We start from the raw sequence: 72,089 nt of genomic DNA, 5'->3' as shown, positions 1-72,089 counted from the left end.
TTCCACAGCCAAGATGGGCAACTTTGAAAAAGTTAAGGGGACCCTTGGACATATCTTCGAAAGATGTCTTTCAAATAATGGAGAAAAACAAACAAACAAAAATACAAAGTGAAAAGGAGAGAAAGAAAAGGAGGGTGTTTCTTACATGCTAAGCTCCTCTCCTCTCATCGACCTTTCTTTTTCTTTTATTATTATTATTATTTTTTTCTTTTATAATAGGTTTAGATTATTCACTGATTTTACTTTTATCCTCTTATTTCTTTCTCAAAATTTACTTGAGGGGAAAAAAGGTACTCTATTCATGCATAACAGAAGAGCTTAGCTCAAAGAGATTTTACCTTAAGAGAGAAAAAGTAAATACTACTTGTCTTTAACGCAATGTTTACTTCCCAATTTGCAATGTTTCTTGCCATTTTTTCAAGTCCTAGCTCCTAACTCTACCATGAATTTAAAGGCCATACAGTTTCTAAAACGTGACAAAATAACTATTTGTCCCTCTACCGTGAGTAAAGCTTCTATCCATCCAATACTCGTGCAGTTTATATTACCAAACTAATATGTGGCCATTTTTTAAGGCATGCACTGGAAATGAGCCAACCCTATTACAATGGTAAAGGAAGAAAACATTTTCTCCCTTGTCTTTTGCCAAAAAGGAAGAGTTTTTTTTTTTTTACAAGCTGATTGCTGGCAGATTCAATCAAGTTATATTTCCTTATCTTTAATGTCCTCAAATGCACCTCATGAGCATTTCTATTGGTCCTTCAAGTCAGGCAATTGTACACGAACTTTCAGAAAAATCAAACTCGCTAGAGCAACTTTGTTTTTATGACATGTTGCAAGTGAGAAAACAACATCCATTGTTCAAATATTTGGGCTTGCCGAAGTTTGAAAAAGAAAACTCGGAAATTTGATCCCCTGAAGAAAGCAAAGGAATAAGCAACCCAGCTAGGTTGAATAATCTTAAAACAAAACAAAGATTTTCATTCTTTTCTTTATATTTTCTTTGCAAGAAAAAAGGTAAGAGATTTCGGTGCATGTTTGTACCTTTATTTGCTGTAAATTTATTTGCTTAAAGGTAAGATATAATATGACTGTAAATAAATAAGTTGGGATATTTATTTAAAACCACCTTTTGTGGTCGGCCAACAAGTTAGCCAAACCCCTAATTTTACTAAAAACCAAATTCATTTCTCTGTTGGGCATAAGGGAGATTATGACACTGTTGACCTTTTAGCCCAAAGAAAAGAATAGACAGCCATGACTGTAGTACAAGTAATGGAAGTGGATCCGCCCAATTCCTTGAAAGGGAGAGATCCTCTAATGAATGTGGAGATTGCTTTTGGAAAAAAACTTTTATGAGTTTCTTCAATAAGTGGTCATTTTTACACCCATGTATTAAAACTTCAACAACATACTTCTCCCCTACCTAATTGAAAGATTATCACTGTCAAACCCCACTTTATAATTACAATGAAATTGCACCAAAACTACCCTATGCTCTCTCTCTCTCTCTCTCTCTCTAGCTCTCTCACATACCCACAGATAAAACACAAATGTACCCACCGAGAATCTCTTCCTATCAAAGCCATATGACTCGGGGGGCCACTTCACACCACCAAACATTACACGCCATGTGTGTCCAGAATATGTTTCTGTCTTCATACTCCAAATGACCATCTCATAGTCACAACTCACAACTCACAACTCATCTTCACCACCTCCTCCTCTTCTGTCTTCTCTCCCCCTATCTATCTCTCTTTTCTTTTCCCCACCTTTCCTGTCTTCTTCTTCACTCCTACTCTTATCACCACCCACCTTTCTTTTCATCACAAAAACACTGTCCACACTCCACAGTGAAGCTCCCCAACTAGCTACAACCACAATGGCCAGACTGGTAGTAGAGATTCAAGATGCAAGTGACTTGATGCCAAAAGATGACCAAGGCTCTGCCAGTCCCTTTGTAGAAGTAGATTTCGATGGGCAGAAACAAAAGACACAAACCAAGCATAAAGACCTCAACCCCCAATGGAATGAGAAGCTAGTGTTCAATGTCAACAACCCCAGAGACCTTCACAACAAGACCATTGATGTGATCGTGTACAATGACCGAAAAGGCGGCCACCACAAGAACTTCCTCGGTCGTGTCAGACTCCATGGTTCCTCCATACCTTTTCAAGAATCTGAAGCCATTATCCAGCGCTACCCGCTTGATAAACGTGGCCTCTTTTCTCATATTAAAGGCGATATAGCTCTCAGAGTTTACGCGGTTCATGACTCATCTGCGTCTCATGCTCCTCCACCACAAGATGGTGGTGCTGAAGAATCAAACACAGTACCATTGCAAGAGATAAATACTAATTACAAGCCTGAAGAAGTACTAAAAGAAGAAGAAGAAAGGAGGGCTGAGGGAATGAAGAAGAAGAAAAAGGAAAAAGAAGTGAGAACTTTTCACACTCTAGGAGCCGGGACACATGAACACCATCACCATCCAGCTACACAACCTTCAGTGATCTCTGGCGGTGGATTCGGGGGGTTCGATAAAAGCAATATTGGTGGATTCGGGGGGTTCGAGAAAAATAGGCCAAATACTGGTGGATTCGGGGGGTTCGAGAGTAACAATTTTACGAAGGAAAAGGAAAAGGCAGTGGCTGTGGCTGAGACCAAGGCCGCTTTTGCACGAGCAGGGCCGGCTAGTATGTTGCACATGCAGGTTCCGACGAACCCGGAATTTGGATTGGTGGAAACTAGGCCTCCCTTGGCAGCACGTCTTCGGCGCAGAGGAGACAAGACATCGAGCACTTACGATCTAGTGGAGCAGATGTATTTCTTGTATGTGAATGTGGTTAAGGCCAGAGATCTTCCTGTCATGGATGTTACAGGAAGCCTTGATCCTTATGTGGAAGTGAAGCTTGGGAACTACAAAGGGCAAACGAAACCATTGGAGAAGAACCAATACCCGGTGTGGAACCAAGTTTTTGCTTTCTCACAAGAGACGCTGCAATCCAGTGTCCTGGAAGTGATTGTGATGGATAAGGATTTAGTGAAAGATGATTTTGTTGGGAGAGTTAGTTTTGGTCTTTCTGAAATTCCTCTTCGGCTGCCACCAGATAGTCCTTTGGCTCCTCAGTGGTACAAATTGGAGGACAAGAAAGGGGTCAGGCACAATTCAGGAGAAATTATGCTTGCGGTTTGGGTAGGAACACAGGCTGATGAGGCCTTTCCCGATGCATGGCATTCTGATGCTCACAACATAAGCCATTCAAACATGTCCAATACACGATCCAAGGTTTATTTCTCCCCCAAACTATACTACCTTAAAGTTGATGTAATTGCAGCTCAGGACCTTATTGCCTCCGAAAAAGGCCGAGCTCAAGACCCACATGTGAGGGTAGACGTTGGGAATCAGATGAGAGCCACTACTCGGAGTAGCCAAAATCGAATGAACCCTGAATGGAATGAAGAATTCATGTTTGTGGTATCGGAGCCTCTTGAAGACCTCATAATTATTACCGTGGAGGACAGGGTAGGACCTGAGGTTTTAGGCCGGTTGGTCGTATCAGTAAGAGATGTTATGCACAGACATGACCACCACAAAGCACCCGAAGCCCGCTGGCATAATTTGCACAGGCATCTTGAATTAGACACCGACAAGCAGAAAGACAAGTTTACCAGCAAGATCCTCCTTAGAATCTATGTGGACTCAGGTTATCATGTTCTTGATGAGTCCACGCATTTCAGCAGTGATCTACAGCCCTCCTCCAAACACTTGAGAAAACCAAGCATAGGGTTTCTTGAACTTGGGATTCTCAGTGCAAGGAATTTGCTTCCAATGAAGGGAAAGGATGGTGGGACTACAGATGCATACTGTGTGGCCAAGTACGGCAACAAATGGATTCGGACTAGAACGCTGCTTAACACACTGGCTCCTCGCTGGAATGAGCAGTATACTTGGGATGTTCATGATCCATATACTGTAATCACTGTTGGTGTTTTCGATAATTGCCATGTTAATGGAAGCAAAGAAGACACAAGAGATCAAAGGATTGGGAAGGTAAGAATTCGACTATCGACTTTAGAAACTAATCGGGTTTATACCCATTATTATCCATTGTTGGTTCTCCATCCATCTGGTTTGAAGAAACATGGTGAGCTTCATTTGGCATTGAGGTTCACTTGTACTGCTTGGGCTAACATGGTGACACAATATGGAAAACCTTTGCTTCCAAAAATACATTATATTCAACCCATACCTTTTAAGTACAAGGATTGGCTTCGCCACCACGCAATGCAGATTGTGGCAGCAAGGCTAGCTAGATCAGAGCCACCCCTCCGGCGTGAAATTGTTGAGTACATGCTTGATGTAGATATTCACTTGTGGAGTATCAGGAGAAGCAAAGCCAATTTTTCTCGCATCATGTCTCTGCTTTCAGGGGTTGGAGCGGTTTGTAAGTGGATCAACGAAATATGTTTCTGGAGAAACCCGATCACAACATGTTTAGTGCACGTCTTGTTTTTGATATTGGTTTGCTACCCAGAATTGATCCTGCCTACGATTTTCCTCTACCTATTTGTGATCGGAATATGGAACTATCGGTTCAGGCCAAAGCAGCCACCTCACATGGATGCACGACTATCACAAGCAGAGTTTATACTCCCAGAGGAATTGGATGAGGAATTTGACACATTCCCAACTTCTAGACCTCCAGATATTGTAAGGATGAGGTATGATAGGTTGCGGAGTGTGGCAAGTAAGGTGCAATCTGTGGTTGGAGATTTAGCATCACAAGGGGAAAGGGCTCTAGCTTTATTAAGCTGGAGAGATTCAAGAGCTACGGCAATCTTCATCATCTTCTCATTGATCTGGGCTGTGTTCATATATGTCACTCCTTTCCAAGTAGTTGCAGTGCTGGTTGGGCTGTACTGGCTTCGACATCCTCGATTCAGAAGCAAGATGCCTTCTGTACCCGTCAATTTCTTCAAGAGGTTACCGTGCAAGTCAGATATGCTACTTTGAGATGAAGGCTATTATCAGTTTATTATTCATTTACTTAAATCTCGTGAACAAAAGATGGTTCAGTAAATTAAACCATCAAATTCGTAGCAGCGTAAGACAGAAGGATATGCAGCAATGTTGCTTTTGCCCTACTATCCTCGCCCAAAATAGTATTTCAATTTTTCCTGGATATATGTACATTCTAGCTTTCATCAATCTTATCTATGGAAACAATCATTCTTTCTTGTAACCTGGAGGAAAAACTCATTCTTTCTCGCTCCAATTCTAGGTTCTGTTGAATGAATGAGTAATCAATTGGTGTATCTACCGAGCAGTAATCAATGACCAAGGGTCAGCCTACTAACCATGGCTGCCCAGTCTCAAGCAGTTTTGAGAACCAAGATTAGAGGAAACTGAAATGATGAGAAAAACATTCAGCAGTGTGGCACACCTACTAAAAAATGTTAGTAAAATACATGCATCTGAGCTATCCAACATAACAATCATATAACAAAACTCACTTCCAAAAAAATTGTTGAAACAAAATTCTCTTTCTGCTCCCACAGAAACGGACAAATACAATCAAAATTCTTTAATTGGACGCCAGAGTCCTAACTGCAAGATGAATCAGTAAAGCCATGATTGTCAAGAAACTTACAAATATTCCTACCAAAAGAGCCTTATCGACAACACCCCATACACCCATGCTTCCCTGGGCCCATTCTTGCTTTTTCATGGATCCCGAGGCAATTTCGCACTCCACTTTTTTGTGCACATGGTTTTTCCGCTTCCTTAGTAACCATCCAATCAGATTTCTGCTGTTTAGATCTTCTGCAAACATGGAATTCCTTGAAACAGAACTTTCTTCATGAGTAGTTGGTCCGCAGCTTTCTTGTCCACAAGGACAAGGTTCTGGCTCTCTTGTACATGCACAACTTTCAGCAGGGTTAGAGCATGGTGAACATTTAGCCTGACTAGGCTTATTGTTTCTTAAAGATGATTCATCATTGATATGGTTGATGGCCTCAATCACTTCTCCAAAAACTGACCACCTTCCCACACTTGTTATCTTCACAATAGCTGAGGTTCCAAGCATACTTTCAGGAGCAATTACTAGCACCTGCACATATCCCTTGGTATGGCCAACCTTGGCAATGAAGGAACATCCGGTTAGAAAATAGAAATATTATACAGTAAATTGACATGTGATAATGTAATGTGGAAAAATACAACCCAACTAACCAAATCCCCTTCCCTAGCCACAATCCTATTTCTCGCCTCCATCCCTCACCTTACTCACCCACCTAACCCCATTACAATGGTCACCAGCGATGCGAGACTCATTTCCTATCATGCCTGCCAGATATCCATGTTAGCAACCCTCGTCCACCAAATCTCTTCCTTCACATCCTCGACAAGCCAATTCTATGAATCCAACCAATTCCGACCACCCTTCAAAATTCAGTCAATACAAGAACCCTTCTCATTCAGTGTTGGTTATGGATTTTCAAGACCCTATCACATTGGGTTGAGTGGCAGATTGATGGAGAACCCGACCTATTATGAGCTACTACTGGCTTCTAAATTTAGTTTTTTCTTCTTTTTTTTTTTTCTTTTCTTTTGCTTTTGTTCTTTTAAGTTGTAAGGTAGGTTCCCCTTTTTTATATATATCAAAAAGTTGTAGGATTTCTTTTATTCGTTGCACAAGTAGACACATATTTAGTTCAAGAAAAATAAGACAGCAACCCCTTCAAATAAAACACTAAAAAAAGGTCGTACCCAATGCACAAGAATCCAACTTTTGCAGGGTTAGGGAGAGGCAATTGGTAGGCAACCTTACCCCAATTATTTTTTTGATAGGCTGATTCCCAGACTCAAACCCATGACCTGTTGCTTATGGTGGAAAGCACTTGCCATCGCACCTAGACCCGACCTCTTATACTAACCAAAACAAATATTAATATGCCATCAAAGCAACTATAATCAAGCTTTGTACCTATCCCAAAAAAAAAAAAACTATAATCAAGCTTTGTAATGCTGGAAAAGTAAGCTGAAACCATACCCTTAACCCCCACCAGAATACAAGATGCACATATGGAATCCAAAAGCACCGAAAATGCTTTCAAACACTTGCCCAGTCTTACCAAGTGAATTCCGTCGGTTGCAATTTCAGTTATCCAAATTCTTTCTAGTCTACCCTCCATTCCATTGTATGGTGTGAAAGCTTCAAAAACAGAAGTCAACTCACGGCTTCGTTTCTTCACCACATTACTTGGGACCTTCTTCATCCTTGCAGCAGGTGTCCCTAAATTTAGAATGAAGAACAAGGTTAGAACATAATTTAAAATTGCTTTTAGTATCATAGTTCAAAATTCAAACAAACTGTTAAATGCCTATGAAATCTGTCAGGCAATGTGTCACCACAGTCCCACATGGACAAGGTTAGTGCATATATTTATAAGTTTGTCATTTGTTGAGGGTATAGTACAAGCAAATTCAGGGTGGGGTTCAATGTGATACAGCTCATCAGCTGCATCTTGATACTTTTTCTTTCTTTCTTTTTGCTCTTTGAATAATCTCTAGTATGTTGAGGATCCATAGCAACCCCATAGTTTTGGGACTAAAGGTTTTGTTGTTGTTGTTTGGTGTTTCCTTTCCTTTTGGTAAGGCCAGAACCCATCCAATCTGCCTGCATTCATGCCAGGATTAGTAATTACACTGAGTCGTATTTGCAGTTTTGCATCACTCCAAATCCTTATTTTCTAAAATAAATACAATTGATCAAGGAATTACTGAAAACTGGGAGTCATTTTTTTCTCCTTTTCCCAATGGTTCGGAACAGTGGTAGTAAGATACTAAACTTAATTTAGCCATGTCTAACGCATACAAATTATGGTGGTCATGCACCTTCACAAAAGATAAATCAACATTTTTCTTTCAGATGCCCTGCAACATATCATTTGCAATCCAGAGGAAAATGCAGCTATTTGCCATCAAAACAATGTCACAACTCACAACAGAAACATGCTAGAAAATCACAACGGAATTATCATGGCTATATAGCATGATAAGCAGAATGATGAAATCTGAGAGTGCAGTACAATTTCATGAACAGCATACCTGGTCGAGGATAAAACTGAGATATATGAACTTGAGGGAACTTGTATTCCTTGACAAAGCTTACAGTTTGAGCAAAATCTTCATCCGTTTCACCTGAAAAAAGCCAAAAGAAATTATTATTGGCTCCTAAAGCACAATCTAACTAAAAATCTAAAATGTTTATTGCAAAGCGTGATCAATCTCTAAAGGTTTCCCCAAGTTCATGTTGTAAATAACTTCCAAAACATTTCCATTTATTATAAAGAATTCCAGTATGACAATGACCAATTCATATTTTTCCAACGAGCATTGATATCCCAGTATCAATTTTTGTTTTCAAGAATTTCCAACTTAGACAAGAAATTTGCTAATTGCTTCTCGAGTGGCATACAATTTCAACATAGCTGCATGTTCTTACATTAAATGCTTTGGAGCACACTATCGACCTTCAACTTATTCTACTTGAGCAGTGACCATTTAAAAAAAAAGGGTAAATTACACCAACCCAGAGTTGGTAAAAGAATCAAGTGTACTTCAGCACAAATGCCTCTTGGAGCCTAGACGCAAAGCAAAAGCGTGTGCTTGGTTGAAGTAAACCACACATTTTTCAAACACAATATATAATAACCTCTAATAAAAAGGTTCATAGCATATAATAAATAAATAAAACAATAAATCAAAATATTAATATATTTTGCCAATGAGCTAAAATAGATAGTACAATTGCATGAAGTCTATAATTTCAAGTTCCACATAAGTTCTTTCAATTTCTTAAAACATTTATATAGTAAATTTGAAAACAATTATCAATGGACAGTACAATAATAACCTAGTCATAGAAAGTTTGTACCTAACATTTTATATAATCCTCTTGTGCTTATAAAAATCACAACTACAATAGCTATGATCAAAAGAAGTATATGATTCAATCAAAATATATCCAAAATACAAAGACCAAACAGCACAAGAACAGTAAATTATCATGGTTCATGTCTTTTGATATGTAAACAATTTTTTTGGGTATAATATAGCACCTTAAGAATGGTGTTTTTGCATGTCATTTCGTTCAAGATTGAGCAATAAATTTTAATGATTCATATATTTTTTAACAAAAAAAAAATTAAGAAGTGTGTTAAGGCTCATTTCATTAAATGAGTTTTGCTTCGACCAACCAAAGTGCTTTAGACATTGGAGCCTTAAGCTTTAAGCGCACTTTTAACAACATTGAACCAAACTCCCATAAGGATTATTGAAATGACACTCCCTGCCCAAACTTTTTAATATATGCCACTGCCCCCTTGTGGTTTCCATAAATGCAACAGTTAAGTTCATTCCCTTATAGTGTTACTTCACTAAAGAATATTCCTTTGTTTTTTAAACAAGATTCCTACTCATTTGTACAAACCTCAAGGGGCAGAGTTTTATTTATAGAAAAGCTCAAGCACCTAGTTTCATTTCTCGCCCATAGTTTGGTTAGGACTCTCTTAAAAAAAATTAATTTTTTTTTTAAGAATGTCATGCATGGGATTATTTATCTCATTTATACAAACCTAAAGAGGGTAGCATCATTTTGTCCAACATTTGGGGCAAAGTGTTATTTTGCAAAACCTCAAGGGAGGTTGATGTAATTGATTCCCCCCCACCCCCCCCACCCCCCCAAAAAAAAAAAAAAAAAAAAAAAAAGAGAAGAAAAGGGAAACCCAAGCACACAAAATAATTGCGAAAGCAAATAGAAGTACAATGCCTTAGAAACCACAATTACTTACCAGGAAATCCACATATGATGTCAGTTGCTATCTGCATCCCAGGCACAAGCTCAATCAAGGTATCAACCACAGTCCTAAACTCACTCACAGTATATTCCCGATTCATTGCCTGAGATAATAAGAGTATCGAACGGTCAATTGTATAAAAAATCAACAAGTACAGGAATTCTAGGCAATAATAGTTGATTAACCTCAAATTTATAAATACAATTTTTTGAAGGGGGAGAGATCTCAGGGAGAAGTATAAGCATTAGCAGCAATAAAAAAAATGGTGTCATTTCTTCTGTTAGGATTTACATTCAAGACAGCATCACTCCCAGATTGAACTGGTACATGTAGAAACGAGTACACACATGGGTGACGCAAAACCTCTGCTATCTCTTTCAAGTGCTCGAGAATAAAAGGAGGATTTGTCATCCCAATCCGAAGCATTGTGCTTGCATCAGGAGGAAGCTCAGCAACAATAGCATTCAACAAAGTTGGAAGATTGACCCCAATGTCACGACCTAAAAATTTTCCAAAAACCATAGTTATTCAACAAAAAAAAATTACAACTGGTGTCTTAATTTTTCTTTTAATTTGGTAGTAATTTGTCTACCTCAGGCCTAAAATAAGTCTTATGATGTTAAAAATGAAAATGGACATAAAGAAAATGTCGAGTATAGCATTCAAATATAAATTCTCTGGGTAAGCATTTAACCTGGAGCACTATAGCTCAAGCAATGTAAATTGCTCCATATTATGTGAAATTTACATATCATTTTACCTATGATTAACACAAACTACTTTTAAAAACTCCAATATGATCTTCATGAATAGACACTGCAGAAACAGAACTTGCTTCATATTCGCAAATACTTTCACATGGTAACACAAAAAATGGTGATAGAAAGATCACTACAAATTACCGTAGGCTCCAGTATCTTCACTGCTCAACCATATCTCCTTAACTCCATCAGCTATTACAGTATTTACACGCCCGACCTGCCGCATTAAACTTCATATAAAATCTAAACCTAATTCAAATAAATAATGAACACCCATGTCATGAACTTACAAGGCTATCAATCATGTAGCTCCCTAAATGACCACGAGCATGCTTTGTCTTGCAATAAGTGCAAGCACCTAAACAACCAACATTAATTGGAAGAATCTCGACAAACTTGTTCTTTCTCACCTGTTAGAAAAATTAAGTTAAAGGCTACTCTCTAATAAGCCAATTCAAGGGAATTGTAACAGATGCAAAGCCAGCCTTTTAGAAAAACAATGAAACCAAAGAAAAGCCAACAATTTGATAGAAATGGATTAAAACAATAAAAAAAAACCTTGAACACAATAATGTGATATACAGCAATAGAAATCTACAATTCGCACCTTTGGAAGGTCAAGAGCAGGCAATGTCTTGCGGTTCAAAAGCCGCACCTCATGACCTTTCAGGGTCTCTTCCACAACTTCAACCACACGGTCAATTTGCTGGACTCCAACTATACTGACCCCTTCAAGCTCTTTCAAGTCTCGACTTCCTTGTGGCACACATCCAGCCACCACTAGGGGCTTTTTTGCATTTTTGCATTTTGCTATTAGAGTGTCCATGGCAGACTGACTTGGGGATTTAACTGTGCATCTGCATCAGTTAATATATATCAAAAGTTTGGTGGTTACAGGCAAAGTTTAATTTTTTTATTTATTGGTAGGTTATATATATATATATATATATATATATGGGCAATGAGCCAATAATCTTACCGTCCACCTTACTCTTATAAGGGGAGGTGATGATGCCATTTGAGGCAAAGCTCATTGGTGGTGGTTCCAAGCAAATTTGACAATAAATGTTAGAATCTCAGGAATCAATCAGTTCAAACAAATATTCCTACTTATTGGAAGCCTTTTTTTTTTTTCAATTTCTCCCAAATAATGCCCATAATTAGTATTTCTTTCATATTTTTTTGAAAGACATTCAAGTACAAATTGCAATATATGTACCTATATATTTGCACATATGGATATCTATGTTGACTATGCATGTATAAATGCTGACTCAACCCTTTTGAAGTTCCAACCTTATCATCACAGTTTTCTTGATTGAAGTTTTCTTGAAATTCATCAAATTAGCGTAGAACTCTTTCACATGATTGTCAATTGTCAATTCTAAGATCATCCACATGTATTAAATCATATGATTTATTAAATCATTTAAATAAATCACATGACTATTAAGTAGGTCATGTGACTAAAAGTACACATAGATAGTTTTTTAAGGTGACACATAGTGCATTGGAGGAACTATCCTCCAAAAGACATAGTGACTATTTTGGAGGAAAAACTCTGCCCTGTCCTTTCTTATTTGATTTAGGGTTTTTGCTTTGCTCAGCACCATCACTTTTCTATTTGATTTAGGGTTTCTGCTCAGCTCTCTCTCTCAACAAGTTAAATACATGTGTTAGTAATGCACAACATATATTAGACTTATTTCTACATGCATGTTTTAGCTAAAATTGATGCATTGCAAATACGAAGTATGTCTACACAGTAGTTGAAAATACCAGTAAAGAGATATTTGATGAGATAACATTAACCAAATTTAACAATCCTTTGGGTGGTTCTGTACTAAATTTTCCTAATAAAAAATATTAACCATTTGACAACTAAGACATATGACCTTGATGATTCTTTATGATTCCAGCAGCATTCAACCACTCTTTAAAGAACTTAAGGTTTGCTACAAAATATGAAACTTATAGATGTCCTCAGAAGAATTGTAAGACCAAAAAAAAAAAAAGTTAAATATGAGGGGAAAAGAAATGATGCTCACGTATTAATCAGCCACAGGTCTGCTTCCTCAGGACTGTCGCTTAATGAATAACCAAATGCAGAAAGTTGACCAGCCATATACTCACTGTCACTCTGAGACAGCAAAAATAATGAAAAGAAAACAATTGACAAGATTAAAAAAAAAAAAAAAAAAAAGTCTGCACAAATACTTGTTGATGAATGAAGTAAATGGAGGTGATACCAGCTTTGATCTCATTAAGATATCACTAACCTTGGTGCATATATATATAGATACCAGTACTACAAGGCTGGTAGGAAAAAGGGGAGATAATTAACCACTGGAGCTAATTTATACATGAAGTTACCCTTATTGTGCATTTAAATAAACACTTTCTCTACTTTAAAAACAAAAATAAAAAATAACATGAATGCATTCATTTGCAAAACCTAACATTTGTCTATATAATATCTTTAAAAAAAATAATAATAATAGATAAACCTTTTATTCAAAAGGCCCTACCTTGGTGAGGTTCCACATCATTAAAATAAATAAATAAACTATAGTTTGATTTGAGACTACATAGATTTCAAACCATTATCGCCTAGAATATTTCCTTGCACATACTCCTAACAAAGAAACAAAGTTTCTCTAATCTTTAATATCAGCTATACCTCTTTCCCTCCTTCACAGATCCACAAAATGAATGCAGCCAGCAGCAGTTTCCTTACATTTTCCATATACATGGCCATCAAACCCCTTCAACCACATCCTATTATCCCCCAAGGAATGTATTGCAGAAATCATTCACTCAAAGATTAGCCAATGTTGAAGACCAAAACTGCTTTAAAAAACTTCCACATACCCACCGAAAGTGTGTTCTCAACTAATTCTCCTTGTCGCCAAAGAGCCTTGTAACTCAATTGGTTGGCACCTCCTGGTGTTTCCAATAGAAACATCCAGGTTCAAATCCCCCAAACCCCTAACCATTGAATTATAGAATAAATAAATAAGTAACTAATTCTCCTGGTCACCTGATAATCTTACTTAGTTCCACTATGTGCCCAAAAAAGTTCATAATAGTAATGACATTTTCTGATACTTCATCTACAATTAGCTTTAGAATTTTTCATAATGTGAAAATATTTCATTTCTGATAATCAAACTGCCATGGGCTTAATACCACCTGCTTTCCTCCAATATCTTTTCCATCCAGTTGGCTCACAAAAACAATAAGGCCCTAATTACTATAATTAAACAGCAATCTCTCCTGCAATTAAAAAGGCCCTAATTATGAAACTAAGCAAGTGGGTCCAAAAAAACACCTGGTTGTGTGAGCACCCAAAAGTCTTGATATATATTGTCTGCAAAAAAATAAAAACATTTTAAGAAAACAAAACAGGAAAGATAAGAAGAAAGAGAGAGAGAGAGAGAGAGACCTGAATGCCAGGGATTTGAGAGAGTTTAGCATTAGGTTTGGTGGGGTTGTTGTTTTTCTTCTTGGGCTTGAGTCCAACAGAAGACAATGGCAATCGAAAACCAGGAGGAGCACCACCGGCTCCGACGACCAGATCCTCTATGTCTTCCATTTTTTACTTTCCCTCGTACCCCAGCTAAGCTTCTTTCCTTTACTGTGTTAATTGTTAGGCTTACGTTTATATTTATTATATAATAAATTGGGCTCCAAGTTGGGCTCAGTTGGTGACTTTGGTTTAGCCCTCAAACCCTTGCAGCACTTGAGTGGAGCCTGCCTAACTTATATGCTGGGTTTGCAAAATCCCAAAAATAGCTTTCCACACGTTGGGTCAGAGTATAATTTCTTTTTTTTCTTTTTTTTAATAATAATTTGATAGTTACTGTATGCTGGTCGGATTAGGCGGCAAAAATGGCCCATTACCATCAATTTTGGAAATAATTTGCTCAGAAACACTGTTTCCGAACTATATAGCAATCTACCACTTTTTCGGGCCTATAGCGGCGTTTTCCTGAAAAAAAATTTTATAAGTCCCATAACAGGTTCAAGGGGCCCTATAGTGGCGTTTTTAAGCCCTATAGTGACGTTTTTGGGCCCTATAGCGGCGTTTTCCTGCAAAATTTTTTTGTAAGTCCCATAACAGTTTCAAGGGGCCCTATAGTGGCGTTTTTAAGCCCTATAGTGACGTTTTTGGGCCCTATAGCGGCGTTTTCCTGCAAAATTTTTTTTATAAGTCCCCATAACAGGTTCAAGGGGCCCTATAGTGGCGTTTTTTAAGCCCTATAGTGACGTTTTCGGGCCCTATAGCGGCGTTTTCGGAAAAAGTGGTATTTCCCTAATTATTTCCGAAACAGTGCTCTGTTGCTAAATATTTCAAAAATTAATGCTAATGGGCCATTTTTGCTCGGATTAGGCAGGGCGATGAATTTCAACCAATCTGCCATTGGCAAGTTCGAAAATTTCCAGACCGCAACGACGGTTTTAAGAAATTATCTTAGGATAGTTGTTAAGAAACTTAAATTATACAAAGTTTAATAAAAATAAGACTTGAATTTATCAGTATAAAAAATATATAAAATAAAAACATGCAAATAGATGAAATTTTATAATTTCTTATACTAACAAATTGAAAATGCAAAATCTAATTGATGAGAGATAAAGTGAGGACTGAAAATGTTGAGATGAGTATAATAAAGTAAAAGAGTATTTGAAATGATGAGAGATAGAGAGAGAGATGAAATCTATTGCGACTATGAGAAGAGCTGTTGCGACTGCAAAACTAAGGAGTTAAGGAGAACTCTTTCTCTTAGTGTTGTTTTTTAGAAAAAGAAATTATGGACTATTTTTATGAAATTGAATGTACGAGTTATGGATGTAAATAATTAGGGGTTTTATTTTTTGTTTTTGAATGGGCCTTTTGTTGAATATTTTATTCATTTGTTGTTGTTTGGGCTATTTTTGTTGTTCCTTGGGCTAACTTTTAGAGTTAAGCTAGGGACATAATAAATTGTCACAACAGCTTAGATGTTTTTTTTTTTTTTGAGAATCAAACTGGAACGACTATTATTAATATGTAAGGTTAGCCAGCGTCGCCTAAGAGTACAGGTAAAATGTGGGATGGAACCTCCTCCATCCAAACTACTAAACCGCTAACATGTCTAACATGTCTAGCAAGGCTATGTGCTACAGAATTCCTATTTCTTTTAACATGAGAAATTCTAAAACTGAGAAAAGATTCTACGTGCGATTTTATCTCCTTAATGAGGTTACCATAGGAGGCTAGGGACTGCTCCTCCGCTTGAATTGCTCTGGTGATGATCTTCGAATCTCCCTCTAAAATTATCGAGCTAAGGTTAAGATCCCTTGCAAGCATGATGGCTCTTCTTGCAGCTGCTGCCTCCATGTCTGCCACTGTTTGAGGAAGAGGAATGTTCTCTGCTAGTGAGGCAAGCACCCCTCCCATGCTGTCACAGACCACAGCTCTTAAACCTGCTCTGTTTGAGTCCCGGAACACTGCCCTGTCGTAGTTAATCTTCAGAAATGGAGTTCATAGGGGAGACTAGGTCACTGCTGTGTGGAGAATTGCCGCCTCATTCGCTGGCTTCGCTGGTTGCACCCAGTTATAATCTTGCAACTGCTGTCGAGCACTGGCATCTATCTAACCGAGTGAAGTTGCTGAGTTATTAACTCTAATTTGGTTTCTTCGATGCCACAACAACCAAACGATCGTGGCGAACAAATCCAAGTCAAGCCCGGCCTTATCAACATGCAGTATGAGTTTTTGGAAATCATCCTAACGGGCTGTGTTCCTGAAGTTCCAACCCGTATCAGTTTCCCAGACTTCGTTCAAACAGGGGCACAACCACAATGCATGAATCACGTCCTTTGAATGTGCCTTGCAGTGATCACAGATTTCTTCCTAAGCACCTGCCGTTTGACCAAATTGGTTTTAACAGGGATGGCATTTTTTACAGCCATCCACAAAAAGTTTCGGACTTTTGGTGGTACCGAGAGACTCCAAATGATCTTCCATAGTTTCTGTGGTAGGGCAAGATTAGTATTAAGAGGGTCCAAATTCTCCTTCTCCTTTGAAAGTAGATTATATCCTGATTTAACCGTGTAGGTTCCAGATTGTGTATGAGGCCATATCATTCTATCTCTAGCTGAAACATCACCAAGTGAGATGCCCCGAATCAGTTGAACCTCTTTTGGCTTGAACAAAGCATGCAGCAAGTCCACATCCCAGTTTCGCGTTTGGGCATTGATCAAGGAATTAACCCTCACTTCTGGAAAGTCAATCCCCATCGGATTACTCACTCTTGGTGTAGAGGTAGAAGGTAGCCAAGCATCACTCCAAATGCTGATGTCCTTGCCATTACCCACTCTCCATCTCCCTCCTTTTTTCAAAACTTCCCTTCCCTTCAATATGTTGCGCCAAGCATATGACCCTTTGGTTGAATCTGAGGCCTCCAAGATAGAGCAATTTGGGAAGAACTTAGCTTTGAAAACCCGATAGAAGAGTGAGTTTTCATTGTGAAGGAGCCGCCAAGCCTGTTTAGCTAGGAGAGCATCGTTGAACAAGGCCAAGTCTTTGAAGCCCATACCCCCCTCATTTTTCGGTTTACACATAGTGCTCCACTTTACCCAATGGATCTTACGTCTATCTCCTCTTTGGCCCCACCAAAATTTTCTAATAAGGCCCTCAATTTCATTACATAATCCCACTAGAAGTTTGAAGCAAGACATAGTGTAGGTGGGAATGGCTTGAACAACGGCTTTAATGAGCACTTCCCTCTCAGCTTGAGATAGCAATTTTTCCCCCCACCCTTGGAGTTTTTTCCAAACTCTCTCCTTGATATATTCAAAACTTGCTTTCTTCCTTCTCCCTATCAAAGAGGGCAAGCCCAAATACTTTTCATAGCTTCTAATTTCCGGAACTCCTAAGGCATTTTTGATGTATTGCTTTCTCTCTAGAGTGGTGGATTTGCTAAAGAAAATGGTGGTTTTGCTTCTGTTTATGTGATGCCCCGAGCATTTGCTATAGGTATCCAAAAGTTCCAAAACTTTGTCACATTCCTGAGGAGTAGATCTGCAAAATAACAAACTATCATCTGCAAAGAAAAGATGGGTTAGTTTGGGGCCATTTTTGCAAAGTGAGTAGCCATGTATTTCTCCTTGGCCGGCTGCTTGTGAAAAGAGACCATGCAAACCCTCAGTGCACAACAAGAATAGGAAAGGAGAGAGGGGATCTCCTTGCCTAATTCCTCGGGTTGGCTTGATCATGCCTTTGGGCTCACCATTCACCAATACAGAATAGGATACTGTTTTTACACCCACCATCATCAACTGGACCCACCTTTCTATAAACCCCATTCGCCTCATAACTGCTTCCAAGAAAGACCATTCCACTCTATCATACGCCTTACTCATATCTAACTTAACTGCCATATATCTATCCTTTTTGGATTTGTGATTCTGCATGCTGTGTAGACTCTCAAAAGCAACCAAAACATTATTAGAGATAAGGCAACTCTTTGTAAAGGCACTTTGATGTTTTGTTATGAGATTGGGTAAAACTTTCTTCAATCTATTAGCCAATACGTTAGAAAAAATCTTATACAGTACGTTACAAAGGCTCATAGGTCTAAATTCAGAAACTAATTTCGGGTTTTTTACTTTAAGGATTAGGGAGATGAAAGTATGATACAAATGACAAGGGAACATGACTGTATTAAGGAATTGTAAGATAGTGGTTGTTACCTCATTACTAACCAATGGCCAAAAGTGTTGGAAAAAGATTGAGGGCATTCCATCCGGACTCGGTGCCTTGAGAGGGGCCATCTGTTTTACTGCTTCATGTACTTCCCAAGCCTTGAAATCAGCTGATAGCTTCTTATTCATTTGTGCACTAACCCGAGTTTCAATGGTCAGCAAAACTTCTTCAGGAAACGTGGGATTGGTGGAAGTGAAGAGTTCTTTGTAGTATTGGATGATGATATCTGCCACTTCCTCATTATTTTCACTCCATTGCCCATTCGGATTCCTAAGCTTATGAATAAAATTTTTTCGGTACCTATTGGTTGCTTTACTGTGAAAAAACCGTGTGTTATGGTCTCCTTGTACTGCCCACTGAGTTTTGGAGTGTTGCAGCCACATTCGGTTCTCTCTATCCAAGAGAATTTCAATTTCACTCTTCAATTCTCTCACCCGAGTGTTCAGCCCCAACTCCATTACAATTTTTTCAGCCTCAGCTAGTTGTCTTCTCTCTTTTTTCCAACTCATTCCTCACATTACCGAACTTCTCATGGCTCCACTTTGTGAGTTCGACACCACACTTCTCAATTTTCCCAAGAATCTAATTGTTGGAATGATCGGATTCATTAGTTAGCCATACGGCTTCAACTATGTCAGAGCAACCCCTGTCGGATAGCCACATCTCCTCAAATCTGAAAATTTTCTTCTTACGAGCCACCTCCAAATCTGTGAGAGTGATCAGGAGTGGGCGGTGATCAGATGAATCCGAGTGAAGATGATAAACTTGTGCCCCTGCAAATTTTGTGAGCCACTCATAATTGGCTAATCCCCGATCAAGTCTTTCCCACACTAAATGTCCCGTTGCATAATGCTTGCTCCATGTAAATTGAGGTCCTACAAAACCAAGATCAAGAAACCCACATTCGTCACAACATCTCGGAAAAGCTACATTTGGGGTTGTGATCTCATGCTTCCTCCATGTTTTTCATTGCTCCTTAAAATCTCGTTAAAATCTCCTGCACAAAGCCAAGGGAGGTTAAAATGGGAATTTAAAAGTCTTAACTTCGCCCAAGCTTCATGCCTCAAATGTGTTACTGGTTCCCCATAAAAACCTGTAAATCTCCATGCACCATCCTTTCCTTTGTTAATAATTGAATCGATATGGTTTTTGGAGAAAGTCTCCACTGTAACATCAATAGTATTTTTCCAAAACAACGCCGACCTCCTCCCCTATTTTCTCGAGGCACCACAAACACCTGATCAAACTCCAATTTCCATTTAATATATTTTAGCCTTGCTTCATCTGACCATGTCTCGGTTAAAAACATGATAGAGGGGTCTTTTGCCCGGACTAAAACACCAAGCTCCTTCTTTGTACGTAGGTTCCCAAGCCCACGACAGTTCTACACTAGGCAACTCATTACTCCTGGCAGGGCTGAGCACCAGCCTCCACCATTTGAATAGAAATTTTTGCATCATTCTTCAAAACCTGTTTCTTGCTACAAGGTAAATCGAAATGATCATCAATTGTTGAGAAGTTTCGTTTGCCTGGACCTGAGAATGCATCCTGAACTGTTTGCTGCGTGACCTTACCTCTGTCCAATCGTGTCCACGTGCCTATTTTTTTGGTTACTCTAACCACTTCAATCTCATCACGTGACTTAGGGTTTGGGATAAAAGTATTAGCAATAGGGTTAGTATGAGCTGCCTCTCCTTCTTGATTGCTATTGGTGGACTTTCTCGGACCATAAATTGAATTAACTCCATATTGTGCTATTGGGATTACTGTCTTCATAGCATCAGATTTTTCGAGATCATTAATCCCTACTATTTCTGAATTTAATTGGACCGAGATTTGTGGGGAATTAATGGGGTCTTGAAATTTAACACCCCTATCACCGTTTTCTGAAAATTGAGGGACATTAATGTTCACGGATTTCCCCCTTAATTGAGCATTTAATTCCTTGTCCGTAGGTTCTAGAATTTGCACCACCGTGGGCTCCTCCCTGACACTTGGAGCAGCGTTGGGTTCGCCCCCTTCCTCCGGTCTGGCTTCTGTAGGCTGCACATTTAGGGCTGTGCGTCTTTGACTGAAAAATCCGAGGACAGCCACCACATTCCGTTTTGACGGGAAAAAGGGTGGAGCACGTAGTGATGGCCCAAATTGTTTTTGTGTTTCTGCTAAACTACCTTCGCTATCCAGCCAAATTTCACAATCACGATATGAGTGATTCATTCTACCACACCAATAGCAAATATTGGGAAGGCGCTCGTATTGAAAAGTTACCAGGGATTTTTTGCCATTCTCCATAGACACCACTCTACCACGACAAAGAGGTAATGATATGTCCATCTCCACACGAATCCTCATGAAATCACTCCCCTCAGTTTCAGTTGGATCATTAGAGTGAATCACTTGTCCAACAACTTCACAAATTTTCTCAGCCGCCTTAGCATTCATAAACCTATAGGGAAGTCCATGGACTTGAACCCAAAAGCGGGTCTTCTCAAATTTTAGTTCTTCCAAGGCCATGCTCTTATCATATTTCTGCATTATTACCAAGTGCTTATCAAAACACCATGGTTCGGCATTGAGGACCTTCTCTACTTCAGTTTCACTTTCAAAAATGAACAGTACTACATGATCTCCCAAGTTTTTAATCTTGAAACCATTTCTTGAGCGCCACAGTGGAGTGAACGTTTTTGCAATGGCCTCAGTGTTAAGAGCCCTTTTCGTGAGAAACTTAGCTGCAATGATATGTTCTTTTGAGTTGAATTCTTCTTCTAATTAACATCCTGGTCATTCTCTCTCCGATAGTGATAATTTCATCCAACTCTGTGATAATTCCTCCATTATCTCAAATTGTTCTAGGCAGTAGAAAAATTAAAGAAAGAAAAGGTGTTTCCTTATTCCCTTGAAGAAAACCCAACTAGCCACCGAACTAACACTGTTAGTGCGGGGAGAAACAAAGAGCCTTCATAGAAGGTACGGCTATTCTACTGCTTAAGAAGAGTATGGGGAACTTTCTTAGTTGCAGAGAAACTCTTCTTTAGTATAGTTGTATCCGAGACACCAATTATATTAACAGCTTAGATGTTAGTTCCTCATAAGTCAAAATAAAATAATAAAATATTAGATTGGGATCAACACAATTAAAACAAGGGTGTTGTGAAAATGTTGTGTGGTTTCGTTGTATCCATAGAATTTTTCTAATTTTGATTGTTGTTATTTAGACTTTTTTTTAAGGGGTTAAGTATTATATTTGGGGAGTCAAGATTATTTTTGTTGAACAAAACTTCTTGGAATTCTCAAGTCATAATGTTCAATATTTTTTTTTTTAGGGTAGACAAAACATGTTTAAAAATAGATTCAAACCCTATTAGAAAGAAGGCGCAGTGTCTGAGAAATCAAATCATATAGAAATGATAGACATCTTGAACGCCACATTGTCTGTAGAACAAATTGTGGTAACATTTGAAGTGTTTGTGAGTCCTCAAAATGGGATAATATAACAAAGGCAGAAATACTATTTTCGTCCTTATATTTTGACCCTATTCCGATTTTGGTTCATACTTTTTTTATTTTACCTTTTTTAGTCCCTAAATGAAAAAAGCGTTCCATTTTGGTCCCTACCATTACTCACTTAACGGAAATATCCTACATGGCAAACAAAGTCCATTGTTTGCACAATAAATACTGACGTGGCTAATAAAATAATAATAAAAATGCCACGTCAACCTCCCATTTTAAAAAAGCAAATTAATTTATAAATTATAACAAAATAAAAAAGAAAATTAAAATTAAAATCCAAAAAAAACTTGAATTTAGATTTGAGTTCATCTTCAACAATAACTCTAAAGAACACAAATCCAGATTTAAACATAAGAACATGTGCCCAGATGTTCTAGCATTTTCTTGCCATTTCTTGTCAACCAAACACAAACACAAACCGATTTCAGCAAGAACACCAACCCAACAACATATCTTTCTTGTCAACCAAACACAAAAACAACAAACACAAACCCAAATATCAACAAGAATACAAACACAAACCCAACAATCCATCTTCAGAAAACCCAAAAAACCCAAATCCAAACTCAAATCCACCCATCACCTGAACTAACTGACCACCAAGCCACTACCTTTCTCTATTCACAACCACCAACAACCCACAATTAAAACCATCTCTAGTAAACCCAAAAGATTCAGAATACCCACAAGAAAAACAAACCAAAAAACACATCAATCATCAAATCTCAAAGCCTAAAAACTCCAAAACCAAACCAGAAAATTCAACCCAGAAACAACCCAATTTGCTTACCTCTAGATCAAAACAAAGAGATGTGTGTGAAGGACTTGGCATAGAGGAAATCAGAGAGAGCAGAATCGAAGAGCTAGCCACCACCACCACTATCAAAGAGGGGCAATGACATGGTTAACATGGTGGAGCCTCCTTGCTCCGTCGTGAAAACGCTAGCCACCACCACCACTCTCTCTCTCTCTCTCATTTCTTAGATCAAATCAAAGAGTTGTGTGTGTGTTCATGGGTATGGGTTGGTTTCAAAAGAATTTATGGGTGTCTAAGTGGGTTTTGAGTGCTTGTTGTGGGAATGGGTTTTGGTATTTTTGGTTAGGTGTTTTTTATCTGACCGTGGTTTGGGTTTTGTTAGTTGATTGTGTTAGAATTGCTGAGTTTGATCATAGTTTTGTATGTGTTTTTGTCTATTTGGTTTTTAAGAAAATGTAAGAAAAGAGAAGAAAATCTTGAATTCTTAATTTTCTGGGTAACCATGTTTTTGGGAAGAACATGAAGAACAATCAAATATTTTCTGAAGAAGAAAGGAAAATTTTATTTTAAAATAATTAAAGAAAATGAAAAATAATGATGTGGCTTTTTTTAATATTTAAAATGTTGACCTGTGTACTCCATTTGTCATGTAGGCTATTTTCCGTTAGTGAGATAATGATAGGAATCAAAATGGAACGGTTTTTTATTTTGGGGACTAAAAGCAGTAAAAAAAAAAAGTAGGGACCAAAGTGGGAATGGGGTGAAAATGTAAGGACGAAAATAGTATATTCACCTATAACAAAAATGTGTGAAAACTCTATTTGCCTTTGCCATTCTATGAGTCTCTTCCTTTTTTTCCGTATGACATCGCCTCACCTTTTAGCTCTATATATATACTTTTGATCAGTTTTGACTCAATGGATTGGATGGGTAAGTTTTTGTTATGTGTTGTATACTTTTGAGGTATAATTTTTCACACTTGCCGCATGTGCAAATCCTATTTGATCTCATTTATCCACTCACCAAAAATACCCCCAATAAACTCCATAAATTATTTTTAGGCCCCCCACAAATATTTCCCACGTCATTACTAAATTGGGTCATAGATTAAACCATTATCATAAATCCCAAGACCACTTATCCTATCAGCAAAGCCCAAAAAAGCCCAACAAACATATTCCACTTTATCCAAGCCATGCCCAAAAAACCATGGCAATCTTGGCAATATTTATTAAAGCCCAAGATAATCACTTGGCAACATTTATTGAAGCCCAAGATAATCACTTGGCAAGATAATCATTTGGCAATATTTATCGAAGCCTAAGATAGCCCCTTGGCAACATTTATCAAAGCCCAAGCTAGATACTTGACAGCATTTATCAAAGCCCAAGACAATTATTGCTTGGCAATATCTAAAGCCCAAGATGATTATTGCTTAGCAATATCCAAAAGCACAGGACAATCACAGTTTGACAAAAATTATTTAAAAGTCCAATATCATTTGGCAAATATTATCATATAATCTTAAAAAGCCCAAAGCTAATAATCTTTGGCAAATTAAATTTGCTAGCAAATATATATGCCCATGGAAATTATAGACCATGGCAATTATTTATATCATATTATTTATGCCATGAAACTTACCTCATAAAACCATGGTAACTATTTATTTTATGTAAGACTATTCATCTTTTTAAAACTCATGGCAAACATACATAAAGCTCATTGAGAATTATGAATTTGTGTTACTAACATCTAAGCCCATAGAAATTATATTTAAACCATATGACAATTATTTGTGTTACGAACCCATGGTAAACATATAAATGGCCAATGGAAAATTATATTATCAAAGTACTTATTTATTTTATAACTACATTAAATAGTAAAAGCCCGTGCATATTATAAACCCATTGCAACACTATTCAATATTCATTTTGTAGGACCCAAGAAGTTATATCAAGGGTGCAAGCCCAAACCAAAAGCTCACAAGGACAAAGCCCAATCAAAATATTACAACCCATATGTCAAGGTCCAGCAAGATGACCAACAAATGGGGCCCACACATGTAACTAAAACAGCTGAGCTAGTTGCTACTTAGTTTCAACATAATCAAATGGCAGTTGTAACCCATTGTAAACATCCCATTTAGCACCCATAATTTAATCTTGGAAGAGGGCAAAATGATCTTAAGATTTCAATGATTACAATGATATGTTCATTTTCTCAATTGGATGGTTGGATCAAAAGATATCGCAAGATAAAGTTTTAGTGGTTTGCATGCATTTAATTGGGTGAGATCCATCACACTGGATTAATGGAAATTAATTTTGATTGGTCACTAGTTAATTTTAATTATGTGAATTTTTGTGATTGGTTAAGTCTTTTTCTTAAGGTGTGATTTGTTGCATGAGATTATAATAAAAGGTTGATAAATATTAAATTTGGACTGATAATATGATTTTTAAATTAATTATCATTGAGAAAATTATTTTAAAAGTCGAATGATCATTCTAGAATAAAGTTTCTCATGAAAATAAGTTCAAAACATGTCCAAATACATTTTCAAACTCAGAAAAAAGCTAAAAAAGTGTCAAAAACGGATATATATATATATATCTATATATATATATATATATATTTTTTTTTTTTTGGAGGATTTGGCACTTCAAGAGTGCCAATCAACACTTGTGAAGTACCAATCAGCACTTTAAGAGTGCCAATTGGCACAACTTCAACTTATTCTTTTGGGTTTATTTATCCAACTTTTTGCTCATCCAAATCCGTTTTTTGAAGATAAAATTCTTCAATTTCGTAGTTGCTGACTTTTTAAGCTGAGTTAACTTAATTTTCAAGATAAAATTCATCCATTTCCAATTGGCACAACTTTAGCTTATTTTGTTTGTTTGGTTATATGTTGAGTTTGAATACATTTTAAGCAACCCATATTGGACCCAACCTATCTTGGCTACATTTCGCTCGGTTTTGTATTTTTTTCAGTCTGTACAAGCCTATATATTTCAACCAACTCCATTCCATGTCTCTAATCAAGTTTTACTTCATCCTATTTTATCATTTATTGAAGATTCTACTTGTTTGTGTGCATCATGAAAACTCAACCTAAGTTTCTCTACTTCATAACTACTTTGAGCTCTCCCATGACATCTATTAAGTTTCTCTCCTTCATAACTACAATGTACACCATGAAAGAGCTTATTTGATCACCTTTTATACAACCTGTCACTATCTTCTCTATCTGCAAATAAGGTGACTAGTCCTGATAAGTCATCTACCATTCCCATCTCCACAAATCAAAAGGACAATTTGATTATTTCTTTCATGCTCTCTAGTATCGAACCTAATATAAGCACTACTTTGTTGCATCTGTAAGAATAAATTTTCCCATTTTATAATGTATCCATTTGATAAATTCATATATGTTATGGTTTAATAAGATGTTACATGTCCTTAAAACATTGGTTAATGGAAAATTAAGTTTCCTAAGTAACTCCAACTTTGATGGGCAAGTGGAGGTTATAGATACAAGGAATTTGGTTTTCTCTCTACCTATAAAAGAGACATTCAGCTACCTCATCACATACACTAAATAGTTAAAAAGAAAAGATGGTCAAGAGAGAGAAACCAATCCTATAAGAATTAAGTACCATTTATACTAAGACTTGATCTTAAGAAAAGTTTAGCAATGGATCAAGGTAAGCTTTATAATTAATTTGTGTAGTTGTGAAATCATGATAATTCAAGATCCTAAAATTTATATTATAGTTGTTTATAATCTAACAAAATAGAGAAAACATTTACACTTGGTATCAGAGCTTGTGTTTTAGAATTATCATGTTTTCCATTAAAAGATTTATAAACAATTATAGTTTCCATTATCATGACTGTGATTTTGGATTTGTGAAAGCAATTAACATATTCTATATGATCATGGATCAAGTTTGGATAATATGAACTTTGTTTTTCCATTAGTTAATAAATTTGGGGTATTACGGATTTCTACGATATTTGGTTGTAGTTTATTTAATTGTTTCTTTAAAGATTAACAACTTTAATGTTTAATGTTAAAAACTCAAATCTTAAAATTGAGAATATAATATCATCTGACACTCATGAATAGTTATGGTATAAATTCTTTTTATACTTTGAGATTGTCAGTTATTGTTCATTATTAATTTTTCCGCCTTATGTTCACTTTTTAAATGCATTGAATGCTAAATTGTTGAATTTAGTTTATTTAATGATGTGATAAATTACTAATATTATCAAGACCATAACTTATTGCTCTATCAAGTATTTCATTGATGTCTTTTATGAAAGAAGAGACTTATTTGTTTCAATGTAAACATGTATGGCACAAACTTTTATATATGTATTAGAGTAATGTATTCCATTAATTTAATGTTTATGCAAGGTTATTAATTTTGATTTGAAGTCTGTATTTTGTTACATTTTAGTAGTCACCAAAGTGGCCCAATCGGAAAGATGCATAGATAACGAGTCAAAATAATTGTAATTTAACACATATTCCCTAGTGTTAAAAATTAGTGACTTTGCAAATCACAATTTTTTAATCACAAGAATATTAGGTTGGCCCAAAGGTGCACCACTTTCAATTGATTAATAAATTGGAATAGGATAGTTGATGGATATTCATGATTGAGATTGGAACGGATATCCAAAGGTAACAGACCAACTTAATTATGAATATTTATTTAATTAATTAGTCCTATTAGGTGAAAGAAAATTACCATAACTATTTAATAGTTTACCATAAGAATAGCCCAAAGGTGATCACGATAATACTAGTTATCATTTTTTAAACATGTGTTTCATTTTGGTTTATTGCTCCTTAATCAATAACTCTTAGCACTAATGTAGTGAGCATATATTATTACTTTGTTTGCAGTATCAGTCCCTGCTTCACTACATTTTCATGCTTAGTCTATTCCCATGCTAAATGGAACAAACTTCTCAAATTGGAAAGAATAGGTTTAGTTTCACCTTAGTGTACTAGATCTTGATAGAGCACTTAGATTTGAGAAACCTCCTACTCTTACTGATACAAGTAGTGCAGAAGAGAAGGCTTTGTACAAAGCATGGGAAAAATCAAATAGACTAAGTATTATGTTTATGCTGCGAATGACCATAGCAAGCAATATCAAGACAACACTTCTTAAAACTAAAAGTGCAAAAGAATTCCTTTCAAATGTGGAAGACCGTTTCAAAACAGCTAACTAGTCCCTTGTAGGGACAATAATGGCTAAACTTACCACCATGAAATTTGATGGTAAGCGTGGGATACAGGAGCATGTCATTGAAATGACTAATTTGGTTGCTTAATTAAAGACTAGGGATTAATGTGGATGAGTTTTTTCTCGTTAAATTTATATTGAATTCCTTGCCTCCTCGATATGAGCCATTTCAAATTAATTACAACACTATGAAAGATAAGTGGAATGTAAATCAATTGGCCATTATGCTTGATCAAGAAAAGGCAAGACTCAAGCAACTTGAGCAACATTCAATTCATCTCATAAATCAAGAAGCAGAAAGAAAATGGAGAAAGCCTAAAAAAAGCTTAAAGCATGGATCACGCAAAGCAAGTGATCCTAATCCAATTGATTAGCCTCAAAAGAAGGAAAATGACAATTATAAATGTCACTTTTGTAAAAATTTAGGACATTTTAAGAAAGATTGCCCAAAACGTAGGCAATGGTTCTAAAGAAAAGGAAAATCTTTAATTAAAGGTTATATTTATGTATGTTTCGAATCAAACCTAACTGAAGTTCCTTCTAATACTTGGTGGCTTGATTCTGGGGCTACTACTCATATTTCAAATACGATGCAAGAATTCTTTCTATCCAAACCATAAATCCAAATGAGAATTTTGTATTGATGGGAAATCGGGTGAAAGCACCAATTGAAGCCATTGGTACTTATTGTTTATTTCTAGATACCAATAAACACATAGATTTGTTTCAAATGTTTTATGTTCCTTCTCTCTCTAGAAATTTATTTTCTTTGCCTAATCTTGATATTGATGGATACTTCATAAAATTTGGTAATAAAAGTTTTACTTTATTTAAGAATACCTCTTTTGTTGGTTCTGGTGTTCTTTATAATGGTTTGAACAAATTTAACCTTCATGATGAATTTAATGAAACCCTTCTCACCTTGCATCGTAGAATTGGTACTGACGTACCCTAATTTATGAAAATTCCTCAAATTTGTGGCATAAAAAACTGGGACACATTTCCCAAGAAAGGTTAGAGAGACTAGTAAAAGGTGGGATTCTCCCAAACCTAGATTTTACTGATCTCGGTATGTGTGTTGATTGTATTAAGTGCAAACAAACCAAACACACTAAGAAAGGTGCCACAAGAAGTACATAGCTTCTTGAAATTATCCATATAGACATTTGTGGGCCTTTTGATGCTCCATCTTTCGGTAAAGGAAAATATTTTATCACCTTTATAGATGATATTTCACGTTATACTTATATTTATTTATTGCATGAAAAATGTCAAGTAGTGGAAGCCCTTGTAGTGTGCATTATTGAGGTAAAAATGCAATTAGAAAGAAAAGTGAAAATCATTAGATCAGATAGATGTGGTGAATATTATGGAAAGTATGATGAATTATGGCAATGCCCGGGCCCATTTGCTAAACTCCTTGAAAAGCATCCCATTTATGCACAATACACAATGCTAGGAACACCACAACAAAATAGTGTAACTGAAAGATGCAATCGTACTCTAATGGATATGGTTAGAAGTATGTTAAGTAATTCCATGTTACCTTTATCATTGTGGATGCATTCTCGTAAGACTGTTGTCCGTTGTGTACTTATTAAATCGGGTTCCTAGTTATGCAATTCCAAAAACCCCTTTTGAACTTTGGACAAGAAGGAAATTGAGTTTAAGACACTTGCATGTTTAGGGTTGTCCAGAGGAGGTTAGAATTTATAATCCACATGAAAAGAAATTAGACTCAAGAACAATCAGTGGTTACTTTATAGGTTATCCTGAAAAGTCTAAAGGGTATAGGTTCTACTGTCCTAACCATAGTATGAGAATTGTGGAAACTGGTAATGCCAGATTCATTGAAAATGGTGAAATTAGTGGGAGTGATAATTTACGAAATATGGATGTTCAATAAGTTGGGGTACAAGTTCTACTACCTAAAACTTCAAATGAAATTGTTGTTCCAACAATTGTTGAACAGCCAAACAATGTTGAACAACAAATTAATGAACCACTACTCCATAATGAGATGCTTACCAATGAACAGGTGGTAGAAGAACCATAAGAAATAGTATTAAGAAGATCTCAAAGAGAAAGAAAGTCTACTATTTTTGATGATTATATGGTTTATCTACATGAATATGATTTTGATATAAGAACAAGTAAGGATCCGATTTTGTTTTCACAAGCCATAAAAAGTGTTGATTCTATTAAATGGATGGACGTCATGAAAGATGAAATGAAATCAATGGACCAAAATAAAGTCTGGGATCTCGTCAAATTGCCTGAAGGATATAAGAAAGTTGGTAATAAGTGGATCTTTAAGACCAAGTGTGACTCTAAGGGCAATATCAAATGATTTAAAGCTAGACTTGTGGCTAGAGATTTCACTCAGAAAGAAGGCATTGATTACCAAGAGACCTTCACCCCTGTATCCAAGAAGGACTCACTTAGAATCATTTTGGCATTGGTAGCTCCTAATGATTTGGAATTGCACCAAATGGATGTGAAAACTACTTTCTTGAATGGGAGTTTAGAAGAGGATGTCTATATGGATCAACCTGAAGGTTTCTCCATTAAGGGTAAGGAACACTTAGCTTGCAAACTTAAGAAATCAATATACGAACTTAAACAAGCTTCCTGACAATGGTATCTTAAGTTTAATGATACCATTACTTCTTTTGGATTTAAGGAAAACACTGTTGATCAGTGTATTTATCTGAAAGTTAGTGGGAGTAAGTTTATATTTTTAATTTTGTATGTTGATGATATTTGGCTTGCTAGTAGTGATCTTGGCTTATTGCATGAAACCAAGAAGTTTCTCTCTTAAGAACTTTGAAATGAAAGATACGGGTGAGGCAAATTATGTGATAGGAATAGAAATATTCTGAGATAGATCACGTGGATTGTTAGGGTTGTCTCAAAAAGCATATATTGAAAGACTTCTAGAGAGATTCAATATGGAGAAATATTCTGTTGGGGTTGCCCCAATTCAAAAAGGGGACAAAATTTAGCCTTATGCAATGACCACAAAATGAATGGGAACGAAAACAAATGGAAGGAATTCTTTATACTTCTGCAGTAGGAAGCTTAATGTATGCCCAAACATGCACAAGGCTCGACATCAATGTTGCAATTGGTATGCTAGGAAGATACCAAAGCAATCCAAGATTGGATCATTGGAAAGCTGCAAAGAAAGTGATGAGGTACTTGTAAGGCACAAAGGATTACATGCTCACATTTAAGAGATTTGATAATCTTGATGTCATTGGTTACTCAGATTCAGATTTTGTTGGATGTGTTGATAGTAGAAAGTCCACTTTTGGTTATTTGTTCATGTTAGCTGGAGGAGCAATATCATGGAAAAGTTCAAAGCAAATTATCACTGCTACATCCACTATGGAAGCTGAATTCGTGGCATGCTTTGAGGCCATAGTTCATGGATTGTGGTTGCGAAATTTTATCTTAGAACTTGGAATTGTTAACTCTATTTCCAAGTCACTGAAAATTTATTGTGATAATTCTGAAGCTGTGTTTTTCTCTAAAAATGATAAGTCTTCTAATGGTGCGAAACACATGGAATTGAAATACCTTACTGTTAAGGAAGAAGTTCAGAAACAACGAGTGTCAATAGAACACATAATCACACAGCTTATGATTGCAGATCCATTGACAAAGATGTTACCTCCTAAGACATTTAAGGAACATCTTGATTGAATGGGTCTTGAACGTAGAAGATAATAGTTGTTATTTTAATGTTACTTTATGCTTTTGACACTTGGAGATCTCATTAAATGTGTTTCTGATTATTCCTGTTTTATTTTTTATATGTACATATATGATAATGAATGAATAATAACAGGAATAGTCTCTAACAAAAGAGACATTATTGTTGGACCTTTTAAGTCACTTCTCATTGATGGGCTATATTAAATAGGTTGCTAGTGTTGTAGTACATGGAAGGAACTATGTCGTATAATTGATATGGAACCGCCATGACTCACATTAGTGGGTTGTTTGATTAAGTATTATGATGACCAATTTAAAGTAAGAGGATATGTACCATTGTGCACCTAATAGTTAATATCTTATTAAGCATTGACATAAGTTATCATATGGCCAAGTGGGAGAATGTAAGAATCAATTGTTCCATTTGATAACTTCATATATGTTACGGTTTAATAAGATATTACATGTCCTTAAAACATTGGTTAATGGAGAAGTAAGTTTCATAAGTAACTCCAACTTTGATGGGCAAGTGGAGGTTATAGATACAAGGAATTTGGTCCTCTCTCTACCTATAAAAGAGACATTTAGCTACCCCATCACATACACTGAATAGTTAAAGAAAAAAGATGGTCAAGAGAGAGATACCAATCCTATAAGAATTAAGTACCTTTTATACTAAGACTTGATCTTAAGAAAAGTTCAGCAATGGATCAAGGTAAGCTTTATAATTAATTTGTATAATTGTGAAATCATGATAATTCAAAATCCTAGAATTTATATTATAGTTGTTTATAATCTAACAACATAAAGAAAACATTTACAACATCTTCAATCTACAAGGCTAATTAGGAATGTGTGCTACATATTTCTTTTGGGTATGAGAATTTCTCATGGTTATATTATGTTTGTAAGCAGTACTTCAATCTTGAGCAAGGCAGTCAAATTTGGTAGAATAATACTTTCAGTGTTGGGGAAAAAACCTAAATCCCTTCGATGTCTATGTGTGAATAAAAATAAATGGCTACCAAGCAATAACAATATATATATATATATATATATATTAAAACAAAAATTTCAGGAAGCACCAATAGAAACATAATCACACGTAACACCAAGTCTTTCGTGAAAAACCTTCTGGTGTAGAGGAAAAAACCACAGGGCTGCTACGAAAAAATATTCACCATGAAAATGGAGATTACTGTAAGCTCAATTGTAAAACTACTATTTCTTATTTAGACTCCCAATTTTAAACTAACGGCTAAATTGCTTTTACTCTTCTTATCTAAATGCGGAACAAGAGTAAATGAAACACAATAAACCGGAACTACTCTAGTGCATAACACCGAGACGTGTTATCGAAGAGGAAACTGAAGTACTCAATGAAAAACCTCTCCGCAGCCTTCCAAGCCGAAATGATCCACCAGTGAATAAAGTAGGAGTACAAGGATATCAAAAAGACCCTCCAAACCTAATCTACCTGTTGTACTTGAACCCTCCAAGTTCTAGCTCCCAACGGACTTCACCGAGTCTTGTCTTCACTAGTTATCTGAATCTCGCAATTAGCTCCAAATTACATTTGTCAATCAATGGCTTCTTTCAATACTTCCCACATGCACCAAAACTTCTCTCAACACTCAGATTGGGTGAAGTAAGTGTTTGGACTAAGAACCTCTCAAGGATTTGTAATTGGAGAGGTAGGAGTAGAGGAAAACTAAGAGAAATTGTGTAGATGATTGTGGGTTTACAATATCTAACCCTCAAGTGTATTGGAAGGGTTTTCTCTCTGAAAGTCTCCTTACAATTTCGTGGGTAATGTGAGCTTATATAGTATGTGTAAAGAAATGAGGAGAGCACTCTTTAAAATCATCTAGGTAGAGAGTTTCGCGAGTCACTCGCGGGTTGGCCAAGTCGCGAAATGACCCACGAAATATAGCTTGGCAAAAGACTGTTCAAATTCCAGCATGTGCTTCTCACGTGACTTTTCGCGGGTTGTCCACTCACAAGACAGTTGCAAACAAGTCATGAACTTCACTGTATTCACAACTCTTCACCAAACTCTCACACTCAACCTTTACATTAAATCCCACAAACATACCGGGAAAAAATTGACAGAATACAATTATATTTGACACGAAATTAAAGTCAACAAAACATAGTTGAAAATCACAACTTTACAATTACAATTCTCAAGTTTATGCCTAACTTGAGTCAACAATAAATTTGATATACAACAAATAAATCTCAAAGAGTAAATATAATCTCACCACAAAACTAGTAGAAAAGATCTTCTTTTGAACACTTCAACTCTCCCTAGTTGTAGCACTCAAAAAACTCCAAGAGAACTCCACCAATTTATCTTCTTTGTGTACTGTATTTTCTCTCTATCTCTTTTGACTACACCTCTCTTAAAGCTCTCTCCTTTTTGTGTTTCTCTCACAATAGCCGAATGACTCTATCTTGCTTTAGCCTTTTTAGGCCGAATGGCCTCAATGTTTCTTCAGCCTTTTCTTTTACTTCAGCGTGTCCCACATGCTTAAGCCATGTCTCATTAAATCAAAAGCTGACTTGAAGTAAAGCTTAAGAAGACAAGCTCATAAATGAGCTTTGACAAACAAGTGGGCTAGACCCACACAGAGCAAAGCACCCAATAATTTTATCCTCCAACCCATGAAAGGAGGAGATATTCTGCCCAACTCTTCACTTAGAATTCATGCTGGCCAATCCGACACAAGCTTTAACTTCTCTCTAGACACAACCTTGGTCATAACGTCTACTGAATTTTCATCTGTATGAATCTTCTCTAATTTAAATGAATGTTGCTCAATAACAAGTCTTAACCAATGATATCTCACCTCAACGTGCTTCGAGCATGCATGGTCTACTAATCAGGCCTTCACTTAGGATAAGTCCCTAAACCATCCATCCATATCCCAAACACTGGATTGATCTTTACTCCCAAAGGCTATTATGCTTAGTTGCTTGCCCATTAGAAGCTTGTCACTCCTGCCTAAGGTTGTCAAACCTGGACCGGATTAGAACTTCGGCTGAATTGGGTTAGCTTTAGAGTCTTACCACGAGGCTATACTGGAGTGTTGATGCTCTAACTGAAAACTAAATATACTTAAAGTAAACTTAACAAAATTCATACCACTAATTAAATAAACTTTCATTACTACTTTTATTTTATATTATAACTAATATTCATAATATTTTTATTATATTATATATTTTAATTAGCCATCTCTAAAAGGGAGTATATAAATATATTCATACTTTTATACTTCAAAAATTAATTATAACTTTTAAAGTATTTTTTCATGCTTTATTATTTTACTTTTATTAAATTTCTTTAAAATATGCTTCAAAATCATTTTATTTTCCCCACATATATAATTTTATAAATATAATATCAATATTTGTATTTAATTAATTAATAAGATAATTATGACATTATCACGGTTCGACCTCGGTCGAATCTCGGTCCGACCTTAAAAACTTTGAATCTCTCCCCTTACCAGTTCTGTGAATGGTCTAGGTTTGAAAACCATGCTTCTGCCACAACCACTCTAGCCTAGTCAGGTATTGCATCCCTGTCTTTATTCAGCAACTTCCACTCCTTGGATTATTGAATCAGGTGCCACACTGAGCATATGAATGGTGAGTCTACTCAGCTCTCTGGTTATTAACTTGCTACATCATCACATAATGCTAAAAATAAGATTCAATGGTGTGGATCCACTTGCCTTAGTTCTCAGCAACTTCCACTCCTTGGATTATCGAATCAGGTGCCACACCGAGCATATGAATGGTGAGTCTACTCAGCTCTCTGGCTATTAACTTTCTACATCTTCACATAATGCTAAAAATAAGATTCAATGGTGTGGATCCACTTGCCTTAGTTCCCAACCTTCCCTTCACTAGTTATATATTGCACAAATTTTTAGTTTTCCATGAATATGTTGGTCTATTAGTAAACTCATCAAAGCTATTAATTGTTGTGTTAGTTATTACCCTCCATTTGTAGCTTTTAGGATCTCCGGACAAAGCGAATGATTTGTATGGGGGGCATGAAGTTGAATCTCTATTACTAGGATTCTGTTGCTCTCCTCCTCCACCAGCACTCCAGTCTTCAACTTCTCTTTTACATTGGCATTGTCGACTTACTGCTAGTAAACTAACGTGGCCACAACACATCCTTCAAAACTTAAGCTTCAATGTACCGACTCTTGGTAAAAACCAAGCTGTCATACACATTGCTTCCAATTATGCATTCCGTGAGAGGCCCAAACCAAGCACATCGAGGTAGATTGTTAATTTGTCCAAGACAAGATTCTAAGTGGAGAAATATAACTGCACCATTTGTGGAGACTGGAGATCAACTTCTTGATATCGCATTATGTAGAAGTCATATAGAGTCAATATGTTCCAAGCTAAGCATATATGAGACATATGTTTCAGCTTTAAGGAGGAATGTTAGGTAAATAGGTGGAGATATATTATGGTTGTACCTTGTGTTGTATAGGCGGTACTCTTCTATAAAAGGTTAGAAAGTTTCCCAAATTAAAGAGGGAGCTATCCCTATCAACTCACCCTACCAGTTGTCCCTTTGAAGAATGTTCGTGTCATATTGTATTTATGCTTTCTTTATAAGAAATGAATACGGTGAAGACTAAGAGCAGAAATTCCAACACATCATTTCTGTCATTTATGCATCATCAATTAACAATATATATGCTCCAGTTTACGGAGGATTGTTATGAGTAATGTTCTTTAAATGGTAAGGATATGTGGATCATATTGTATTTTGGGTAAGCCTATATATAATTCGTGCGCATTAGGGTTAATTAACTTTTAACCCAAAGCAAAAAATTAGAGGATTCCAGATACAATTCAAAAAATCAATACAATGGAATAAAGAAAATAATAGAAAACCTCTACTGTACATAACAATCTTTTCCAGAAATGTTTGCAAGACTGGAAAGTTCTTTTCAGATTCTTTGCACCTCCTCTTCCCCAATTATCAATCTTGTCAACCAGCTTGGATCTTCAGTGAAGTATTTACACGTCGAAGGGATGACTCCAAGATCTGCACCGATTTGATCATACTCCTTGAGAGCTGCTGCCATCTCTGCTTCAACAGCATTATCATCTACAATGTCAATTGAGCCCAAGTGTAGGACATCAGCATATTGCTCCTCCCTCTCAGTATCATTTTGGATAGGTTCCATTGCAGGGCCCTGCAAGTTCCAACATATATATAGACACCAATCATATGACACGTACCACAAGATACACACAAAGATCAGATGAATCCCAACATATCCAACAGGCAAACTGGACAAACACAGTAACATTGATGAACTTCCATAAATTACTTATCAGACACATCAGCTGAACTTACCTATGGGTTAGTTCTTTATGGGTTTGTTCAGCATCTCAAATTTTATTCCCTACCAAACAGGCTTCCAATACTTGGCATATGTAACTTGTTTATCGGTAGATGCTTTTAGTGAAAAATTAACTTTCAGGAAAATACCAAATGTCAAATGACCATCTATAAAAAAAAACCTTCAACTTCAAAACTCCTAGAAGAATCACAAGGCAGCCCATAACTTTCAATACGTGCTGATTAATGTGTAAAATCATACATATATTTATGATTTATCCAAAAAAAGAGGTGTAAAATCATGTCTTGGAAAACAATCTTCAAGATATACAAACTAGAGGCATATTCTCATATTGGAAAAAGATGTTGAATTGCTTCCCTATTTTTTCATAATTCAATAGTTGGGAGTCGGGGGATTTGAACCATCTCTGTTGGAGACTCTAGGAGATACCAACTAGTTGAGCTACAAGGCTCCTAGCAAATTGCTTCCCTAAATTCTTCTCTATATTCCCTAGTGGATCAATTATGCTGGAAACCTTCTTACAGGGGGATTTTTTTATGACAAATCTTTTTATAAGGTACTATATTCCACTACCCATTCTTCTTTCCCTTGGAAGGCTTTATGGAAGCCAAAGGTGCCATCAAAGGTTAGTATTTTTTCTGTGGACCACAGCTTCGGGGAGAATTTTAACTACTTATAAGTTGTAGAAGCATAGAGTAATTGTCATAGATTGGTATTGCATGTGTAAGAAGGATGGGAGTCCATTCTTCATTTTCTATTACATTTCCATGTGGATAGAGAGCTGTGGAATACAATGTTCTCTTTATTTGGGGTTCATTGGGTCATGCCAACCCATGTTGTGGATCTTCTAGCAAGCTAGTCATTTAAATGTAGCAAATGTAAGACTGGTGATTTGGAATATAATTCCTCACTGCTTTATGTGGGGTATTTGGTGGGAGAGGAAGCTTGTACTTTTGAAGGAAATGAGAGATCGATTCAAGATATGAAGCTGCTCTTCCTCCAGACATTGCTAGAGTGGACAAATGCTTCGGGTGTTTTTTCTTTTAATTCTTTGGCTGACTTGTTAGATAGTTGTACTCTCTTTGCTCTTTAATTTTTTGTTGTTTTGCTGGATCCTTAGTACACTGCCTGTGTGCTCTGGTGCATTGTATTCAATTTCTTTTTTCGATTAAGTTTTATTACTTATCAAAAATAAACAATGCAAAAAAATTGAAACAAACATTAAAAATGCTAAAATGGGTATTTTTGGTAATTGTTTTTTTTCCTTATTTTCTATTTTCAAAAACAACTTTCTATTTTTGAGACTAAAAAACTTGTTTGACAACTCAAAATGGACAAAAAACAAAAACTGTTTTCAAAAATCAATTTATGAAGAAAACTGAAAACATGCAAAATATTGTTTTCAGTTTCTAATTTTCAAAAGTTAATGAAAACACGCATTTAATTTAATAAATCTGTCTCATTTAATGAGTTAGCATTAGAGTACAAATCCTAATAACAACATATTTTAATATTTTCTATTTTTTTCTTCAAATTTTTTTTTTTTTTAATTTCAACTAACCAAACATGTTTTTGATTTCAAAAATACAAGAAAACTGTTTTTTCTTTATATTTCCAAAAACAAGTTTTTGAAAATAGAAAACAAAAACTGTTACCAGACATAACCTAATTTCTCTATATACCATCACAGATAACATATGAATTTCAGCCATTACTTCTATAGAATTAATTAGAGAACCTCCTTCTGAGTTTGGTTAAAAGTAATTGCCTTGAATCTTATAAGGCACCCACAACCCACAGATAAAATTATCAGAAATGCCAAGTATTATTACCTGACATAATGCAGCATAATGCTTATATATCTCACTGTTTTTGTCTTGATCACCAAGCAGCGTACCACCATACCAACCATTTCCCTCATCAACGGATGTCATTGCAAGGTAACTGAAAATCAAAGAACAAATATGTGCATTAATTAACTGGACAAAATATAGAATTTATTAATAACAACCTCCATTTTAACAGTCTGTTACATAATAATTATGTTTTATTTTCTTTTGGGTAATTGTCACAGAATAAAACTGAAAAAGAAAAAGTAGTACAAAATTTTGTCACTTAAAAATGCATCTGCAAAGTTAAATACAACAGCTAACCCTACGTTTATGGAGGAGAGAGGAATTATGAAGGTTTCAGAAACCCTTGCCCTCTCCTTTCCTGCCATCTCTCAGCTTAAGATTGTTGAAAGCTGAGCTAAGTTCAACCCTAACAGTAAACGTGTCCAAAGCTACAAAAATAGTATATAATGCCAACAAACCTTGGACCAAATGGCATATCCTCTCCACATAAATTAGGGGTAAAGGATGAGAGCATAGACTCAATCCTGTGCAGGTTCCTAGGTTGTATTGACCTACCAAAACTTAGCATATCATGCACACCCTTCTTAATTTCAATTATCACAAAGTGTGCAGATTGGACACATACCTCTGGTCATATTTTACAATTATTTTTTGATAAGTACTACAAATATCTTAAATTCTTGAGAAGTTCTTATCACAAGAAATCAGGCTCATCAAGCAATAAACCCAAAAACCAAAGTAATAAATTAAAAGAAAAACACTGTATTCCATGATATAATTTCAAATAATGATACAACATGAGATACATGTGCCTTTTTTTTGGGGATAAGTGAGAAAAATCTTATTAAACAAGGCTAATTCATGCAAGAAGCATGAAGTAACAAAGAAATATATACAAAAAAACAGAAGGAAAAAACAATGTACAAAAAAGAAGAGAATCTAAAGCAATGGAATGAAATCACTAGACATGAATCCCCAAGCTCGAGATTAGTTAAATAAAGTCCCTGTTTAGTACAGCAAATTTTCAACTTTTTAAAAATTGGGAGTTTGAGAAAGCCATACGAAGAAAAAAGTGAAGTTTGAAAAAGTTGTACTTTTAAAAATTGCAGTTTGAAACTGTGTTATCAAACAGGCATGATTTCCCTAATATCTGTGGCCAACATCAATTATAAAAGTACAACCAAATTATTAATTTGATTTTTATGTAGTAAGGTCTACACAATTCCAAATAAATAAATAAAAGAAACTGGATTATCTCATGTGCACTTGCTCAACAACTAGAAGTGAAGCCTAAATCTTGTCCAAAAACTAACCCAGCCCATGCTATCCAATTATTTATAGGGATTTGCTGAAGCCATTTAAACATGTTGGGAAAATAAAACAAACATTGGGCTTCAACCCAAGTCAATTATGACTAGGTTACAGTCTTAGTTGTCTATATAAGCAGGCTATTGTACTCTAGCTTGAGTAAAAAAATTTATTGTTAAAATTTTTCCTACAATATTTTTTGTTGATTCTAGGCAACCCTAGGTGCTGATTCCTATGTTTTGTTTTCTCTTGCTTGGTGTGAAAATTCCAAGCAAGACTAAATGTTAATACCTAAGTTTATTTTGTTTTCTATTTTTAGTGATATCTGTTTTGGTTCTTTTCCCATGTCAATTAGTTGGGAAGGGAAGTCTGCTGAAAAGAATATGATGGATTCAAATGAAATTTAATGCACATGTAGTATATTCTAATGGTTAGTCACATCTAGAAATTGGTCAATCCTAATCATTTTATCTTAACAAAAAAGATGTGGCATCATTAAACCAAATTATATCATTCCTTAATCCATTCTATGCAAGCGAGGTTGCCATTGGACATGTCATCATCTGTGGTACACTTGCTTCCATATTGGCATAACAGAGGATATATCCTCAGTGGCTGACCTTTGGAGAGACATTTATAAGAAACTGCATACAATATAATTAAATGACAAACATATTTTTCCCTTCTATCCTCCTTAATATTCTGCTGGTTACAATGGGGCTAATCTTATTAAATTCCCTAGACCTAAAGGTTCCCATTTCTTTCTGCTAGTATACATACACCACAAATATACTTTGTTCATTTCATAGTTCCATAATTACTGAAATTTATCAGGAAAAAGCACTCCAACTTCAAACTAGTCAACCTTCATCCAATTGAAAATGGAAAAAAAATAAAAACTCAGAGTACAAAATAAAAAGTTCTCAAACTTTGTAATTTCGGGCTTAGAATTGATTCACAAGGCATATACAGAGATTTAGGCTATGTTTGGTTAGCCCATGACTCATATCTCACAACCCGTCTGATGCGGGAGACACAAGGAAATTATTATTTAGTATTATTTATGTTTGCAAGTCAATTGTATTTTTATGTTTTAGGTCCTAGTAGTTTATTAGGCTATTAGTATTTTAATTTGGAAGCAAGGTTATTTTTGTAATAAGGCAATTAAGGTTTCCTAGCCAATTAGAACTAGGGTTTAGCAATCCTTTATAAGCAACCTATTGTACTCTTTAAGGAGATAGTTCATATTTTGATGAATGAAAAAATGGCCGTTTGGTCTCTTTTAGTCTAGTGCTTACTCTAGGTCTACCCTAGTCCCTAGGTGTTGACTCCTAGTGGTTTTCCCGCCCAAGCCAGGCCTAGGTGTTGACTCATAACTCATAACTCATAAGTCACATCTCACACTCAATTTTCTCCTAACCCATGCATTGGTGTGTTTGGCACTCCATTACTCATAGCTTTTTCTCTCTTCCAAAACCCACTCAGATTTCCTCATGTCTTCATCTTCTCTCTCTCTCTCTCTCTCTCTCTCTCTCTCTCAATTAATCTTCTATCACTGTCAAAGACTCAAATCACCCAAATTCTCCAACCAATAATAAAGATTCAATTTTCCATGTGTGTTTGTCTTCCTCAGAATCTGAGTTGCTAGAGGGAAAAACAAGAAAAATTGGTAGGGAATGGCTCAGGCTATGAAGGAATGGTACAAGCAAATGCCTATCATCACCCCGTTCGTATCTCACAGCTGCTATTGTCACCACTATCGGTTGCTCCCTTGATGTACGTATCTCTAATTCTCTTATCACTAAAGCTTTCAGCCACAGAAAAGCAAAGAAAATAAAGGAAGAACCCAGCTCACATCTCTCTCAGCACAAGCCCCAAGAGGCTGTGAGATCCTTGTGCAGTGTGTGCTGTGTTTAGCTTGAAGAAGAAACAAAGAAGCACCGATGTGAGGAGATGAAGAAATAAAGAAAGAAAGAAAGAGCCGTTGAGCAACTTGTGTCTGACTTTGAGTGTGACAACACTAGCCAATGGGTCCCACTACTAATGTTTTATTACCAAATTGCCACTTAACTCATAACTCATAAATCATAAATCTGAAAACACAAAAAAAGTGTTCTCAATTCTCACTACTCATTCTCAATAAATTGAGTAATGAGTGATGAGAATCAAACCAAACAACCCTTGCACTAGTGGGGCCCACAATTTTTGGGTGACAACTGATGGAAATTGAGATATGAGTGATGAAAATCACTAAACCAAACACAGCCTTACGTTTTCTCTCACAGCAAGTAACTTGTTGAACCAGCCACCACAAGAAAAATCTGATTGATTCAGCTAGTTGATTATATTGAACAACCAAGGAGGTTTCTACGAAAAATGAAAATGGACTTTCAAGAGATATACCTCTGGAAAATTTCCTCTTCATTGGTATCGCTAGCAGAAGAAAGCCAATTTAGGTCACATAAACCATCAACTCTTCTGTCAGCCTGAGATCCTCCACTTGCAATTTCATGCGAAGAAACTTTGGGAGCTGAGGCACTATCTTCATGCTTTCTCTGACCAAAAAGCCAATTTGGGCTTTTGAGCTGTATTTCACTGGACAAAAAATGCTAAGATTCAGTAATGGAAACTAGGTTTCCAAGGATATACAGACTACTTTGCACCATAACCACCCAACAATGAGGAAAAAAAAAAGATAAAAGAAGAGAAACCAGCAATTTTATCATTTCTAGAGAGAGAGAGAGAGAGAGAACTAAGAGGACATGCATCAACACTGGGAAGATTGTGCGTAAATGGACATTCTTACTATAACAGAATGAGATACAAATCATTTTAAAATGTCTTATGACTCCTTGGAACTCGAAGAAGTGTGAAATTGGAGACTATTTTATAAATTCACTTGAACATGCAGACTTAAAAAAAGGGAACTTATTTGTGTTATTTATTATTTATAACTTTTTTATTGTAATATTTAGAACATAACTATGACTTTACGCAGAACTTTAATCAGTTTGATGTAAAAATGGAAGCTAAAATGCAAGAAAAGGCATATCCTTCCACATATCCTTGTGACATTAAATCCTTTCCTTAAAAAAAAGAAAAAAAAAAAAGAAAAAGAAAAAGGAACACACTTGCACAAACATCAATGTGGTCAAAATAATATTTGAGGGACAAAAATGTTGATTAAAATAAAGGACAGGAGACAAGCACGTGACATTTCTAGGGTATAACAAACAGGTCAGTGACATGAAGCACCACAAATCGCACACAAACAATGGACTTAGAAAATAGTAGACTGCATGAAAACCAAGAATTTGATTTAACTAATGAAGAATTATTATTAAAACCTCAATCAACAGGTAGTATACTCAGACTAACTACAAATTTTCTTCTATAATGAAAGAAACCCAGGAACAGGAGCAAGTATTTCAGTTTTGTAGATCAACATAGCAGCAGAACCAACAAATCAGCAGCATATAGGAGCAAGTGAGAGGGAGAGAGAGATAATGCATTGTGTGCAAGCAACCAAGAGAAGGTTGAATAATCATAGGAGGTAAACATAGGATATGAATCATAAAAAGGAAATAATTACGCTGCATCAGGTGCCACACTGGAATTTCCTATGCCAGAACCATGTCTGTGATCTGTTTCTCTACAAAGTCTTACATTCCTTACTAAACTACATGTCCTTTGTATCAACTTATCAAATGATGTCAACTTCATCCGCAAGAAGTCTTCCCTGCAAGCTGAAATAGGGGCCAAAGTAACTCTAGCACCTCCAACAGGCATGGCATTAGCTAGCAAACTGCAAAGTTGAAAACCATAAATTTATTTTTTTTTTTTAAAAAGAAGGATGAATAAACCAAGAACAAAAGAGTAAGGAACACAAAGATTAGATACTCAATATTTAAAATAAATGCACCAAACCAAAAAAATAAAAATAAAAATCAATGGAGATAATATAATAAGAAAAATATGAAAAACAATCATACGTGTACAATGTTTGCATGTGTACATGCTCGTGAATGTGTGGGTGAGGTAGCATGTAGAAGGAAAACATGGAGACTTACCACTTATCCAGGAAAAAATCATCTCCCATCCCAGACACATGGAGATAGTAATCTGAATCAAGCTCCCAAAGAGCGGGTTTCCCTTCCCGTGGTTGGAAGTAACCCAAAAATCTGTACAACAATCAAATGATGATAGCTTGAGAGGATGTTAAATAAAATGAGCACAAAAACAAAATAAATAATAACAGATAAACAAGGAAATTATAAATGATAAGAGTCAGAAAAACTGAGGCAACCCAGCTTTCCAAAAATATTTTAAATCTCTTTACATAAGTGAGAAGTTACAGAATGAAAAAATTTTTATTGGTAAATAACACATGCACCCGATGGGTCTTGAACCCAAGACTTCACCCTCCACCTAGCACTTATAAGGATAGGAGGTGCCAATTAAGCTAGAGCTCATTGATAGAATGAGAATTCAAAACTTCAGAAATCTCATATATTAAAAACAAGAGGAATGAAAATAGTATTTCATAAAAATGAAATAGGATACTATTTTCATAAAAATCAAATAAGAATCATAATGGGGAGGAATATTTACAGATTTATTGCATCTTGCTTTTCACCGTCAGTGTAAGTATTGCTATAGTATCGCTTGATAGACTTCAAAAACTCTCTAGATTGGGTAGTAGCTTTCCACTTTCCTTGCCTCTCTGGGAAGACCTGATGCTCATAACAAAACAGTGATTCAGGAAATGAAAACAAAATCTCATCTGCATAGTTAAGAAAAAGGAACAGAAAAAAAGAAAATGTAGATGTGCAAATTTAATAATAGACAAATGTAAAATAAACTAAGACAAATTCACAATAAAACTTACTGTATTATGAGCTTCAGATCCACCATACTGCTGGGCAAGAGCATCCCCCATGCTCTGATACATATCCATTAGAGCTGCAGCAATGGTACTCTCAGGGTCCACTTTGGGAATGTCTGTTAAACCCATTGCATAAAGTTGGCGGCCTAAAGCTGCAAGGCCATAAGCATACTGGGCAACATTTGTGCGATCCAAGCAGTCAATGCAGTTGGTGCGCAGAACTCCACTTTGAAAACGAGGTGCTTCCCCACCACAATTATTTTTTCCATTCTGTTGATTAAAATCAGTCTCTCTGTCTCGATTAACTAAAGAATTTAGATTTTCATTACAGCTTCCGATCATAGCTAGGTCCGTTGAATTAGCTCTTAAATCTCTAAGCGAAGCATCCCTGAAAGAGATGAAAATGAGCTATATATAGAAGAACATCAGAAGGACACACCAAGACGTTTAACTATTTCAATGTTAAACAAGCACCAGTAGGTGCCTTAAATGAGACCTCACCAGGCTTGATGATTACTACAAACAAAATACCCTTGTATGAAAATGGGGCCCTCAACTACTACTAAACACCCCCCCCCCCCCCCACAAAAGCATTCATGAATTTATACATGGTCAATAAATTGCTGATACACAACTTATTGTCCAGAAAGAGCATTATATGATAAGTAATAATCACAAATTTAATTTTTCTTTTTGTAAATAATAACACTATCAAATTCAAAAGCACTTAATTCAATCATTTTTTTTTATGCAATTGTTATGGTGTTTTTTTCGTTGTAAAAAACCTATATGGTTATCCACGGAAGTTTCTTTTTTGATTAGTGGCTATCTACAGAAGTTTCATGGACTGCTTTCCCTGTTAAGAAGTTAGATGACATCTGATACCACAACAATCAGTATTTTCAAGTTTTCTGTCATTTGTGGGGCCGCATACTATAATAGACTTTATTATATGCAAAGTTAGGAGTTTAAAAAACCATTACTCTTCTTATAAGAATGCGAGACAGAACTACCCTGTGCATCCGCATATGAAGTTACCAAGAGCCTTGTAGCTTAACTGATTGTCACCTCTTGGTGTTTTCAATAGAGACATCTAAAGTTCAAATAATCCCACCCCCAACTTTTGAATTATCAAAAAGAGCATCCACAAATGAAGTTCATGGAACCAATTCCTTTGTGCTTTTTTCTTTTTTTAATATACAAGTAATATTATAAAAAGGAAAGATAGAAATTTCCTTTGGCCTACGAATCTACCAGATCACACCCAATTGAGGCCAACATCCACCTTTGTCACTCTCAAGCTGTGGCAACTAAACCCCTCCACTGATGAATCAATCCAACGACCATCAAAGCGCATCAACCACTAGACCACAACGAAGCCTCAAAAATTCAAACCTAGGACCGTCATTCAAAAATACACAACCCCAAATGCACAAAAACCACCCAAGTACAACAACCAGGTCATCAATCCTTCAGCCAAGACAAGCCACCCCAATACGGCAATACCAAACCCTGAAGTACCAAGCTAGACCATCAAGCCCAGATTGCTATTGAGATTTGAGACCCATCCTCCAAAGTCCTCGAGCGACTCCATCAACAATGTAAGACTTGCAAATATTAAGAACAATGTGGCTTGAGGCCTTATGCCAATTCGCTTGTCTTCACATCCCTATATGCTGCTTCTGATACTACACCTGACAACCCTAGACAGAATGTGCCGCTGCAATCGTCACCATGTCATGTCATCATGTCACTCCCCTAATCATGGTCTACCACTAAGTGTTTGACAAGTCAATGCAGAATCCTTTTGTTGTTCATGGTGAATACAATTTCTAGCTTTCAAAATAAAACCAAAAAACAAAGAACGCCTCATTTGAACCAGCTTTATAACCCATTATACCATGTGAGCAAACCCAAATACTAACACGCCTTGGCCCAATAGTCTTCTTTGGTGGGCCTAGAAGCTAGGACCACAACACATCTAGGCCAGTCATAATTAACCCACATCAAACCAAAGTTATAAAAATTGTACTGGCTACCAATCCGATACACTTAGCCTTAATTTGGATACCAATGAAAAATGAAAATTATTGCACTATTTAGCTTATTTTTGCTACTATTTATGGGTCTCATTATATTATTTCAACTAATTTTTACCTTTATCTTTCAGCAATAAGTTTTTAATTTCAGCAAAATAAGCGGTATCCAAACAGATCCTTTCAACAATAATAAAACCAAGCCTTGATCCCAATACTTTGGGGTTGGTTATAGACCCTCAATAGACTAATCAAGGTTGGCCATATCCAAATCATATTGTCACCTCCTTATTTGATATATCTTACTTTACTATTACTACAAATGTTATTTTAGGCCGTCCTCAAGCTTTTATTGTTCCCTTGATTTTAATCAACTCACTATTTCTCATTGGTGCATTAACCAATCTCCTTTGCACATTACCAAACCATCTTTGTCACCAATCCGATACACATATTGTTGGAAATTGACTCAATTTCTTATTTGGACTTGATTAACCATTTAAGTACTTTTGGTGTGAAAGCAAAGCTCATTCTTTGTTAAAGAAGTAATTTAGTATTTCTTGTCCACAGAATAATAAGAGTTAGAATCTTGTAATAAACAACAAAGAGTTTGGTGGCTTTGGCTTAAGTGGCCTTCCCACATTGGGAGAAGAGAAGACTTAGAAGAACTTGGAGCGAGTTTCTTCAAAGAGTCGTTTGGTAGTTCTTTTGGTGTTCAAAGATACCCATGTGTGTAAGTAGATAGTTTGCATACTATTTCAAAAGCACCATTCGATGTATTAGGGTTTTCAGATTTTGAGTGCCTTCTTTATTATTATTTTTTTTTATATGTGATTTTGAGTGCCTTATTATGAATTTTTTAGTTGTGATTTAAAATGATTTCTGTTAGTTTGTGTTTATTTGTTTGTTTTCATTTGTAAGAGTTTGTGAGTTTAGCTTGTGATATTTTGTTGGGTGTGTTTGTAATCCAGAATATTGATAATGTATTTTGGTTGTTGTCATTTGTGGATGTAAACATAAAGTTTTCCAAGATACGTTAACCTTTGTTTCTTCTTTTTTTTGATAGATAATCAGAGAACTATTATTAATGAGTAAATAAGGAAGAGTACAAGTTGTTCATGATGATGAACAACAAGAAAAAGATAAAACAAACAGCAAAAAAAGAGGGTAATCAGGAAACTAATATAAGGGAAAGCATAAACTCAGAGAGAGAAGAATAATCAGTAAAACCCCAATAACGAGACCACTCAAAAAGACTACGTTGGCATTAAACCTTTAACTCATCCAGCATCTTCTCATTGTCCTCAAAGGAGCAACGATTTTGTTCCAACCAAACAATCCACATTAAGCACCCTAGAATCAAATTCCAAATATTCGAATTATGCTTCCCAAGCCACTGATGTGAACAAGATAACAATCCCGCCACCGATCCTGGCATAAACCAATGTATACCAAAAGTTTGAAGCATAAAAGTCCATAAAGTATGCGTAACTGGACAATGAAAAAGAAGGTGGTCCACCGATTCCCCATCACAACAACACATACAACACCAATTTGCTAAAGGGCGACCCCTAAGCATGAGATTATCCAAAGTGAGAATCCAATCATGAGCAACTGTCCACAAAAAGAAAGCCACTCGCTTAGGAACCTTTGGTTTCCAAACACCCTTCCAAGAAAATAAAGAAATCAATGTACCCCAAATTGCATGGTAATAAGACCAAGTGTCAAACTTACCATCACCTTTAAGCTGCCAACGAAGAGTATCTCTCCTATTTTTTTTTTGATAAGTAAGAATGTTATATATACGAATGGCTACTCTATGCATAAAAAAACATAGAGCAAACCCAAAAAGTACAAGGAGGAAACAAAGAAAAAGAAAAAAAAGAAAACCAAACCACAAATTAATTACAAAGAGAAAGAGAGATAATGAAAGAAGGGAGAGAATCACTAGTCGTGAGTCCCCAAGCCCGAGACCAATCAAAAAGAGTCCCACTAAAAGAAGCAAGCATCTGATCACCGGAGCTAATCAAATCCTCAAAAGTCCGCCAATTCCATTCCTTCCAAATACACCAAAAGATGCACAACGGAACTAAATTCCATATCTGAGACGAATGTTCCTCCAACCAATTCCACCGGCCAAAAAGCAAATCTGGGATCGAACTAGGTACAACCCAAGATAGGCCAAAAGTTATAAAGACAAAGCTCCATAACCGATAAGCCATCTCACAATGAAGAAGTAAATGATCTACCGACTCTCCACAATGTCGACACATAATGCATCAGTCCACAAAATGCACCAGTCTCCTCAATCTTAGGTTATCACCCGTTAGGATCTTATTCCAAGCTACACACCAAACAAAAAAGGAAAATCGCCTAGGGGCCTTTACTTTCCAAATAGCTTTCCAAGGAAAAACAATTGAAGGAGAATTCCTTAATTTGTTATAATATGACCGAATATCAAAATCCCCATTAACCTTCAACTTCCATCTCATCCGGTCTCCCACATCCATAGGAGGAGTATTAGCTCCCAACATACAAAGAAAATGCAGCCCTTCCTCCATTTACCAATCATTAAATTCTCGAATAAAACGAACATCCCAAGTTCGTCTATCCTCCTCCCCCTGCCTTGACAAGGAGGCTTCAACAGATATCTCCTTATCAATAGCAGTACCATACAACCTTGGGAAGGCCAAATGAAAAGGTTGACCCTCACACCACCCATCCTGCCAAAACCTCACTCTATTCCCCAACCCAACAACAAATTGACAATTTTTACTAAAATCCTCCCATCCCATGCGAATACCTCTCCACAAACCACACCCATGAACTCCCCTACCCAGTTTTGAGGTCCAACCCCCCCACTCTTCCCCATATTTTGAAGCCACCACCCTCCTCCATAGCCGATCCTCTTCCTTCCCAAACCGCCACAACCATTTCCCCAATAAGACCTTATTGAAAGTAGTAAGTTTCCTTATCCCCAAACCACCATTAGCTATAGGCGCACAAACTTTGTCCCATCCTACTAGATGAGTTCTGCTATCACCCCAAAGAAAATCCATTTGTAGCTTTTCAAGTTTATTAGCCACATAAGTAGGAATTGTGAATAGTGATAGAAAATAGGTAGGAAGACTAGATAGTGTACTCTTGAGTAACATCAATCGACCCCCCTTAGACAAATACAGTTTCTTCCACCCGGCTAATCTTCGCTCAAATTTTTCCAAAATAGGATTCCAAATTGAAGGGGAATTATGTGAAGCCCCTAAAGGCATGCCAAGATAAGACATAGGTAACTTTCCGACTTTGCAACCCAAAATTTCAGCCAGGGCATGCACATCATCAACCTCCCCTATTGGAACCATTTCACTCTTATGCACATTAACCTTCAAACCTGTTACCGCCTGCAAACCAAGTAACAACAACCGAATATGAAGGATTTGCGCCACATCCGCATCACAAAATAGGATAGTATCGTCTGCAAACAATAAATGTGTAACACATTCCCCACCACCCCTCCTACCTTCAACTTTAAAGCCACGAATCAAGCCGACTTCCTCCACTCTTCTCAACATCCTACTAAACACCTCCATCATAATCAAAAACAGCATAGGAGATAGCGGATCCCCTTGTCTTAAACCTCTAGAACTACCAAAGAAATCAGCTGGAGACCCATTAATGAAAACAGAGAACTGAACTGTGGATATACAAGTACGGATCCATTTTCACCACTTCACTCCAAAGCCCATTCTATGCAACAAAGTCAACAAAGCCTCCCAATTCACATGATCGTAGGCTTTCTCAATATCAAGTTTACAAATGACTCCAGGAACCCTACTCTTCCCTCGACTATCCACACACTCATTCGCAATAAGAACCGAGTCAAGAATTTGTCTCCCACCCACAAAGTTATTTTGAGACTCAGAGATCAACTGATCTAAAACCACTCTCAATCGATTTGCCAAAACCTTAGACAAGATTTTATACACACTCCCCACCAAGCTAATAGGTCGGAAATCTCTAATATTAGAGGCATCATTCTTTTTAGGAATTAATGCAATGAAAGTAACATTAAGGGATTTTTCAAACTTACAATGTTGAAAAAACTCTTCAAAGACCGCTAAGACGTCTTTCTCCACTACTCTCCAACAATGATGATAAAAAACCATAGTAAACCCATCCGGACCTGGAGCTTTGTCCCCTTCCAAATCACATACAACTTGAAGTATCTCCTACCTCTCAAACTTCCTTTAGAGCCAAACCCTCTCCACATCCCCAATACGATCAAATTCCAAACCCTCCACAAAAGGCCTCCAATCCTCAGTCTCCTTGTACAAAGTTTTATAAAATTGTACTACCTGATTAGACACCTCGGATTCCTCCTCAAAAACCACCCCATCCACCTCCAAAATCCTTAGATGATTAAACCTTCTATGAGAATTAGCCATTTTGTGAAAAAACTTGGTGTTATTATCTCCTTCCTTGATACATAACATCCTAAATAGTAGATTTTTGTCTCCAGGAAATTTCTTCCAAAGAAAGAAGATGTTCCAAGGAATACAGGTTTGGATTAACTGAAATAAAGAATAAGATGCAGCTAGCTCCCAGTCTTCAAAAGCTCTATAAAACCTTAAATCCCACACTCTAACGGTACCCCCTCTTCTGGGATCCACAAAACCTTAAAGATACAAGCATCCTTGGCAGCTAAACAAACATAGAGCTCAGGATTGAGATCTTTTAGGGTATTATCACCAATCCACTTATCATGCCAAAAGCAGATACGAGTTCCTTCACCCACTACAAAAGACAGAGGCTTAGAAAAGCTCTCCCACCCTTCATGAATGCAAGGCCACATCCATGAGTCCTCCTGCAAACTTTAGTACTCCACCCCCCTTGACCCTCACCATATTTTGTGGAGATAACTCTCTACCAAAGATGGGTAACTTCATGACCTTACCTCCACAACCATTTCCCTAATAAAGCATGATTAAATGACACCACACTTCTTATCCCCAAACCACCCAATTCGATGGGTAAACACACATTTTCCCAAGCCACCAAAGGATATTTGAAACTCACCTCAGAAGACCCCCAAAGAAAATTCCTCTAAATTCTTTCCAATCTAGCAGCCACAGCTTTAGGAATAGTAAAAAGAGATAAAAAGTATGTTGGAATACTTGAGAGAGTACTCTTTAGTAATGTGAGCCTACCACCCTTAGATAGATAGAGACGCTTCCACCCTGATAGTTTCTTCTCCATCTTCTCTAAAATAGGATTCCAAATCAAAACTGTCTTAAAAGAAGTTCCCAACGGCATCCCCAAATATTTCATATAATTGTTCATATGAATGCACTTTTGCTAGCCCCAACTTCCAACACTTATCCCTTGAAACATACTGGTTCACATACCAAGCAATTTTTCAAATTGTTTCAGCCAAATCATCAAAATTTGCGGCAAATTTTTCAAGTTTTGGGTGGAGTTTTCATTTTGGGTTGGTACACGCTTCCTGATTTTTTTTTTCCCCCGTAATTTTCATAAATAGCTTCACACCGGTGGAACTACAAGTTCTTTCAATAGGACCTGCATGATGCCTTTAGCTCACCTCACTACCTTTTTCAAGGCCATCTTCTCTGCCACCATGCTTCAGTCTTTCTGTGGTGTGGATCTTGATTTCTTGGAAGAGGATGTGTGTTTGATGGACAACTGGGATGGTTGTCAAATTTAATGTAATTTTAGTTAAAGTTTTAGGAACACACTTGGGTTTCAGGCTCCTTGAGGGGATTCAAGTGGATGCTAGAGATTAAGAGTCTTGGATTTAGGGTTTGCCCCAAGGGTTTGGGTGTGGCTTGAGAATGGGATGATTAGGTGTTTGATGAAGGTTCTTGAAGTGGAAATGGATTAGCGTTTTGGCTGGTAAGGGATCTAGTTGATGGAATACATGCAAATGGTGATGGATTCAGTGAGTTGTGACTACCTTGAGAGAGTCACCATCTCCAAGAATGGTACTACTTTGAGGGAGCCTCTACCTCCAAAGAAAGACCAGACAAAACGTCTTAACAAAAGGATTATTATTCATTCATTTGGCAATTGATGGTTACATGCATTTATTTGTTCCATGTGCATGGCAATCAGGAGGAGCAGCCATAGAAGTTTGGAAGCAATTGGATCAAAAAGGACCAACTGATATTTTCGTAGGGACGAGACTGCCAATGGGACTATTCTGAGTGACAAGTTGACCAACAGTCCCTCCAAAGATAAGGTTTTGCAGTCTTTGTCAGCTTCTCCTAATCCTAACATAAATAGGTGTGCAGTAATTGCAATGAATTTTCTCTTTGTGCAAACTGAGTGTCTCCCACCCTAGGAGAGTGGTTGCAAACACCAAATATGCCCGTTGGACTCGATTTACAATTTATGTTGAATGATTCCATTTGACCCAGTTGGTCATAAGTAAGCTAATTGATGATGAAAGATAATGAGAGTTTTTAGGATTTAATTTTATTTGCTTTTATTTTTTTAATGTAATTAGTTAAAAATTATTGCGTGACCTTCCTTGAATTTTTTTTTTTTTTTTTTAAATAATAATTTTATTAAAGAGACTACTTCATATACGAAGGACACAAAGTAGCCTACAGAATTACAGTAAGAAAGAATTACACACAAAATGGCAACAACATTATAAATGATGCAATAGAATAGCTAGTTGTAAAACCCCAAGAGTGAGACCACTCATATAAGGAGCTAGCTAGTGAACGGTGCTAGCAGCTGAATCCTCATACTTACCGCATCTTCAAAAGTGCATCAATTGCATTCCCTTATATGGTTCATATCAAACCTTTCTTTTTTTAGAAACAAGGTATCCAAGCTCTTGAAACACCTGACTATTCCCTCCCATCTCACCACACCAAGCTATTACAGGAGGAATCCCTTGAGGATGGCTCCAAGTTGCTAGCTAGAGGTTTTGAACCCAGTCCACATCAAACATAATCGAAAAATTTTCAAAATATCCGACAAAATGCTTTCCAACTCAATTTCTCCAACAAAAATTAGATCGATGACCTTTTCCAGTAAAACCCAAAGGATCTAAACACAAAGCTCCACAAATCAAATGCAACAATGCAATGTATCAATAGATGATCCACCGTCTCCCCACTACATTGGCACGTGCAACACCAACCCAATATTGTATAACCCCTCCTGATAAGGTTCTCAAATGTGGGTATCTTCCCCCATGCTGTTGTCCAAAAAAGAGACTCTAGTCACTCTACAGGACCTTAACCCCCCAAATGCCTTTCCAAGGGAAAAGAACCACTTGAGCCCCTTAAAGCAATATAGAAAGAGCAAAAATTGAATCCATCACTCCTCACCCTCCATCTCACGGGATTACCACTCTCTCTCTAAATGGGAGACATGCGAATTTATCATGGTATCAGAACAGGTGATCCTCAAATTGAACCTTGTCTCCAATCTATAATTTAAAAAAATTAAAAATTAAAAATCCCACAAATTGGGTCCTACTTATAAAAGGAAGTCTAGACCCACAAGTAAATAATGTTAGAATAATTTAGAATAATGATTAAATTCAACTTTTCATAACAACTTTAACTTCTGGGACAAATGGTAGTTTATCAATTATGAAGTTATTTCATTTTCCTTCTTTGATGTAATTTGGGTAACCTATTTAAAGGCCTCAATATTCACCATCATTGACAACTTGGTTGGAAGTTTTCTTCCAGTGCTTGGTGTTGACTTCAAGTAACCTTAGACACTAACTCCTAGATCTATCCCTTTTTCCACCACTTGGTGATGATTCTAAGCAACCTTGGGTGTTGAATTCTAGAATTTTTTCCTCTTTCCAACATTTGATGTTAATTCCAAGGGTTTATCCTTTTTGTTCTTCAGCAAACAAGAGAAGCACCCTTAGTAATATAGCTTTAATCAAAATTTTTGTGTTAAAACTTACATCCTATGACTTGGACATTTGTACAAACGTTCTTGATAAAGCAAAATAACAAAATAAAATCTCAACATTGACAATCAATCAGATACCACTCTGTAAGCTAAACAAAAAAGAGCATTGCTGCGCTTAAATGGATATAGATCAATGTGTTTAGAAAGAAATACATACCTTCCTGTGCTTGTCCGACTAATTTTGTTGGCCCTCTTAAAAGTTGTAGGTTTACCACTATAGTAAAAACCAGTCAAATCCAGTGCCTCACTTGCCACAGCACCCAAAACAGCCAAAACATTGGCAGACTTGCTTTGGAAACAGCAGAAATACAGAATGCTTAGCTCCAATTCAAAAATAATAGAAACTAGACAGAGAAGAAGAAGCAACCTACTTACCTCTTTGCAAACTTGTGAAAGTCCCAGTGAATAAATTTAAGATGATTTTCTTCTGAAAGAATCTGGTTCAGATACCCAACCGCATTTGCAAACTCACGCCTTAGCATCATTTCTCTTGGCCTCTTTTCAACGGTCTTAATTTGACATTTAAATTAGTTCAAGGAATATCAGACATTAAACTCAGCACTAAATAGTCGGCAATTGAGAAAATAAAAGGCTGAAAGCATATGAAACAATGCTTGTATATATGTGCAATGTAAACATTGTATCCAAATATACACTTATCAATTTATATATATATATATAGATATTAGGATGAGGTATATATGCATTGGGATCAGGAAAAAAATTCATAATTTGTCACATTAAAATTTAATCGAGAGAAAGCTTTCCATTCTCTCTCCATCAGACCAGGTATTTGTCATAGGCATAGACACTACTAGAGAGAGAGAGAGAGAGAGAGCTTAATACACGCATCCACATATCATCAAAAATGGTTTTGTCTTTTCATTTTATTTTAATCTTTTTTTTTTATATATATTATTTGTAAGTTACATGGGTAGATCTTGAAGACTTGAACCCACAACCTCACTTCACAATCTTGTTCTTACAAAAGGGAAGTAGATTTCATTTAAGCTAGAACTCTTGGCTCATCAAAATTCAAAAATCTCAAAAATCTTCAAAGGAGTAACATGCTTTAATCATTATAATACATGCATTGTTCTTGGTTTTACTCATTAAAAAGTCACTCTAAATATACATTGTCTATATCAACAAACCTCATTTAATACATTATTTCCTAACAACTTAAGCTTTTAAAACAAGTGGTAATTTATCATGGTATAAGAGTAGGTGGCCCTAAGTTCAAAATCTACCTCCACTCTACCTCTCATTTAAAAATTTAAAAATCCCACATATTGGGCCTCCCTTAATATTAAGCCAATCTAAACCCACACATGAGAGGGGAGTGTTAGAATAATGGCTAAATGATTAAATTCACCATTTCCTAATAGCTTAAGCTTTTGGGACAAATGGAAATTTATCAAAATCCATCAACCGTCATTATACATTAGCTGTACCTTGATGCAAATTCGCAACCACAGCTGGTTGGAAAGAAAGTGATGGGGAGTTTGCCAATCCTTGAATTTGCTATAAACAAATTGATACAAGAAATTTTACAGGGTGAAAAAGTAGCAGATTGCACTAGGTATTAGATCTAACATCAGAAAAAAGAAATAAAGACCCCAATTTGAAATTTTTTTATTTCTCCAGTTTTTTTGTGTGGCCAATATGAAAATAACTCAATAGAATCAATACCACCAACAAAGCCCCATGCACGTGAAGAATCCAATTTCTTGTATTTGAAAACAAGACTTTTAATTGTAAGACATTAAAAATGCATTTAAAGACAACCTTTATTAAATTAAGAACAATAATTGGATTGCCATATCTCCCTGCCAGGTCTTCAAAATGCAATCTGGTTGCCTCATATGTGGGATCATATCTCTGTACTGAAGTCAAAAAGGAAACACACTTCATTTATTTCATCTTTAATAAAACTTCTATTTATTATGAAAAATAAAAATAAATTGCAAAGCTAACAATAAAATAGTGCCCATAAGAATCAACAACAAAAGCAACATACAGATTATATCAGGTTTAGGACTAAATCTTGAAGCTTCTTGCGACCAGAAAAGGGGAATTGAGCCACGCATCTGAACAACAGAACTCATTCTTCCCTTGCGTGACCCAACTTCCTCATCAAGGACAATCTGTTCTGTTTCAACATCATTTGCAACCCTTCCACGATCGTTAACTCCCCTTTTCAAGTAACTGCAATTTATGAAAACCATTGGCAAGGTTTAATACAACAGTTTCCTAAATATATACAGACAGAAACAAGTTCTGTGTATTATGGAACTGAATACATAGTTCCTAAAATAAATATTAGTGATTTATATAAAGAAACTCTAGCAGAAAAGGAAATGGTTCCTTTTTCTTAAAAACTGCAATAAATAAAACTAATGGCATTGTGTTAAGAGAGTTATATTTCTACATCCCTCCCTAGTTCTCAGGACATTCTATCTAATCTATATGTCCTTTTCAGTTGTATCACAAATCAACTACAAGGCGACTCCTTGTTCAATGACACTTTAGTCTGTAATTTGTAAATAAGAAAGAATACAAACAAACAAATGGATTCAGCTTTTTGTTCCTTAATAAGTTATGGGTTTATTGCTTTACATGTACTACTTTATAATTTAGACAAATTCATGTTTGTGGCACCCTGTGCGACATCAAACCATTATGCTTATTAGTTGACTTCTTATCAAGTTTATGGAAGTTGAGTCTTATATAGTTTTAAAGGTTTTGTCATAAGCAGTCAACCGTTAAAACAGTTTTTATTTTAATTTGGTTCAATAACTTTAGTCAAAGGTAACTATATTTTACTGTTTTGCACTTCAGTGAGAGACAAAAATTCCCAATTCTTGTGACAAAACTTTTAGGGTATTTAATTAATTATGCTTATTCTGCACTTAGGGTTGTTTTACATGATTATTAAGCCATTAAGTGTCCATTAGGTAACTTGCATTGAGTCCTCGTCCTGGTATTGTAGAGAAAAGTATTCTCTATAAGTAAATTTCAACGTACTCAAAGAATTAGATTTTGAGCGTGTAGGCAATATTGTATTCTCTCCTCTTTCTGGCGCATTATCACCAGTCACTAGATACTGTTCACAGCCAAAGAGAAGCCCCCTTGAACATCTCTTTCCTTTCCTCTTCACAACCCAAAACCATGGTCCCCCTCTTATATCCTCTAAGACCCTTCAAAACCAAAGTTTCCTCTAGCAAACAACCAACCAAATTTCCTATCTTACCCGAAATAGCTGCTGCCAAAATTTTCCTGCCAGCAGTTTTTATTTAAAAATAATTTTTTTTGATAAGTAATGAAAAGATTTATAAAAAAACAAGAAACCCAAGTACACCAGGGTGTACTCAAGGAGCAATACAATCAGCCTCTCAAAAAAAAGAAAGAAAGAAAAAGCTCAAACATATCGAAGAAAGAGAAATAGGGAACAGACTGAAAGGGAACACTCCAATAATCCTTCTTCTTTTTTTATAAGTAATAAAAATATATTAAAAAGAAGAGGGGTGTAACCTGAGTATACAGGAAGTATACATCAAGGACAAATACAAATCAAGTGCAAAAAGTACAAAAGTCCATGAAATCACGGACTGAAGAAAAAGAACAAAAGCCTAACACTGTAACCCAATCCAGAAGAGTCTTAAGAAAGAAGAGTTTAAGATCTGAAACTGATCTCTCTAAATCCTCAAAATGCCAGTTATTCCTCTCCCTCCAAATGCACCACATTAAACAATGGGGCACAGCCATCCAAATAGCAGAATTCCGATGCCTCCCAAACTTTCTTTGCCAACAAGCCAACAGCTCCACCACTGTTTTCGGCATAACCCAATGAATGCCAAATAGAGTAAACACCATAGACCATAAATCAAAAGCAATAGAGCAATGGATGAGGAGGTGGTCAACTGATTCCCCATTTCTTTTACACTTACAACACCAATCCAAAATCAAAATCTGCCAATCCTGAAAAGTACAAAAAAAAAAAGAAAAAAAAGAAAAAAAAAAAGATTTAATTTCAAGAATAGACCATTTGCAACCCTCAAAGCTTCTAGTATTCCATTCCTGCCAAAGACACCACATGATGCAGTGTGGCGCAGCCCTCCAAAATGCAATGTTTTTGTGCTTGCCGAAACTACCCTGCCAAGCTGCAAGCATATCAAGAACCCTCTATGGCATAACCCAATGCAAACCAAACAAACAACACACCATAGTCCACAGCTCATAAGCTATGGGATAATGAAGAAGAAGATGTTCCATCAATTCCACACTTCTTTTACACATATAGCACCAATCCAAAACAATAATGCCTCTCCTTCGAAGATTATATGTAGACAAAATCTTCCCTAAGGCAGCAGTCCAAGAAAAGAAGGCCCCTAGGAGGAATATACAAGCACCACACCAATTTCCACAGAAATGCCGTACCATTGGACGAGGATAAAGGCTAGTAGTATCCTCATACCTCAAAACCGCTACGCTTGGCAGGTCTCCAACAAAGTTTATCCGACCCCTCATCCCTCACCGACTTGGAATAGATTAGGTTCCATAAACTTAACCAAAGACTCAAGCTCCCAATCTTGAACCAATCTTGAGAAATGAACATCCCAATGGGTCACCCCATTAGAGAGTTGCATAAGCTCAGCTAGTGAGGATTCCATATTGAGATAGATATTAAATAACTTTGGGAAAGCCACTTTAAGAGGGCAATCTCCACCCCACATATCATGCCAAAACTTCACTCTAGAACTATCTCCCACATCAAATTGAAGATATAGGGAGAAGGTCAACCATTCCCACCTTATGAATTTCCAAAGACTAACACCATAAGGACTAGCCACAACTGTTGTACACCAACCCCCCATTCACTCCCATACTTCACCTCTATATCCCTCCTCCAAAGTAACTCTCTCTCAGTACCATATCTCCACAATCACTTCTCTAGTAATGCTTAGTTAAATCTTCTCAAATTCCTTCTACCCAACCATCCATTATGGATCGGCTCACAAACTTGGGCCCAATTTACCAGATGAAATTTGGATTCCTTACCAATCCCACTCCATAAAAAATCTCTCTGTAACTTTTTAGTAAATTTAGCCACCTCCACCGAAATAGGAAAGGGAGAAAATAGGAAGGTAAACTAAAGAGAGTACTCTTAATCAAAGTTACCTTAGATAAATATAATCGCTTCCATCCCGCAAACTTTTGCTCCAACTTCTTAATAATTGGATTCCAAATCGTCTTCTCCTTGAATTTAGCACCCAAGGGAAGTCCCAAGTATCATTGGAGCAATGACTGCCTACAACCCAACAAAGCCACTAATTCTCCCAAGTTGTTCACTTCCCCAACTAGTACAAACTCTGATTTTCCCAAATTGATCTTCAACCTTGATACTGCTTCAAAGGATGAGAGGATATCATGCAAATTTGCTATCTAACTAGAGTTAGCATCACAGAAAATTAAGGTATTGTTTGCAAACAATAGATGTGACACCATCATTGCAGTGTTGGAGTGGTTCCAATTGAGAAACCTGATAAATGCCCATCACTGACCATTGTATCCAACATGTGACTCAGAGCCTCCACCAAAATGCCAAATAACATCAAGGACAAAGGGCCAACTTGACGGAGCCCTCTAGTGCTCCCAAAGAAGTCAGTAGGGCTGCCATTAATCAATATGGAAAAGCAGATATTGGAAATACAAAACATAATCCACTTCTTCCATCTTTTTGAAAACCCACACCTTTGCAGCATATACATAAGAAAATCCCAACACACGTGATCATAAGCTTTCTCCACGTCCAATTTACACAACACTGCTAGAACTCCTGTCTTCAACCTACTATCTAAGCACTCGTTTGCAATAAACACCGAATCCAAGATCTGTTTGTTTGTCACATTAGCATTTTGGGACTCCAAAATGATTTCCAACAACACCTTCCTTAGCCTATTGGCCAACACCATAGAATTGATTTTATAAACTCCACCCACTAGGCTAATTGGTCTAAAATATCTCACTTCCATAGCTTCAACTTTTTTTGGAATGAGAGCAAGGAAAGTTGCATTCAAACTCTTCTCGAAAACAGCTTGGGCAAGGAAATTCTGAAATAAGTCCATAATATCCAATTTTAAAATATGCGAACATGTCTGAAAAATAAAATAAATAAAAAAAATGCCATAGAGAAACCATCCGGTCTTGGAGCATTATCTCCATTAAAACCTTGAAACACACTCAATAACACTTCATCGTTAGGAAATAGCATATCCAACCAAGTTGCTTCCTCCTGATATCCTTGAGAACTCCAAATCACCCAACACAAATCTTCGTCTTTCATTTTTAGAATACAACTGTTGATAGAATTGAGAAATGCACAAAGATATAGAATCCGAGTCTGATGTCAACTCTCCCTTTACCAATAAGGTATCTATGGTGTTGAACCTTCAATGAGAATTCGCAATTTGATGAAAAAAATTTAGTATTTCTGTCACCCTCCTTAAGCCAAAGAGCTCTAGATTATTGCCTCCAAAAGAGTTACCTTTTCCAACTCACTTATAAGTCTTTTTCAATTTCTCCTCATCAGATAGAGAACGAATTTCCTCAACAAGATCCAACTCATTAAGGCTCTTCCATAGATTGTATTTCTTCTCCTCCATACTACCAAATTCTTCCCAATTCCATTTCTTTAGATCATTCTTCAAAGCTCTTAATTTGCTAGCTATTATATAACTAGGAGAAACTTGAAAATGATAGGATTCCCACCAAGAGCTCACCTTCTCCACAAAACTATCTGCCTTCAACCGCATGTTCCCAAATCTAAACAGCCTACCACCTCTCTAAAAATTCCTTCCTTCAAGCATAATCGGGAAATGATCAAAGAGCAGCCTCGTCAATGGACACTGATATACGTTGAGAAAATTCTTCTCCCAATCAGTCGACAAGAGAAATCTAAACATCCAATCGAATGTTAGACCATGTGAAAGCACCTCCACAGGTAGATCCAACAAACCATTATCTGCAATGAAATCTAAAAATTCATGCATGGGGTAAAATACTCAGCACCGAGGTGCTCCGATGGAAATCTCACTGCGTTAAGTCACCTCCCACACCAAGGCACATTCCACCAACTTCTAATCCCAGACAATTCCTCCCAAAGGTGCCTTCTATCTCTATCTTAATTAGGCCCATATACCCCAATAAATGCCCACTCAAAAATTGTCAACCACATTTTTGAACTTACAGGAAACAGAGAAACGAACTACAGTTTCCTCTATCTTGTCTACAACCCTTCTATCCCACATCACTAGAACACCCCCCCGAAGAACCAACAAAGACTAAGAATAACCGGTCCAAATGCTGGCAGCCCCATAGAGATCATATCACTCCTGTTGTAATTAAATCCATTTTTGTTTCCTGCAAGAAACTATATCAACCTACACGTCTTAATCATATTCCTTTTTTTTTTGATAAGTACGTCTTGATCATATTCCTGATCAAAGCCTTTTATCATTATTGTTCAACCCCCTAACATTCCAAGAAATGATTTTGATATTCATTGATGAACGACTAAGGCCCGTTTCTTATTGACACTTCTTGGCTTGGCAGACCCGTTCTCAAAATTCCAAGAACTCAACAAGTTTTTCAGCTCCTGATTGCCCTCTAATCCCTCCTTCGCCAGTTTTTTCTAAGCACTTTCTTCTAGCATCTGTTGTTTTCTCCTCACCTCTAAGGATAAGAAAAATCCTATAACTTCCTCCTCAAGACCCTCCAAAGAAGTACCACAGTTTTTTTTAAGAGCTTTGATCTTCCTAGTAACCCATTGCGACAACTAGACACTATCTCCTTTGGCCTTGTCCTCATCTTCCTTCACGGAAGTCTTCTTCACCACTTCTGGGTTTGCAGTGGCTATTTACCAACATACCAGCTCCCCAGAATAGTCCAACATCTCACCCTCAGATTCCAAATCAACAGATAACTCGTCCCATGTTCCTGCATCCTCACATTCTTCAGCCCAATTTGCAATCTGCCTTCCCCATGAGCACCAAATCCTTACATTGCCCATTTTCTATGGCAACATCTACCTCAATCTCTAAGTCTGAAAGAAAGAAAACAGCTCCTCTTTTTTTCCACCTTATAAGGGGAAAAGGAGTAGGGAGGGAAAAGAAAAAACCTAGCCTGTTGGTTTTATTTCCAAACTTCTCTAACAAATAATTATTCCACAAAATTTATAAAATCTCTTCTACAATCTAAAGCCTAAAACCACAAGATTTAAAAGCATGGAGACCACCATATAATCAATTGTGAGCAAGCTTCCAAATCTATTCTACATCAATAATCCATAACTTATAATGATTTAGCATTAATCCTCCTGGTGGCATGCCCTTCAAGACCCCATGAAAATACAATCCACTCCTACCACTTTTCACGGATGCAAATAAAGCAAAAAGAAAAGAAAAAAAAACCTTTGAACAAGCAGAACTGCAGACACTGAGATTATAATAATAACAACTGCCTTAGAAGTGCCAGAACAAACACAAAATCTTGAAAAGAAAAAATTATACAAAAGGATGCTGCTAAACAGAAGAGTTGAGAAGCCAGAGAACTTAAACTAATTATTCTACATCTAAAGATAGCTAGAGAGAGAGAGAGAGAGAATCCAGATTTTTTCAAGAAAAACCTAAAAATTAGATACACAGGACAGGATCAATGAGTTTGTCAAAAAAATAGAAGCTCCAAAAACCAAGATTTTTGAAAAGGGAAACAGAAGATCATATCAGGGTAAATATGAGAGAGAGAGAGAATTAAAATAGGAAATGGAAAAAAAATGAATTAAAGATCCATTTGCAAAAACATAAGAAACAAACCTACACATCCTGAAATGAGGGGATAAAAGGTGAAAAGAAAGGTTCTCTGTGAAAAACTTATGTAAAGGGAGAGAAAATCTCCAGTTACAGTTTTGCCAAACTTTGAAAGAAGGAATCCAATGTGAAGACAGAGAGCAAGGTAGAGAGAGAATGTCTAACCTGGTTTGTTGCTCCTCCTCCTTCAGTCCTTCCCTGAACAAACCACAAGAGATAAACACCTATGGGGGGGGTAAAGCTTATATAAACTATTTATTGGATCCCATAATTTGTGGATTACACACGCACCCACATGCATATACTCACACACACACACACACACACACACACACTATAAAAAGGAAACGAATATTTAAGCAAACACCCAAAAAAGTAATGCCAAGTGAGACCTATCAAAGTAAGTAGGTGCTCCAACATCCACAAAACTGCCTGCATTAACTCTATTTTGCAGTTCACCCCCTTAACTTTCAACAGTATTAGTTGCCTATACCATTGATGCTCCTAGAGTCATCAAAACTAACCAACCTCACATAAAGAAATCACATCGGAGGAACAAATTTTAAGCCATTCAACTGCATTTTATTTAGTCTAGAGCACTAGTTGGTCCTTAGAAATTTCAATTGGGTCCTCCAAGTTTCAACATGTGCAATTAGAACCCTTCGATTTTTTAAAGTATGTTCATAGGTGCTACTGTTATTGCAGAATTTAATGATGTAGCATGTTTTCTGCCAACTTGACCAATAAATAGGTGATATGGCATGCACATGACTAGCATGTGCACTTTGAGAATCTTAAGTTGCTTCAGATGTTTTTCCAGAGGCTAATAATAATCCATATTTTTTTATTATATTCTATTTTTCAGCATTTGATTTCTTATTTACAGGGTCAATTTGAATTTAACTCAACATCAACACAGTAGTTCCAACCTTTAACTCAACCACAGTAATAAATTTTTTTCTTTTTTTCTTTTATCTCAACTTGATTAGATACTCACAAATTGAAAATGATAACTGCATGGGTGCAAAAGTCATATATATCCAGAAATAGTCAATACAACAAGAAAATTAAAAACCAATTGTGGATGGACAAATCAAACCATACTTTATGGAAAAGGCAAAAAAATTTCAGAAGTCCAGGACCTAGAAGTTAGAAAACTAATCTTAGTAATCATTTTTTTTTTTCTAACTAAATTTTTTAAATACAATTTCATTTGATTGTTAAGTAAAAGAATAAGATGAACCAAAGCAAATTTAAGATATTCAACCATACCGTGTCCCTGCAAAATGTCGAGAGCGTCTTGAAACCAGAGAAACACTGAAGTCCCTCCCAAAAATTGATAGCCTCGTCTGCCACCATCACGTTTAATAAAATTGATTGAGGTACTAAATACATGTTGTTCCCAATGACATTGAATTAGAAGACAATAAGATCATGCAATGCGCTATGAGTTGAATTCTAGGGAAAAAAAGAAGGGGGGGGGGGGGGGGACATATTGTGGTGAACAGACACAATCACCTTTGAATATTCTGCTTCCATAAAATAAAATTTCAAGAGGCATTTACAATGGAAGGATATAGCATACCTAGTCACCCATTATTAGTAAAAAGAATAAAGACCACAATATAGAAATGATAATTAAATCATAATAATCAACAAACTATGTTGCATTCTACATGCTATGTACAAGACTGAAACATTGTGTCACATACTAACAATGCTAAATTATTTTCTAGTATTGCTATCTATACATAGATTTGGCCATCGCTAAAATAATTGCACCATTACTCCCTCAATTGATCTCAGTCACGCAGAATCAAAGTTTAAAATAAATTGTCATTGCTGTGAAGCCTTGCAATTTGTAATTCAGCAGTAGATTCAACATGGCAATCTTGATTTTAAGTTTTTGGAGCCAAAGAGAATTTTATATTTAACATTGTTGGATTTGTATTTATATACAAAAATTCCTTTAGTTTTGTATGTTTTGATAAGTAATAAAACACATTTAGAGTGCAAAAATGGTGCACCACTTAAATATACGGGAAGTATAAAAGAGTAAAAAAAAAAAATTATTAACATCGAAAGTGTACTAACTCTAAAAACTCCAACAAATTGGAGAAAGAAAAATAATGCATTACCTCAATCCATCCAAATAACGTATTTTTATATTAGTAAAGTCATTTTTTTTAAACAAGATTTTACAAAGAGTACAATGGGGACCAATGGAGTATACCAGCTCTAAACCCATGAAAGCCCCTATAAAATAAAAAATACAATGAATTTATTTAACTCCATCCAAATAACCTAAGAAACATATGCTTTATCTCTACGATTGTAGTTTCACAACCCTCAAATATACAAAGATTTTGCTTTTGCCAAATACACCACATACAAAAAAAAGGGTTTAACACTCCAAATCATAACTATTCTAAGTCTCCCCAAACAGCCTCTCCAGCAAGCTAACAACTCCAGCACCTAGCAAGGCATGACCCATGTTACCCCAAAGAGAGAACAGATGAAAACAATTATCTTGCTATAGAACAGTGAAGAAGATTTTTGGACAAGTAATAAAGTTTTATTGATTCCAAAAAATAGAGTCACCCAAGTATACATGGAGTATACGACTAGGGACCATACAATTAATCATGCAAATTACATAAATTTATCAAGTCGCTAACCAAATAATCATAATAATCATATTTTTGATGATTTGGGACATTCGGAGGCGCAACTCAAAGAATTGTTTGCTGGGACTTTGTTTGACTGGTCTCATGCTTGGGGAATCACTTCTAGTGATTCCATTCCATTGTTCTAGATTCTTTTTTTTGTATATATTCTCTTTTTTTGTTGTTTTCCTATACATATTTTTTAGGCTACTTCATTCTTTTCGAATGAAGTAGTACTTTCATTTCATATAACTTTTTCTTACTTGTCAAAAAAATAAACTAACCAAACATAGGGATTGACTATGTAATAATTTTAGATCAGGCAGACTTCTCTCTATATCTTCAAAGCTCTGGTTGTTCCTCTCCCTCCAAAAGCACCACATCAGGCAGTGCGGGGCAGCCATCCATATATAACCATTCCTATGATGCCCATATTGTCCTTGCCAGCAAGCTAGTAACTCAACAACAGACTTTCACATCACCCAACAAACCCAACACCAAAAGCCACAAAACCATAACAATAGGATAGTGTATTAATAGGTGGTCTACTAACTCCCCATTACATTCGCACATGACACCAATCCAGAGTCCATACATTCCTCCTCTTTAAATTGTCATTTGTCAAAATTTTCCTTAAGGCTGCAGTCCAAACAAAGAAAGCAACTCTAGACTGATCGCTAGTAATAGTATGCAGCAATACCCGATAGAAACCAAATGGCACGCAGCAAGACTCAGTAGAAACCACTAACCTTAAAACCCTTTTTTCTTATCTGGTTATTTGTTCCCAGCGCATCTTATGATCCTCCCCACTCCCCCTCATTGACGCACCATAAATAGTGAAGAAAATTGACAAGTTCAACACTGTTTTAGCACATACAACACCAATATACTAACCCTAAAACTCTTTTTTTATCTGGTTGATGGTTCCCAACACATCTTATCCTCACCACTCCCCCTCACTAACGCACCATAAATAGTGAAGAAGATCGACAGTCTCAACACTGTTTTAGCACATACAACACCAATCTACCATTACCTTGTTCCACTGCCTTAAATTGCAAAACATCAAAATTTTACCCAAATTTGCAGCCCAGGTGGAGAATGCAACTCCAAGTGGTACTTTCACCTCTCAGATACTACCTCAAGGAAATAATAAATTTACTTCTCCTTTCCTTAACATTGTGAACTACATATTTTTAGAAAGGAAACATACCATCACGTCTTTTGCATCCTCCAAACTTTAACTAAAAACAACAAGTCTAGAAATAGAACCAAAGACTCCCCCCAGATATGTAATTCCCTCTACCTGCTGTCTCCAACAATCTACTAAGTACCTCCATAAAAATTATGAACAACTGAGGAAATAGAGGGTCTCCGGTCTCCCTATCTCAACCCCCCGTGAGCTTTGAAAAAAGACACTCGGGCTGCCATTCACAAGTACTGAAAAACGAACTGCCATTCACAAGTATAGGAAAACAAACAGTGGAAATACACGAAAAAATCCACTTCCTCCATCTGGGGCCAAATCTATATCGCAGAAGTATGTATAAAAAGAAATTCCAATGCATGTGATTGTATGCTTTCTCCATATCTAACTTGATATGGCAGTGTGTGAGGTGATTGGTGTCCTCACCGGGTTAGAGGAATGTATGGGGTTAGTCTTAAGACCATAAGGGCAGGATGGGATCAGTCTGTTCATTTCATTAGCTACAAGTTGGGGGATGGAACTCAAATAAAGTTTTGGCATGATTCTTGGTGTTGAGGGCAACTGCTACAAGAGAGGTTCCTAAGTAAAATAGCAAGGGATGTGGAAGCTTTGGTGGCAGACCACTTCATTTTCAAAGGGAAGACACACCATTGGGATATCAATTTCACAAGTACGATACATGATTGGGAGCTAGAATCAGTGGCAAACCTCATGGATCTCGTTAATTCAAATGTGATCAATCAGAGTGGCATGGATGAAATTTGTTGGAATCCCTCTCCTAGGAGTATGTTAGAAGTAAAATCTTATTATAGATTGCTTCACTCTTCCACTCGGTTATCTTTTCCTTGGAAAAGCTTGTGGAGACCAAAAGTCTAGGCTTTTTTCTGTTAGACAGAGGCTATGGGAAAAATTATAACTGTTGATGACTTAAGGAAACGAAGGATCCTTGTTATTGATTGGTGTTGTATGTGCAAATTAGCATGAGAAACTATAAACCATTTTGCTTCTTCATTTCCCTGATGCTTATGAGCTATGGAGTATATTTTCGCATTGTTCGGAGTTGTGTGGGTCATGCCATAAAGGGTGGAGGATCTCCTTAATAGTTGGAACCAAAGGCTGGGTGAAACTAGAAGTCACACGATTTTGAGCACGATTCCCCATTGTCTCATGTGGTGCCTATGGTGTGAGATGCATGGACTTTCGAGGGATGGGTGAAATCAGTGCATGATTTTTAAGCTTATTCATCTCAAACCTTTATTCGAGTGGATGAATGCTTCCTCTCTATTTTCCTTTGATAATATCTTTGAGATTCTTGATACTTGTTCGTTTGGTTCTTAGACTGTTGTAATCTATGTACATGTCCTGTGTACATGCTCTACTTTTTGAATTTTTAATAAAAGCTTTCTTACTTATAAAAGGAAAAACATAAAATATATATATATATATAATTTGTACAATACCCCAAGAATGACGGATCTTATGCGACTATCGATACACTCATTGGCAATCAACACTAAATCCAAAATCTGTCTCACTCTAACACATGCATTTTGGGGTTCTGACACCACCTTATCTAGGATCAATTTCAACCGATTTGCTGATACTTTTTCTAGGATCTTATATATATGAATTTTTTCAAAGTTTAAAAGAGATAATGGGTTTCTAGATGCAAAAATATCATTATTAGACAAACTAGTGACAAGTTGAAGTGGTTGAACGTGACTTTGAATACAATTTCAAGATTTAGACATAACCAGTTGAAAGGGCTAGATAACATATATTTAGCTAGAAAGAAGCAAATGCGTGACGTATGTCTAAACTAGATCCAAATGAAAATATTGGGCCTTATGTGTAAACAACAAGGATGGCATACAGATATCACATTCACATGAGATGAGATACAAAACCATTAAAATAACAAAACAATCATCACATACCTGCTTAAAATCCCCATGAACTAAAGCTATCGTCCAGATAGTGTTATTGCATCTTGATCTAATTGCTTCTGTTAGATGAGCATTCCACACAAATATGTTGTCATATGGCATCCCTTGCTCACCCATAAAATGCACATTTTTTTGCAAACTTTGCATGATGGGATAGGTGTAGCTATAGAAAAAATCTTTGGTCAGTTCAACACTGGATAAAAGCTTCTTGTACCTGCATTTAAATGATGAAACAGTAAAAAGTAAGTATTACTAAAATCCTTTAAAAAAAATTAAAACCCATTAGCAAAAAGTAGTTATACACAGTATGAAATAAGACTCTTTCAAAAAAAAAGGATAGTCATTGTTATCCATTGATTAACAACAACATAGCCAAAGCCAATTCAGTAGGTTTGAATTACCCAAATACAAACACCTATATTCACAGTCGCAGGGTCAATTTCATTTGCAAACTATACTGGTGGACACAAAGTAACAAAAACCCATTTCAATCAGAAGGAAAAAAAAGAAGAGTGTTTACCTTAGCTCAGTTTTAGAATGTGCCAAATCAGTTTGAACTGAGACATGAGGAATTGTGATTAACTGGCTCTCATCAATGCTATAAATGGCGTGACCACAAATACTCCCAATTTGGCGACGCTTAGTGACGAGGATCAGATAATAAGACTCCAGAAATTTGATGCAACCTATCAAATATTAAAAATAGTCGCCTCATTGCACAAATAGTAAAAATTAAAAAATTAAAAAAAAAAAAAAAAAAAAAAAAAACAGTTGGTAAATAAAATAAAATTACCGGCAATACCGTAGACCTTAGCGACAGGGGTGAGGCCGCCGGTGGCACGATTGCCTTCATCGATACGCTGGAGCAAGTTTTTGATTTCTTTGGGGGAATAGAGCACTGGGTCTTCACTTATGTTGAGATCAGAGGGCTCACTACGGTCGATCTTCAAGACGCGGAATACCCTCTTGTTCCGATCGCTTCCGATGAGGTAAAATCTCTGACGGGTTTCGTAGAGTTTGAATTTCTCGAGAGAGTAGGAGGAGGAGTTGTTGTTGTTGTGGTTGTTGTGGTTGGGATCCAGTTCAGAAGGATGCACTTTGGCGGAGAAGGAGAAGGAGGAGGAGGAGGAGGAGGATGATGATGCCTGCACATTCGATTTCTCGAATTTCGCTGCCATGCAAATGCAATTTTCGGTGAATTAGGAATTACAAGGCTGCAGGACTGGACATGTGAATGTGATGGGATTGAACTTTCTCTTTCTGCTGCTCTGCTCACACAAGGAACTGAACACATCCCCCTGTTTGGGTAACTTTTTCTATCAAGCTTCTGTCCGAAACCGAAAGCTTTTCTTTCTTTTCTCGTCGTTTTCTTTTTTTCTCTTTTTTTATTTATTTTTATTCTTTTAAGCTAAAATGCAAATTTAATATATAGTTTCAAAAGTTTTAAAACCTAAATTTTTAAATTTAAATTTTTGGGTTTGATAGGGCTTTAACTTAACCAGATTTTAAATATATAAGCTTTGATTAGAAATTAACATAATTAGAAATAAATTTTAATAGGTAAAAGTCTTAAACTTCATTTTGTAGGTTCCGAGTATTTTTACAGTTTTTGAGGTTTGATAGATATTTTAATAATTTTTTAGATTTATTTTGGTAATTTTGATGATTTTAGGGATATTTTGATTATTTTGGTTGTTATGGATTATTTTGGTCATTTTTGTAGTTCTGAAAGCATTTTAGGAAGTTCTATAGAATCATCACGCACGTTTAATGTGATGGTAACTCCACAAGTATAAGTGTTTATGGGGTGTAGAGGATAAGGGCCGAGATTCAAGGGAGTTTCACACACATATACTGTTAGATTATTCTAGAGTAAAATTTATATCTTATAAAAAAAAAAAAATAGAGAAAGTTCTATAGAAATTTAGGTTAGTTTCCTAGTCATAGGAATATTTTAGCCATTTTGGTGAATTTAAGGGTATTTTTGTTAGTTTGGTGGTTCTAGGGTGCATTTTGGTCATTTTGGACATGCCAATAGTATTTTGGTTATTTACAATTTATAGTTTTGGAAGTTTCAAAAGGTTTTTTTTTTTTTTTAGATTTTCTCAACAAAAAAGAGAGAGGGTTTTTTTAGACGTTGAGAGGTTTTAGAGGTACTTTTGCAATTTTGGTGGTTTCAAAAGTACTTTGATCATTTTAGAGATTGTAGTGGTGTTTTAATAATTTTAGAGGTATTTGGTGTAGTCAGACTTTTGTTTGAAGATGGAACATTGAAAATGTTTACAAAAAAAATTTTACACCAAAGAA

At 36.3% G+C, this 72,089-nt stretch overlaps 3 protein-coding genes across 4 annotated transcripts; 1 reads left to right on the top strand and 2 right to left on the bottom strand.

Annotated features, from left to right (window-relative positions):
- The first annotated feature begins 1,381 nt into the window (after positions 1-1,381).
- LOC115975106 (FT-interacting protein 3) lies at positions 1,382-5,276 on the top strand. Its single transcript, XM_031095750.1, has one exon. The coding sequence runs from the start codon at positions 1,883-1,885 to the stop codon at positions 5,012-5,014; it is 3,132 nt and encodes a 1,043-aa protein (XP_030951610.1). The 5' UTR covers positions 1,382-1,882; the 3' UTR covers positions 5,015-5,276.
- A 120-nt stretch (positions 5,277-5,396) lies between these two features.
- On the bottom strand, positions 5,397-14,291 carry LOC115975107 (threonylcarbamoyladenosine tRNA methylthiotransferase). Its single transcript, XM_031095752.1, has 11 exons — positions 14,071-14,291; positions 13,957-13,995; positions 12,674-12,765; positions 11,233-11,482; positions 10,916-11,035; positions 10,767-10,842; positions 10,156-10,364; positions 9,859-9,967; positions 8,114-8,206; positions 7,138-7,298; positions 5,397-6,140 (listed from the first exon to the last, which is right to left on the bottom strand). Exons 1-11 carry the CDS (start codon positions 14,218-14,220, stop codon positions 5,586-5,588), a joined length of 1,854 nt encoding a protein of 617 aa, XP_030951612.1. The 5' UTR covers positions 14,221-14,291; the 3' UTR covers positions 5,397-5,585.
- A 22,028-nt stretch (positions 14,292-36,319) lies between these two features.
- LOC115975104 (phosphoinositide phosphatase SAC1) lies at positions 36,320-71,131 on the bottom strand. 2 transcript variants are annotated; one of them, XM_031095748.1, is made up of 16 exons: positions 70,576-71,131; positions 70,303-70,468; positions 69,774-69,996; positions 65,236-65,312; positions 64,129-64,161; positions 57,117-57,304; positions 56,885-56,982; positions 55,472-55,605; positions 55,254-55,385; positions 45,102-45,486; positions 44,825-44,946; positions 44,284-44,394; positions 43,806-44,018; positions 42,617-42,808; positions 38,882-38,993; positions 36,320-36,878 (listed from the first exon to the last, which is right to left on the bottom strand). In XM_031095748.1, exons 1-16 carry the CDS (start codon positions 70,958-70,960, stop codon positions 36,630-36,632), a joined length of 2,820 nt encoding a protein of 939 aa, XP_030951608.1. In that variant the 5' UTR covers positions 70,961-71,131; the 3' UTR covers positions 36,320-36,629. The 2 variants fall into 2 exon arrangements, with proteins under 2 accessions (XP_030951608.1, XP_030951609.1); XM_031095749.1 differs by lacking the exon at positions 64,129-64,161.
- Positions 71,132-72,089: the final 958 nt, after the last annotated feature.

Source organism: Quercus lobata, chromosome 2, assembly GCF_001633185.2.
Source record: "Quercus lobata isolate SW786 chromosome 2, ValleyOak3.0 Primary Assembly, whole genome shotgun sequence".
Classification (NCBI taxonomy): domain Eukaryota; kingdom Viridiplantae; phylum Streptophyta; class Magnoliopsida; order Fagales; family Fagaceae; genus Quercus; species Quercus lobata.
Note: the sequence above shows the minus strand (reverse complement) of the source record. Positions and strands in the feature narration are given on the sequence as shown.

Excerpts from the sequence above, each read along its gene's own strand:
- LOC115975107 (XM_031095752.1), bottom strand. The coding sequence starts at position 14,220 with ATGGAAGACATAGAGGATCTGGTCGTCGGAGCCGGTGGTGCTCCTCCT. Across the intron at positions 11,483-12,673 it reads GACCTGTGGCTGATTAATAC|ATGCACAGTTAAATCCCCAA; the intron begins GTGAGCATCATT and ends TAACTGATGCAG. Across the intron at positions 8,207-9,858 it reads CATCATATGTGGATTTCCTG|GTGAAACGGATGAAGATTTT; the intron begins GTAAGTAATTGT and ends GGCTTTTTTCAG.
- LOC115975104 (XM_031095748.1), bottom strand. The coding sequence starts at position 70,960 with ATGGCAGCGAAATTCGAGAAATCGAATGTGCAGGCATCATCATCCTCC. Across the intron at positions 42,809-43,805 it reads AGTGTGGCACCTGATGCAGC|TGAAATACAGCTCAAAAGCC; the intron begins GTAATTATTTCC and ends TTTTTTGTCCAG. Across the intron at positions 36,879-38,881 it reads ATTATGCTGCATTATGTCAG|GGCCCTGCAATGGAACCTAT; the intron begins GTAATAATACTT and ends TGGAACTTGCAG.
- LOC115975106 (XM_031095750.1), top strand. The coding sequence starts at position 1,883 with ATGGCCAGACTGGTAGTAGAGATTCAAGATGCAAGTGACTTGATGCCA.